Here is a 70,886-nt window from a genome sequence, read left to right on the forward strand (position 1 = left end):
TTATGATAATAACCCAGCAGCCAAGCAAAAAAGGTAATTGTCCAGAAATAGCTGGTTTATAGCTAAATTAAAGGCCACGTGCACATTGGCTGAGGGATCTGAACACCCAGCTTTTTATTTTTGAGGGCAAGAGATTAAAGTTCCCTGTCCTTAACCAGCGTCGCTGCCTTAACAGACAGCAGAGAAATGGAAAAAAAAAGGTAAAAAAAAAAAATATGAAAGAAGAGTCTTAATCTGAGCATTCCAACCTGGCCCATGTGCATTTGCCCTCTACTGCAGAAGCAAACAGCAATACAGGTCTTTAATATTGGCTTTAAAGATGATTCGTCCAGGCTTGAGCACCTCTCCCCTGGCAGTTTTAATTCCACGCTGAGATAGCTGAACTCCAGGCTGTCCCAGGAGGTGGTTGAGCCACCAACCCTGGAGACATCTAAGAAGATAGATGTGGTGCCAGGGGACAGGGCTTAGTGGTAGATGTGGCAGAGTTAGGGGAGGGGTTGGACTTGATGCTCTTGAGGGTCTTTTCCAACCAGAGTGATACCACGATACTATGATGGTTGCATTGGCATCCACAGCCCTTTCCACATATGCAAGGAAGTGGTTGTTTTTTTTTTTTGCCTCAAAGAGCTCCTGATCTGAATTAAAACTCAATATTGGGGGGAAAAAAAGGACAAAAAAGCTACCTGAAAACAACCCTGAAAGCTCCAAAGCTTTCTCCCTTCCCCTTCCCAGTGCTGCCAAGATGTATGAGAAGGCAGGACAGGGAGGGCAGGAGCCAGGCAGACAGAAAGGGGTGAACTTAGAGACAATGAGGTTGTTCAGCACGGCAGCTGTGGAAGGCTATGCTGGAGTCAGAAAACTGATAGAGATATCTTTGCTGGAAAAGCTGGGAAGAGATAACACATGAGGAGCCGTGGATTTGGTAGACAGGGCACGATGGCTGAAGCCTTTGATGAGGAAAAAGGCAAATGAAATATGAGAAATAAGGAGCTAAGATGATCCTTCCTACAGATACACTTTAGGCCAGCGGGGGACACACGTGTCATGTTCCAGGTGAGGCTGGACAGAAGAGGAAGGCAGTTTGAATCATGGAATCATTTTGGTTGGAAAAGACCTTCAGATCTTCAAGTCCACCCATTAAAAGAGCAAGTCCAGCCATTAATGTCATGTCATGCACACTTCTGCAAAGAGGGAGCACGTGCAGGAGCTCGGCTTCGGAATCAGCGCTCTGGCTGAGCCTTGGTGTGTGCACCCCACATTCCTTCTGGGAACAGGGATCTGCGTCTCAGCAGAACCCCCGGGCTCAGCAGGGCTCAGTACCAAACACGAGCTGTCTTCGTACTGCTTCTTTTTTCCTGGGGCATCAGGGACTTGCCCAGAAACACAGCTTGGAGCACCTTCAGCTGCAGACGGTGAGTAAAGCCACGAGCCCTTCTCTTCCCTTTGGAAGAAGTGCGTCTTCATAGGGTTTTGGGTGGGAAGGGACCTCAAAGATGATGCATTCCCAACCCCCCTGCATGGGCAGGGACACCTCCCAGCAGCCCAGGCTGCTCCAAGCCCCATCCAACCTGCCCTTCAACACTGCCAGGGATGGGGCAGCCACAGCTTCCCTGGGCAACCTGGGCCAGGGTCTCACCACCCTCACAGGGAAGGATTCCTTCCTAATATCTCATCTAAACCCACCTTCTGCAGTTAATTAACTTTGTGTAGCAGCAAGAACGGAAACGAACAGGCATGTAAGAGCTCTGCCCACGGAGTCATCTCCACCGAGCTCCTCAGGGAACAGTTTATTTTATAGAAAACTTGGCTTTTTAAGCCAACTCCGGGCGGGAGAACGACCTGGAAAGCAAGGCAGAACAACAGACCGACCCCACGCCTCTGGTCCAGTGCAGAAGGGGTTTATTCTCGCTCTGTGAGGCAGGTTTTGGGGAGACCCGCCGTGACCCCCGCCGGGCCAGCTGCTGCCGCCAGCAGCGCCGGTCCCGCTCCCGGCTCCCAGCCATCCCCAGGCATTCCCGGGGGCCTTCCGACGGGCGGGGCAGCTCCCCTCCATTTTCTCCCACAACGCCAGCCCCTCTTTTTATTTCATTTGCGGCTTCACCGCATCCCCCGCCCGGCAGCCGGCGGGCGGGAAATGACAGCAGCCCGGGTCTGCAGGACGTGACTGACGCCTGGCGCACCCCGCGGGTACTGCGGGGCCGGGGCAGGGGTCCTCCCTGCTGGCTCGGCGGCCCCTCCGAGCCCCCCAGAGCCCCCCCCAATCCCCCCTCTGCCGCGCCGGGCCTCGAACCCGCGGCGCTCCCGCCCGGCCCACAAGAGCCGCCGCCTCACCCCGCCCAGCGGGCCTCAAGCAATCGAGCGCCGAGCGCCTCGAGCCGTCGCTCCCCGGGCCGCTCGGCCCCGCTGGCGGCTCCGGGGGATCGGCTGGCCGGGCCTGGGCGGGCGCGGCGGGCCTGGGCGGGGGGAGCGGGGCCGGCGCCATTTTGCAGGAAGAGGTGAGGGGAGCGGAGCGTTCCCGGGCCGCTCTGCCTCTCCCGGCCCGTCCGGGGGGGCTGCCCGGCCCGAGCGGGGCCGAGCGGCCGGGAGGGGTGCGAGGGGCGGGCGGGAGGCCCGGCCGGACCCGTCCCGGGGGGTGCCTGGCAGACCAGTGCGTTACGCTTCTCTTGCAGGGGCAGCCGGGCCTGTCGGCTGAAGGGAGCCCGCCGCCTGCCATGGCCAGCGTGAGTAACCCCGGGCCCCCCTCATTCCCCCCTCGGGGGTGGCTGGAAAGAGGGCCCTGCCCCTCGCCCCAAGCCAGGGGAGTCCCTGCTAAAACGCCCTGGTGGTGTCAGGGGGCGTTCCTATCCAAAGGCAGCGGTGTTTTTGTGTTGTTTTGTTTTTTTTTTCCGTCCGAGCTTTAGAAGCCAGCTTGGGGTGTATATCCTGGTGGGAATAAGCGAGTTGAGGGTGAAGTAGAATCTGTTTTGTTGGAGTCTTACAGCGTTATGAGTTCAGGTGAAGCCCTCGGTCCACCAGGGTGCCTTCAGACTGAGGACTAAAACAGCCTTTGCTGACCTAGTCTTGCGATGGAGACGTGAATAATTGATTGGTTCGGGGGGAGTATTTTTTCACTTGTGTGCTTCTAAGCCTGTAAATATTTGCTTAGTCAACATATCTTATTAACAGCAACATCTCCGTGTTAAGTGAGCCTGATTATAAGGTAAAATGCTCTCTTCTTGTAGTTACCTGACAGCTGGAATTGTTTACATCTGTTGCATCATCGTTATGCAAAAACTGATTTCAGTGGTGCTTTTACATAACAGAGGGGGGGGTGGAAAACCCCCATTCAGATGGAATTTGCAGACTTCGGTTGCTGTTACAGGAACCTAGTGGTGTTTTAGAAATACACAGCCTTCACCATAAACACTTGATTTAAAAACAAACAAACAAGTATGTCTTTGTGCATTTAAAGCTTCATGTCTTGGTGGTTAAACTTGCTAGACATTGTGCATTTACACAGGTGGTGTGTATGAAACTGATTTTTACTGGCTTAGGGCCTGAAACTTTGAGAGAGATTTTATCTTAAACATACAGATAGTACCATTTTCTCAGCTTTTTTTTTTAGTAATCTCATTGCCTATGTATTTAGTGTACACACACATTAGCTTCTACAGAATCAAGAAGACAGCACTTAAGGAAAATTCCTCTATGTCAGTTTCTCTTGAGTTTCTTTTCCACCTCTGGGAAATAAAAAGTTTGTTATGGAAGCACAGATGTCATGGCAGGTGGGGTTATATTTTCCAGCAGTGCATGCTTCTGTGCAGCTGCAGTTAGTAATTCTGTGCTAGAGTTAATTAGTCTTATATTTATGTTAACATGACACTTCTAACATTGTTTCAAGTGTGGGTTTTTTTTTCTGTTAGGCATGAAAGTTGTTGGTCAATTTTTAAAGGGTAAAAAGCAGATCAGACCCTTCAGTTTCATGAAATGGGTGCATGGAAGTAATCATGGAAACAGTCCTGGGGTTTCAGTGGTGCTGTTGAAAATGTACAGGGTTTGGTTTTTTTTCCTCACATGGAGAGCCTTTCAGTAAGTGTGTTTGAGACTTTTCCTTTACTTTGAGTCCTATTAGTAGTAAAATATAAAATTAATAAGAAAATGCTTTAAGAACTTGAATTTTACAGAAGCACACTTGATCATAATTAAACTTGCAGTTTGGTTACTGACTGAGGATTTCTCTTGTGAGCCACAGAGCTGTACTTAAACTAGTGTTTTTGCTAGCAGTATGTAATGCTTCCTTTGTTTTTGTCTTCTCAGGTGCTCTGTAACAGAGCAAGATTGGTCACCTACCTACCAGGGTTTTATTCCTTAGTCAAGAGAGTTGTGAATCCCAGGGCTTTTTCTACAGCAGGTTCCTCTGGCTCAGATGAGCCTCATGTTGCTGCTGCACCTCCTGATTTATGTAAGAACAAGCAAATTCTTTGTCTTTCAATTCACCTGCAATCAGAACTTTGCACCCCGTATCCATTTGGGAATTGTCAATTCATTTTTATCTCAAGAGCCCTTTTCCTTGTGGTTACTCTGCTTATATATAAACTGTGATCAAATACAGAGATGGGTATGTCTTTCTCCTTTCTTTCTAAATGTGATGACTAAAGCCAGGCCTTGGCTTTTGCAGGTCCAAGAACCGTGTGGCCAGATGAAGTAATGGGCCCATTTGGTCCTCAGGACCAGAGATTCCAGTTGCCTGGTAATATTGGTTTTGACTGTCACCTCAATGGCACTGCTTCTCAGAAGAAAAGCCAGGTTTCAAAAAACCTGCCTGATATATTAGCAGAGCCTTCAGCAAGTGAAAGGCATGAATTTGTGATGGCACAATACATAAATGAATTTCAGGTAAGAACAGGTTTCTGTGTGAAACTGGTATTTCTGGTCTTAAGAGAAACATAACTCATCTCTCTTCCTTCTAAAAATATACCACTGATTTTCTAGATGGTTTTGAAAGATGAACTTCAGCCAAGGTGAGTGAGAGATTACCTAGAATGTAGCTGAAGTTTTGTCATTTAGGGGGAAGAAGTGTTTCAGGGTGTGGGGTTTTTATTCACTAAGCAGTGCTTAGTGAAATAGTGTTTTAATAGTGATTTAATTGTGTGGATATGGGAAAAGAAAACTTCTGTTTCAAAACTTGCTCTCTACCAAGTCTCTCCACCCGTTATCCCATGGAATTGGTAGTTTCTTCAGTATCTCCTTTGTTGGATCTGGGCTTGGATAGTTTGGGCAGTGTTTGGCTCTGGCTGCTTAGATCTGACAGGCACTGAACGCAGAGAGAGGCAGGTGAGAGCACCTCAGCTGTCACAGCCAGGCTGCAGTGTGCAGAGCTTGCAGTGACTCAGATGGGTTATTAACAGCCAGCAGCTCAATAATTGCAACATTTCAACACATGATAGTTGCTACTAGCTGCTGACTCAACTTTCCAGGCTCTCTGAGTTGGTGACATGCACAGACTTTGGAAGTTCAACTGGCAGATCTCTGCTGTGAAAACCTTGTATTGTGTCTTGTGAATGGAGCATTGTATTCCAAAGTCTCCAGGAAGTCTAAGCTTCTGGTGAGCTCCCCAGGTTCTGTTTTCTGCTCGTGTGGATCATACTGTCTGTTAAAAGCCCACCAGAAAATTCTAGCCCATTTAGAGAAGACCAGGGGCACTGAATGCCTGTCTGCTTTCTAGCAAGATTACTTGTATTACAAAACACCTGATGCAGCTGTTGCTCTCCAAAGAGGAAAGGAGAAACTGGAAAGAGCAGAGGCAGGTTTTGCAGCTGGTATTCAGAAAGTCAGTGAGTCAGCTCTGCTTTATACCAGTGGTGGTCAGGAATCCATGAGCAGCATTTAGCTAACAAAAAATGCTAAACTGCTCATCTTAGCAGAGGATCCAGATTGGGATGATGGGATCAGCTGAATAGAGGAACCTCCCCATGGGTTGCTGCAGCAAGCAGGAGATAAGCTCCATGCTGCTGAAACTCAGGCACCAGTCCTGGAATCAGTGAGAAATGGCCAACCTGGGCTTTGGTGTGTTAGTTTCATGTGAGTAAATGGCAGTAGTTGCTTGATGATAGCATGCTTGCTAAGCATAGATGCTGTGTGAGTGGTGTGCAGCTGGCTAGGGTGGGAGCAGTAGACAATGAACTGTATGAACTGGTAAGAGGAGCATCCTATTGTTAGGAAGAAAAAAGTTGACCAACATAACTGTGTGGTTTGTCAGGCTTAAAGTGCCAACTGATCTGTCCCAGTCACTTTGCAGTCATAATTCAGGTGATATGTGGAAAATGCAGATTGAAACTGCAGTTCATGGCTGCTCTTGGCCTGTTGTGTTTGTTTTTCTTTTATTTTCTTCTCACAAAAGTGCCACACTGCTTTCAAGGTAGCAGTTCTCTCTTGGAGCTTCCAGATACAAACAGGTGTTAGGTAGGGCTGAGTGTACTACTCAGCCATATCATTTCAGTCTTGGAGAAACTTACTGAAATTCCTTGTAAATTATGGCATAGTTGAAACTTAAGAAAACTGAATTGAGGCATTCTGTGCCTGTTCCATAGCAGTTGTTATCCCAAAGGAGGCAGCTGTTGTCACTGCCTTCTTGGGTGCATTTTAAGTTTAATACTATACAGCTAATGTTCAGATGTTCCATTTCCAGCATACCCACAATAATCTAAGTCTAGGTTGGTTTGTTTAGAAACTGTACAACTGAAAACTGTAAAGAATAAAATCTGCTTTTCAAGCTACAACAGCTAAATTTAAAGATACTGATGGTTCAGTATCAGAGTATCAGCTCTAGAACTGTTGTTTGACTTTAAAATAGAAGCTTTACTCTGACTCAGGTGATATCTGAAATCTGTCAGTTGCTGCTGTAGTGCATATTTGAGGCCTTTATTTCAGAGGGATATTTTTCAACATTTTCTCTATTGGTTAAGGCTTTGAGGTAATCAGGTTACAATAATACATGAAGCTTGACTTTTCTGGATAGCAATAGACTATATCTGTATCTGTCCCACTTTCAGTATTTGAAAAACCAAGTTTTACATCTCATTGCAAATGGTAATTTGGTGAAGCAGCTGGGATGTGTTAGTGGACACAGAGTCACCAAAACATAGGCTGGTGTACAAAGTTATTCCTGGTGAATATTAATGAATGGGAAAGTGACCATTTTCTTTTTTTCTCAGGGTGCTGATGTTCCACAGAAACAACAAATAAATAATGCTGAAACTTACTTTGAAAATGCAAAGGTAGAATGTGCAGTACAAGCTTGTCCTGAACTGCTACGAAAAGGTAGGTTTCCACTTTGGTTTTTTTACTGTTTAGAAACCACAACTTTTTAAAATGTAAAAATACACAAGTAAAGGCTCTGACCTTAACTGATGCCATAGAATGTGTAATAGAAAAGGGTCACCCAGAGTTAATGTTTTACAAAATTAAAAATACATCCTATAAAATGAAAGCTGAAACTTGGCTGTTTGTGTCTCATAAAATTCAGTCTCATTTAAATACAAGATCAGCTGGAGTGGGAAGTAACCTCCAGCTGCCTCTTTAGTATCAGATAGGTTCTGGAGCTAATTCACTATCCAAAACCCAGTTTGTGACAAAATCAACTCTTTTGGCACTGCTTCTTAATACAACAGCAAATTGAAGTGATGGAACTACTTGAAAGCATAGGGCTTGTGTCTGTCTTTCTTTAATTTGCTGAAGGAGAAGGTGACTGAAATTAAATTGGATTAAAACTTTGTAATTTTAAGTGTCATATATTGAAAGAGAGAAGGGACCGAAGTCTTGGTCTAGATGCTGAAGAGAGCAGACTTTTCAGAGAGTTAAGAATGAACCTCACAACTTTCAATTTTGGGATGTTCTTTTTCCTCCCACGCTCAGAGCTTCATGGAGCCTTTTCATGACATTGGTGCTTCATGTGCCTTCCTGTTTGTAGTCCAGTAGTTGATGGAGAGAGGGAAGCAAGATGGGCTTGGACCTGGGAAGAACTGTCTCAAGTCATGCTAGTAGTACACTCCTGATTACTGAGTCTGCTGTTGTGTCCTAGGAAGTAGATCCAAGGCATTTCAACTGAAAGATTTCATGAAAAAGTGTAAGGAGGCTTAGCCAGAAAATAAGCATCTTGACACTTCATGTGTGTGGAGAACAGTGGTAGTGTCCAATTAAAAATATTAAAACATTACTCTACGTGGTGTTGTATCTTTGCAAAGAAAGGCACTTGTTTGCACATCCTGCAAGGTGCAGAGTACTGGGGCTTTTATAATCCTGCAACTAAACAGGAGGTCCTGGAAAAGCAAATTCCGCTCCCCAAGCTGCTTTTATCAGGACCTCACCCTGGTGCCTTAATTCCCACAAAAACATCACCATTTCAAACCAGCACGCTGGGTGCTGAGAGGAAAAACACATCCATCTCGTATCTAAATGGGAGGGAAGGCTTTAAGGTAGGGTCAGTAACTTAGTCTAAAAGTGAAAAATCAGAAGTAAAATGTAGGAGCAAGCCCTAATGTGCCCATTTCCCTTTTTTTTTGTTTTTAAGACTTTGAGTTGATGTTCCCAGAAGTGAATGCCAACCGACTGACAGTCCTGACTGTCACCCAGAAGACTAAAAATGACATGACAGTGTGGAGTCAGGAGGTGGAGGATGAGAGAGAAATGCTGCTGGAAAATGTAAGTAGCTGACAGTAACATCAGCTTAATTTTGTTTGTGGATAAATCCCCTGTGAGCTGTGTCTGTGTTCTGGTCCATTTCTAGCTCTGGTAGTAATCACAGTAATATACTGTAGTATTTTTTAGAGCATTTTTGAGCTAATCCTATATTCTCTTGCTGATGAAACTGGACTTTTTCCAGCTTTGTAGCTTTTCAATGTCTCATAGAAGGATTAAACTCTTTGTACTGGGGTGAGTCAAAATATGCTAAAATATTGTGAAACGCTACAGTAGATTATTATTAAAGACACTTGATTGTTCTCCTATTAAAGGGCAGCAACTGTTTCCTTACCTTATTTCAGCTTTAGTATAAGGTATTTTGTGAGATTTTTCTGCTCACTTTGTGTTTCTGTGGCATGGCTGATATTCCTGTACAGAGTCTGTCCATAAGTCTCTCCTTACTTGTAAAAACTGGTTGCTGTTGTTTTATTTTCAGTTCTGATAATGGCTATGATTAATGCTTTTAGTCTGAGCATCAGATACTTATATGACATTTTAGCGACCCTCAGGAGCTTTGTCTCCTCGTTCTGTTGCCACTAGAGGGCTCCCTGAAAACCGTTTTATTTCACATTTTCAGGTCTTTGGTGTGTACTCCAGGAGATGTCAGTGTTCACCATTCTTAGCCCCTCAGAATACATCTTCCCCAGCTATTAACGGTTATAATTTTTCTAAAATCTAATAAAAAAAAATCAATCTGTGGCTTCTCATCTGTATAGCAAGGGTCATATTTATGTTTGCAAGCAGTCTGTCTGGTGATGTCCTTTTCTGTCCTGCAAAGTGCAAACGTGACCTGTAGAAAGCAGAGCAAGGGCCACCACAAAACAAGGCAGAAGCAGTCTGAAGGATCGACAGGATGATTACACACAAATTAAAATTCCCTCATTTTAGTGTGTTCTTTGAATTATTTATGGTCTGTTGGTCTTTGGCGTTGTAATCTGGTCTAATTATATGTTAATTGGCATCTTTCTTCCTTGTGCACCTCCCTGTCAAGTCTAATATAGTCACTGTAGGGGTGTTAGGATGTTGGATGTAACCTCCCGGCCTAAAGGTTACTAACAGCAAATTCACAAGAAAATGGTCTGTTTGTTTGCTTCATAGATGGTTAGAAAGAACTTTAAAACTACTAATTTAATGTGAGAGGCTTGTGCTCAAGTAATGAGGGTTATGTACAGCCAGATCTGATGTTTACAGTAGTACATGTCAAGTGTTTATTAACCTTGCTCTGAGTGATGGCTGGATCAAAAGAGGTGCTGTATCTGAAGTGCAGTGTCTTAACATGCTCTCCTCAGATGGCTTTCTTATTTTTGTGACTTAATTTACAGTTGAGGCATAGTTAACCATCAGGGCCATCAAACCTCAAACTAAAGAACAGATCACTGTAAAGGTAAAACTTCCTTATTTTGGACCACAAAGGGTCTGAAGCTGAGTAACTAGTAATATTTCTGTCAGTTTGAAACCTTGAGCTGTTAAGGGCACTAATTATAGAGAACAGTCCAATTTTTATAACTGAATTCTCTTTGTGCTTTACTCTAGCTCAGTGTATTCAGCTTGTTCAAATTTTTGGACATGTTTTCCTCAGAGTACAGGGATGGTTTCAGAACCATCACATGTCTTTATGACCTGCTATTGTGGTGCAAAACTAAAAGGTTCTTGAAAATCATTTGTAGTGCAGGAAGAACTACATAATGCTGTCCTGTTGAGTTAAGACCTTACAGCAAAACCATCTTTTTCTTATATTTATAAAAATATATTTAATGCTACATTTAGTGTCAGATTTTGGGGCGTTTAGGGAGATCTGTCAACTCATGGAAATAACACAGCAGTTCCTGAAGTAATGGTTGACTTCCTAAAGAGGCTAAGAGGTAGGATTGCAATCTTCATGAATAATGAAGGCAATTACATGATTCCTTGGGCAAGCTGTTAATCCATTACTGACTGGCACAAGGAACAGTACTCAATCCCATATGATTGGAGTAGCCTCATGCATGCCATTAATTCTAATCCTCTTAATATTATTAATATTTTTATTGAAAGTATGCTGAACTTCTCCTTTGTTAGTAGAGGCCGAAACAAATCTGTACTAGTTCATTTTTGGAATGTGTTGGACCTGATGTGCATGTAAGAGAAATCTCATGTGATACCCTTCTTTCCCTTTATTTTCTTCAAGTTCATTAATGGTGCCAAGGAAATCTGCTATGCAATTTGCTCTGAAGGCTACTGGGCTGACTTCATTGATCCATCCTCAGGACTGGCAGTAAGTTATGTGCTGTGTGGAACCTGCAATGGATACTGCAATCTCCTAACTACCAGTGGTAGTTGTATTTTTTTATGGCTTAAATCCAACATTTTTTTTTCATATTGCCCAAAAGCTGTTACCATAGGGTAATTCCTTTCATAAATTAGGACAGTAACCCTGAGCCAGTTCCCATACTGTGTGTGCTGCCATTGCAGTTGGCACTTTGGAGAAGATTGTTCAGTAATGAAGTTGAATTTTAAATAACCTCGGAAGTTTGATGTCCAGAAACCACTTGGTCACTGCACAATAGGCTGGTTGTGCCCTCCCAAGGTAACTTGGTAGCCCTGGCACCTATTTGTGTAGATGGAGGGTGTTAAAGAGTCTCTTTGCACTAGCTAATGATATCTTTGTTATGCAGGAAAAATGAATAGCTTGTTCCTATGGAACAGCACTGGCATTCATCATCAGACCCCACCAGTTCTGACAGTTTGTTCCCAAGGCATCTGGGAGACATTGAAGAGTCTTGAAACTCCCACAAGAGAACTGAGAAAGCTTCTGTCAAAGCATGAGTGTTCTGTGGTTTTGCCTGAGAACTAGCTGTTTAAAACCATATCATAGTTGGAAGATAATCAAGGCAAAGCTCAGTTTAGTGGGTTTTTATTTAAAACACTCTGAAAGGCAATGATTTGTTGTCTCAGCAAAGGCAAACAGGTTTAACAGAGGATGTGTATGAGGCATACAGACAGTTGGAGGTGTGTGTAGTGCTTAAAAGCTTCCCAGAAATTCCATGCATTTAAGGAATAGAGACTGATGGAAGTAAGGTTCTGTCTTTGGGCTCCAATTGAGCAGTAACATCCTTACAGATCTCCTGATGAACAGCTTTAGGCTTTTGGTCAGGAGCTGCCTCCTGAGATAAAGCAACTGAAACACCTGCTTCTAGTTCACACCCTCTTTGCTCTTCAGAGCATCTTTCTTGGGGACTCACTGCAAAGGTACATGTAACTTTTGCTGTTTCACAGAAGGGCTCTATGCTTAATGCCTCTAGAAGTAGCAGACTCTCTCCAAGGCACTTGTGGACAATTGATCAGACATTCCAGCACCTTCAGTGCTCTGCCAGTGGCCACAGGGGGTCTGTCAACCTGGGGTGCTTGTGTAACCAGGGCTGCTCTGCCTACTTTCCTGTGTAGGTTTCATTCATTAAACTGGACACATTTCCTCCAGCAGATCCAACTCCTACTTCTGGGCTCAGGTTTTGTTTCACAAAGGTGTAGTTCTGACACGTTGAATGTTCTTGGGAATGCTCACATGAACAGCTCTCTTTTCTCCTTCTGTTTCCACCCAGTTCTTTGGACCCTACACAAACAACACCCTGTTTGAGACAGACGAGCGCTACCGCCACTTGGGCTTCTCGGTTGATGACCTGGGCTGCTGCAAAGTTATTCGGCACAACATCTGGGGTACTCACGTGGTTGTAGGGAGTATTTTCACTAATGCTGAACCTGACAGCCCTATCATGAGAAAACTGAGTGGAAACTAGGAAGCCAGCAGGGCTCCACGAGTTCCTACGACCTTTGTGTTCTGTTACTTGATGATTCTCTCTAAGCCTTGTCAGGAAATGCCACACTGAAGTCTCCTTAAATAATAAAGTAGCTGTTATTTATTTTAGTCTTTGTGGGTGTGTTCACCTCATGTGACTTAGAATATGAACAACCTTCAAACCTTTGTGTGCCACAGGAATGTTAAGCTGTGAGTTTCCTTCATCTTGAATGAGTTTAAACATACACGTACATACCTATCTACATATTCTTTTCTAGTATTAACTTACAAGCCCCACTTTGGTGTCCCTGCTCATGGCAGGGAGGTTGGAAGCTGATGATGCTTTAAGGTCCCTGCCAACCTTAACCAGTTGAGGATTCTATGACTTCTGAACCATTTTGTCTTCCAGTGTCAGACAAATCTGTGCTCTTAGTATTGAAAATTCTGATGCCGCTGAGGTTTTGAGGGATTTTGCCACTTAACGGAGTGGCAAAAGAAGTGGAAGAAGTAATAAAACTGTTTTCCCAGAATAGAAAATTTAATAAAAACTGGAGAAGATAATGCTGGACTAATCACTCATTTGCTGTTCTGAAATGTGAATAATGAGAGAAGCTTCTAGTGGTCTCTAACAGCAAGTAATGCTTCAGTAGTGAAGTGTTCACTTGATTGCTCCATCCAGTCACTCAGTAAAAAGTCCTGAATTACTCTAGAATCAGTCATGTCTTAAGGCTTTTTTTTGTCTTAACGCTGCTTGGGATTTTATTTTCTCAGTGTTAGCAAAATATATTTAATTAGTTTACGTATGTAAATGTAATTTAAAGTTGTTTTTGTAACTTTCTTAGGTCATTAAATTCACTGCGGAAAGGAAAAAAGATAATAGGGCAATGCTTGGATATCATCATTGTTTATCCTGTACTCAGATGCAATTTAGACTTGTCTCTGTGGAGTTTTGAAATGCCTGTGCAAAGAGCAATTATGATCAATTAGAGCAATTATGACCAATTATAAAAATATTTCAACAGGAAGGTTTCAGTAAACTAGTCAGATAGAAAAACAATCAGGTCAATTGAAGTTAGTGGAGGAGGACTAGTGAAGAGGACTCGAGGCACCTGAAGCACCAAAGCTGTTGGGTGTCTCACTGCAGAGACTAATAAACCAGATTGTGATCTCCTGGCAGGCTGTGATGGGGCCATTTGTTAATCACCTCAGTGGAGCCTGTGCCACTTCCTGCAACAATGGGAATCCTTCAGACTGTCAAAATGTAGTGCAGCTTTTGTCTGGATAGGGGCTGCACAAGATGATGATCTGAGAGTTTTCACTTCCTATCAGATAACTTGGGATTTAAATCTATGTCTCTTTCCAATGTTAACTAAAAATGAGAGATTTACGACTTGTTCTAGCTTTGTATACTATTTCTATTCCCTGCTCAGGGTCTAAGTGGGTTATCACCAAAGCCTTTTTTATTGTCTTTAACGGGTTTGGAACCAGCTCCTTTACCAAGTGCCTGTATCTGTCCTTGTGAATGATCGCTGCAAGCCCACAGCTCTGCTGGATCACAGAGGTGGAAGTGAGGAAGACTTTCCCCTGGAGAAGTGAGTGCTGTCTACTCACTAAGCCAGCAATTCAGAGGTTACCTTGCTCACCTCCTGTCACTGTCACGACTCCTGGCTCTAGCCTGCACACAAGTCTATGGCTGCTGAGGCAGGAACTTGAGTATCACTTTGTCATGGAATTTGTGCTGAATTTTTAGAGCCCACGTTCTTGAGCTCTTCTCTGCTGTCCACGAAAGCTGTATTACTTGCAACTCTTATTATTTTTTTTTTCTCATTCTCATCAAGAGGATTAAAACAAAGCTTGGGAAGCTGCACTGTGTCTCGTCTGTTTGCAAAATACAATGCTTTTGCAGAACACAAATGAGTTAAAAGAGGCTTAGTATCAACCTGGGCAGCAGAGTTCACTGTTGTGGAGAGCTTGGTTGGACAAACAGAAAAAAATAATTTATTCAAAATACTTTGCATTAATTTTCAGTATCTTGAAGACTTTTGATGCTCTCTTTTCTTCAGCTGACTTGGCTGTACTTAACTTACTGTGTTTCAGGAAGGGTGGGAGCTATCAGGCAGCTGTTCAGAGTGAGCTTGGGACACTAGTTTTTGAGTTCATGTCCTTTTAAAGTTTCATCCTGGAAAATGCTTTAACAGTGACTTTTCAAAGGGCTTTAACTGTGGCAAAAACCTCCCTGGAGATAGTGGGAGTTTGGCCTTGTCTTCACTAATGTTTCATGCCAGAATTTGTGGGGAGGTCTGGCTTCCTGATACTTGTCTGAGTAAAATTTTCTCACACTGGTTCTGAAAAGAAGCCAGAACTGTTCCAGGTCTGTTTCCCTCACAGCAGAAGAGCTATACCCTTTTTAACTTGCTGCTGTGAAATAAAAGTTGCTGAATACAGTGTCATTAACTGTACTTCTGATAATAAAACCAGAGCAGCTTAAATGCTACAAAATGGGATGCCTTCCTAGGGTAAAGAAGCAAGCAGATGAGAAGAGCTGTTGTATGTAAGGTCACAATTGCCTCCTTAGCAAAGTTACTGTTCTGTGGGTTGTGCTGTTTTTCTTAAGTCAGAGAGGCTATGATTTTTTTTAAGCTCTACTAATTAATTATCAAGCACACCGGCATTTAATTTTTTGCACTAAGTTGCACAAGAGCCTGTTTCAAGTGGTGATGGTGAGCATCACAGGGGCAGTGCTGCTCCTCTCTGCAGTTGCATTTGCAAGCACCTTGGTGTAGGTGGAAGATACGCTTAGAACGGTGAACATCTAGAGGTTATTTGTAGTAGTCGAATGGCTAAAGAAATGTTAGAGGTGAAATATCTGTCATTTAGGTGTGCCAAGACATGAGGAACTGTTCTGAATGCCTTCCCACGGAATTCCTAGGAAAGGTGGGGAGAAAAACTAGAGGTTTCTCTTTTTGTCTCCTCAAAGTGGAATGTTTCCGTGGTGTTCGGTGCCATGATGGTTCCCATTTCAGCTGTTCCACAGGAAGAGCCAGTTCTAAGGGCTGTGGTGTTGATTTTGTGGTGGGTAGGACTGAAGTGCAGTCTTGTTTCAGAAGGAGGGTTGTGTATGGAGCAGCCTATCACTAAAATAGCTAAAAGTTAAACATTAGCACCATGCAGTCTTGTCATCTGGGGGGAGTAAAAACCCAGTTGGTGATGTCGAGCTGAAAGGTAATAGCAAAATAATTGTGTGATGTGCCTTGTGTGCCCAGTCCTTTTAAAGCCTCCTTTTATTTTGGTTGGTTCTTTTTTTACTCGGCAACCTCAAAATTGTCATTCTGACCAGTGTTCACTGGGCACATGTTTACAGAGAACAGGCAGAAGAAGGCAGGTGGTCAGAGCTTCATTTATCAGAGCAAAAGCTGAATACAGAGCTTGGTCTGCCAGCTTGGTGTCCTCTCAAAGCTTCTGCTTGGGAACCTGGGTGTATTTTATAGTGGAAAAACACACAACTTTGGAAGAACTCAGATGAAGGAGCCTATGTTGATGCTGTTGCTGGAAGAATTTGAGAGAAGGATGGAGTCCCAGGCATCAGAGGCACTGGCTGTGCTCCCTTCCCTCGGCTGCCCCCTCAGGCAGCAACCGCAGCGCGGCTGTCCCTGCTGGGCTGAGAGAAACGGGAAAGCTGCTGCCCCAACACACCTCTGGAGCTGCTTTTTGTGACCTGTGGAGCTGCTCTTTGTGGTGCACGGCCTGAAATGCTGGATCCATGCAGGTAAGGAGGTGGTTGTTACTGTGTTCTGAAGTACACCGTGTATATATTTCTGAAATCATGTCCTTCAGAACTTCCCAAACCCCTGTGAAGCTGCTGCTGTGACCAGGTGTATGAAATTCATTCCTTCCCTTGCTCTAGATCTAGCACTTGCTGGACACTGATCACAGCCCCAGCCTTTGATAGCAAGAGGAATGGCAGAGATGCCCTGTTGGTGAAGAATTAATCACATCTGTGTCAATTAACTGCTCAAATACTTCACTGGATCCCAAATTAAACATCCTGGGTATGGATATTTTTGCATATTCATGCTTCTAGCAACATAGGACCGTTTCACACAAAACTTTGAGCATTTCTGGTTTGTTTTTCCTCTTCCATGCAGGGTTACTGATGTTCTCTTTGAGCAGCTGCTCTTCCCACCCTAGCATCGATATTTACTTTTTCACTTGAGCTGTCCCTGTGCATATCAAAGTCATGGTCAGGAAAATGCTTTGGTTTAAGCTTCTCTTTTAAAGAGCAGAGTTTTACTCTGGTTTGTTAAGACCCACTAGAAAATCCCCAGGCTAACCCAAAGCTTGAATAGTTGAATTTTCACAGCTTGTATCTCCATGTCTTTCATGGCTCCTGACAAAGTCTTGCTGAGTAGACCCAGGGTGCAAATGCTACCAGGATTCTTGAGCTCCCCAGCTCCTGCTGAAACCAAGATACCCTCCTGTTATCCCAGAGCTTTGATTAATTATGAACTCAGGCTAACACTGGGACTGTAATTGATCAAAATAATGTAGCAGTGAATTATTTCCTAAGGAGGACAAGGCAGAATACTTCAGTGCAGCTGCTCTGAGACTGGCTTGTGGGTCTATCAGGGGGAAAAAAGCCCTCCTGAGCATAAACTTAGGTTCTGGTTATGTTGATCTGCATTTAGTATCAATACTTTTTTTTGTGTATGTTCTAATTGGGTGCAATTTTAACTTGTTTGGGGTTTTTTTAGCTTGAGAACTCACTGGTTGGGAAGGTGCTGCTTACAGTTAGGGGTGCTATGAAAGGGAACAGGATGTTTGGACTGAAGAATTCTCTGCAATGTCAGGAACCAGCACTAAGGTTAGTCAGAGTTTCCAGCAGAGGGAACTAACTCCAGTTAAAGACATTGATATAGAGTAAAATCCCTGCAGTTTATTTTAAGTGATTATGTTCCTGCTTCAAGCATAACTTCAGCAGACTAGCTCATTTAATAGCAATTAAAATGTGGAAATGCTGAAGTTTTGACCCTGCTGTTACAACACTTGCCCCAAGAACTTCCAGCAGCCCTCAAGACCTCAGCTACACCTGAGCTGCCACTGATATGACCTGGGCTTTTAAAAAAACCCACAAAACCACAACACTTTTGGGGGTATTTGGCCAACTGCTTTAGATTACTTCACTGCAGCCAGCAGACCTGCTCTCATTTCCACCAAGTAAATGTACAGCTTGTTGTCCTTTCGTGCAGCAGGGAAGGTTAAGCATGGCTGAGGGTGTTTTCTGCTTGCTGCTCCAGGGCAGGCAGAGCCTTTTGTCCCTGGAAGTTTTCGTGCAGGCTGGCACTTCCATCAGGGAGCTTTTCCCCTAGCTGTGGAAGTTGTCCAGGGGCTACATGCCCATATGCACACGCACACCCCAGGCTCACAGCAGCTGCTTGGTGACAACAATAACAGCTTGTGTCAGCTGCAAGAATAAGTGACGTGTTGGCTTTTTCATAGGGTCCTGTTCTGTGATAATTCCCTTTGTTTCCAGGGGGATAATGGCAGCTGAGAGCTTCCTTTGTCAGGAGCAGAGCTTGGCCAGGGGATGCATGCAAGGATACACTCCACCCAGGCCTGCTTTAGAGATGCCAAGCTTATCTTTTGAGGTGTGAGGGTTTGCTGTGCCCTGCCCAGATGCAGGGTTTGACCTCGGGCTGTGTATCCCAACGTATCAGACTGAGTCGTTTGTTCACGAGGGCAGAAGTTGTGTCTGTGAGATGCTCTTGATTGATTTGGCTCTGGATGCTGTGGAAGTAGTTTTAAGTTGCTGCATGAGTATCTGGTCTTGTGGCTGTGAAGACCCTGTAAATCTCCTGCAGGTCTTGGAGGAGCTTTGTGTGGGCTCGTGCTGGGGTGGAGGAGGCTGGGGCCTCTGCAAACCTCTTGCTCTCCCTCTGAGCAGCAGGTTGAGGAAGGAGACCTGAGAGTGGCATGTGGTGTGGTCTTAGCTGAGAAGTTGATGTGATGACAGGAGAAAAAAGCCTCGGGACACTCAGTGTAACTCAAGTGCTGCTAAAACACTTGGGTGGTTTTGTACCAGCAGGGCTTTCCCAAGGGCTGGTTTTGCTGCAGAGACCACACGGCTGCTGCTCAGCTCAGGAAAACCTGAAAAACCTTGAACCAAGCAATTTACTGGGCAGAACTTAAATGCTGGAGTGGAGCTGACGAGCTCAAGATAAACAAGATGGTTATTTAGTTATTTTCCTGCACTGCTTTGTTTACTTGCAGGAGTTGGATATTTTTTTTCTTGTGTTTTCTCCAGTCCTCTTTGCTCCCTCGGAGAGGAGTGTTGGGTGGCGTGTGTTTTAAACCCAGAAGTACAAGAAATTTCAAGAATATTGCAAAATAGAGGTTGGTGAATGAATAGTAAGATGAGAAGCCCCAGAGCAAAGTATATTTTGTGCAAAGGCATGGAAAAGGAAATGAGAGTGTGAGAGGAGAATGCAGGGTTGTTGCTGACTTGACACTTTGGAGTTTGGGAGAGAGGAGGCAGATGAGAAAATGTTGGGATTTAGAGACAAAGCATAGCAAATAGCAATAATCACTACCTATGTATGGAAAACCATTTATGAGGTATGACAGTGAGGACTGTAACCTTTCCCTACAGACTGTGCATGTTCAGGAATGGGTCCATGACCAGCTCTTCCTGCTCTGTACTTGTCCTGTCCTCATGGTTCTGAAGAGACATAAATATGTGCAGATGGATGGAGGGATGGATGGATGGATGGATGGCAGGCACATGCTGTGTATGAAGATGCAGGGTGCAGACAGATGGATAGTCCTGTGCCTGCCTGGCTCTTACACAAGGTGAGGTTTTAGGTGCATGCACAGACCCTGGAAATCTGGTTCTGAAGGTAGGAATCCTTTATAAAGGAGGATTTTGACAAATTAACACAATAGATCAAGTTCACTGGTATGGGCAATTGTAGGATATTTCCTCTCTCTGCCAGCCTTCTGTTATCATTTGGGTTTTCTGCTGGGTCTGATGCTGGAAAATCACTGCAGACTTGCTGGTGGTGGAAGAGGCTCAGGAGGCCATCAGGTCCAAGCCCTGCTAGTAAATCTGGGAGTCTGAAAAAACACTCAAATGTCTATAGATAAAATGTCAGTAAAATGAACCCCTTCCATCCCTGCTCCTGCCTACCCACTGAAAAAAAATGGTTCTGAAAACCTGTTGAAAATATCCCAATGAAAATGAAACTGAAAATGCATTGACCAGCTCTGGTAACTCTGAATTTCTAGTGCAATGAATGAGCTTTTTCTGCTACACACCAACACCCACAGGGAGGACAAGAAATAGCTGGGTTTGTTGGGTTTTTTTCCCTCTGGACAAGTCTCCTGCCATCATCCACTAAGGAAAGAAACCATGGTCTTGCCTGGAGTAAAGCCAGAGGCTGATGGTGGAGCTTTAAGCCCAGCTCCCAAACCTGAAATCTACGTTAAAAAAACCTGACAAAAAATAATAGTTGCCAACTGAGTGTGGCTTTTATCTCCCACAGGCTGCAATGCCTTTAGCATTGAAGCCCTTCACCTTGGCAATGGCAATTCTTGCTTTATTTCTTATTTCTCCCCAGTGAGTCTCAGGCTGCTCTTTCAGGAGCTGCACAAACACAAAGGTCTTGTCGGCGCAGAGTCTGACAGGGGAAACCTAACAGGATTATGAGACTGAAATTTCATGCAGCTGGATGTTATGCTTCACCGAGAAAGTAATCTCTGCTGCTAAACACACAGCCTCTGGCAGGTTGGAAAAGCTTGAGGAAAAGCAAATGTAGCCCGAGGGCTGGACTTTGGGAAGGGGTTAGGGTCCAAAAGAGACACAGTGATATCCCACAGAGACTACGTGTCGGGAAACGAAGTCGTTGGAATCTATTTGCCCTGGAGAAAGCTCCAAGTGTTGGTCTGGGGGTTGTTTTCAGGTGGCAACCCAGCATTTGGGTTGTGGAAAAGCCATGTATGGGGGCACATGTTGCACCTTATCTTGTGCTTAGGTGGGTGAGATGTGAACTGAGTGTGAACAGTAAGAAATACCTGTCCCAGGAAGTCAGCTACAGGGGGAGGAAAATCACCCCTGATCTTTCTGTTCCCCAGGACACCTGTCATGGGCTGGTTTTTTTCAGCTATAGCCCTGCATGGCACACAGCCTCACAGCAGGATTAGTTCCATTTTTTACAAGAAAACCTGAGCAAGTTACCCCTTTAAATTAGTTACCTACTTCAAATATTCTCCTTCCAGCACCTGGCAGCAGAGAGGACTTGGCTGGCAGCCCCTTGTCACTGTCCCAAGTCAACATGGTTTTTTTTGTCTTAGTCATTTCTAACAGATGTGGAGTGAGAGTCTGAGGTTTAGCTGGTCTTCAGTAGGGCTTAATAGAAACAGCTGTTGCACATATAAAGCTATTTAAATTTTACATTGGAGAGTAGTGAAGCATTTATAAACACCAGTAAAGCTGGCTTTTCTCATCCTGAAATACTCTGGCAGGTTTTCTTTGACAGCTTCCTAGCACTAGCTTCATTTTTCCAGCACCTTCAGCCCCATGTTGGGTTGGTTTGCCTGTATTATGGATAGGCTCCATCACACTGAAGATACCCTGCTGTGGTTTTTAGTGTGAGACTTGTTGAGCTCCATGGGATGAACTGTGCAAATGTTACATCTGAAACCTGATGAAATTCTAAAAAAGAGGATAGGAAACCTCTAAACTCCATAAATACAGGTAAGTTGAAATAGATATATTTAAAATGCTTTCAAATATATCATGTCAATGCTAGAGGAACGAAGTTATTAGGTCAGCCTGAGCTGATGATTGGCTAAGGAGGAATCTAGGTGGCCTTTGGGATTAATGTCTAGGAGAGGAGCAAAGAGACATTGGTACAAGAACCAATCAATGGTTTAATGAGGTTGGCATGTACTGGTAAGATGCAACAAAATTTGGAAGCCCATTTTGACATGCACTGGGAATTGTGCTGCTGCAGGATGTAGAAGGACTTTGATTCAGGGGGTTTGGTCCCATCTTGATCTGTCTTTAATGCTAGACTGATGCCCCTTCAGGCATTTCCAGCTCTAAGGTTTACACCTTCAGGTCGTGAGCACTGACTGCTGTTTGCCATCGATTCCATCACACACATATTTTTAAGTCCCTTTTCCATTTCCTTTCCCACTAGCTCCACAGAGGTTCCGTGACACCATTTCCCAGATTCTGACTTGAACTTGTTGGCTGTTCCTCGGTGAAAGAAGCAAGCTGTGGTGCAGCCTTGACTGGGAATATCTGGGCATTAGTGAGACACTTATTTTAGGACTAAGAGGCAGTTCAGGAGCTGCCAGTGACTGTGCTGCAGGCTGCTGTGCTCCTGTTCCTTGCATTTATTCCATGCAAGGATGTGGGGATCTGGGGCTGTGCAGAGCCCAAGGCAGCAGTGTCCCAGTGCAAAGGGGCTGGTGATGACACTGGGACATTGTTCTCAGACACCTCACACATCATCTGAAGATTTAAAACATTTATTTATACAAATGTACAGCATTTACAAGAGTTAACAAAATTAGACCTTTCAAAGGAATGTTACATACATAGAGCCCAGACATAAATAGGGTGCAGCTCAGCGTTCAGGGGCTTTAAAAAACAAACCCCAAGAGCTCGGTGGGCAGAGGGGGCACAGTGACCTGCTGGCACAGGGCAGGGTCCTGTGCTGGTTCCCTCCTTCCTACCACTCACCTTCATTTGCTCATTTAAGCTCCATGTCCATGATGCCACTTTCTCCTCCACCAACTACAAAAGAAGTGTGAGTATCTGGGCTTAAAGCGACATCGATAAACCACCTTTGATCAGCAGCAAAGCAAAAAGCAGGTCTTTGTGGGTAGAGGGCACTACCAGGTACCCAGGAAGGTCTCTGGCCTGCCTGAGGTCCACCTGAACACAGAGTGACTGGCCCATCTGTTGGTGCACACCACAAGCCAGCTGGCACTGGAGCCCATGTCATCTCAGTGCAGGTACCTCACCTTTCACATGGTGGAAGTGGTCCTAAAAGTCCAACACCTCCTGATGAAGAAACCCAGCCGTTCCTGCAGCCCAGCCCAGATGGTTATACATGTCTAGCTCAGAGTTAGCTTGTGTTAGGCTGGGTGAGTTTGGTTAGATAACACTGAAGCTGCCAATTGTCTGGAAAACAAGAGGGAGATGACATCTGGAGATGCCAGAAGACACCGGCGGAAGCTTGACTGTAAGGCCAAGGCAGCCAGGAGGTAACAGATGCTTCTTACTGCTGGGGAGGTATCATCTCACTGCCTGATTCCTAAATGCATGTGCTTAGCAAGGCCCAAAATAAAAGCAGAAAGCCTTAAACCATCCAGCTGAGCTGCCACCACCAGCGTGTGAGCCCTGAGATGGTGGGGAGCTCCCCAGGAGGTGCTGCTGCTGGCCGTGGGCAAGATGGCCTGAGCTTTGAGCCCACCTTGGTTGGACAGACAAGCAAGGGTTCATCAATAATGCCAGGTTTCCCAGGTGTCCTCGTGGCACTGGCTTTCCAACATATCCTCCTCAAAGAGCAGGTTCTGGAGCTGGCCCTGCTCCCACACACAGCCAGTATTTAACCCCTGCCTCAGAAGAGCAGCTGAGCCCCTGCCTGAGGACCTGCCAGGCTTAAACTCCTCTGTTCTGCAGGATCATCATAATAATAAATACTTCAATTGCAGTTGGAGAAGTTATAACCCCCTCCACATCATTCTCCCCCAACCCTAAGTACCCCTGCTTCAGAAAGACTGCAGGGTTGATCTTTTTGTTAGGGTGTACCAGGGATAGGTCTAACTTGCATAAGATAACAGATTGCAACTAACCTCTTAACACTGGTGACCTGGGAGCAAGTTACAGGAGAGCTGAAAGGATTTCCAAAGGCAAGGGTTGCCTGGGAGCAAGGTCACTTAGCTTTTCCTCAGATGTCAGTGCTGCCCCTAGTTGTCCTTCTCCTTTGCCTCCAGTAAAACTCCCTGGAGTGCAAGCAGAGCTCACCCCAGAGGCCACAAAACTCCAGGCATCCCCTTGCGTGCTCAGATCTGCAGGCTTCCAGCTGCTAATGGTATCCACCACAGATGCTGTGGGATGGGGGCTTGCTGCTCCTCTCCAGGAGCCCTCTCAAAGCACCCAAGGTGTTTATCAAGCCTTTGGGTTGCAGCATTGGCTTCCTGCATCTGCCTTTCTCTCTGTAACTCACCAAAAAAAGCACCTCAGGACACGAGCAGAATGTAACTTGATAAAGCACAGGTTACCTTGGAGCATCAGGAGCCAAAAATTAGCTCAGAAAACAACAGTTTATGACTGTAACATTTTTGGTTGTTTGGTCTTTGCTGGTTTGTTGGCTTTTTCTTTTTAAGTTTGGTTTAACAGGAAAGCAAGTCCATGGACACCCTGCCATTAATACTGACCTTGCAAAACAGGGCTGATTCTTTTTCGATAGTGATGCAAAACATTATATATATATAGTTATATATTTATGATAATTTATATATTACAGGATTAACCAACTGCAAAACAACCATTTTGCCTGGCGATATCAGAGTTAAGAATCTTTAAACCCCTTTAGCTCCAACTCAACATACAAAAATAAATATTGCATACGTGGTTTCTGAGCAAAACCAGCAGCACAGGTCACCAGAACAAAGCTGCAGCCCCTGGCAGTCCAGGCTTCACACATGAAATAAAAGAACAGAAGCTATTCAGGATCAGTGTGCTCTCCTCACGTGCCAAAATGGGACCAGGTGTAAAGTCCCAAAACAGCAGGAACCTGTCGGCTCAGCAGGAACCAGCATCTCAACCTGGACACTCAGCTTCTCCCTGCACACCTTCTTCCTCCTCCTCCTCGGAGCTGGGGGTCCAGGACTGCAAACCTACCTCCCTGTGCCTCAGGAATGGAACCTGTTGAGGATCTCTGGTTTGGTTTATCAAGCAAAGCCACGTGGGGGTTGGCACGGGGGGGGGGGTTGGCTCTTCGGGCTGCAGGTGGACAACCTTGGAGGAAGCTTCTTGTGTGCAAGGCCAGCCTGACCCAAGCTGCTGCTGCTGCTCCTTCGGCCTCATCCAGCTCCTGCTGCCTTGCTGCCTCTCCCAGAGGGGCAGGGGATGTGGGGAGACTGCAAAGACTGTATTATTGATGGTGTGTTCTCGGGGGGGCAGGTTAAGGAGACACCAGGGTTAGTGCTGTGACAGCATCACAGGGGAGTTTGGGCTGCGTGAGCGACGGGCAGAGCAGCTGGCAGGGATTCTTCCCCAGCACGGTTCTCCGCAGAGCAAAGGCAGGAGTCAAGAAGAGTGTCTGTACCAGCCTCAGCCGTGAGACCCTGGGGTGACCCAGGGCTGTGACATCAAGCCCAGGCAGAAGAGACAGGCCGTGGTCAGCAGGAGGGGCCGGGAGAGCTGCTGGGCTTTGCTGGGGGGGGAGAGGGTTGTGAAGACGGCGTCGCTGGTGTTCCTGGGCAGGGGCAGGTTGCAGATGCTGCCCTCGCAGCAGGAGGTGCAGACCTGAAAGGAGCCAGGTTAGAACTTCCTCATCTGAAAGGTGCCAGTGGCACCCAGTGAACAGGGAGGGGAAATAATATGACACTTGCAAAGGAGCACAAGGGCCAGCCTGGTTTTCCTCTCCCCTCCTTTCCCCCCCCCCCTCCACTTTCCCTCCCCCCACTTCCCCCGACTCCCACCCTTTATTTTTTTAAACCCATCTACTTAGGTACAATTTCACCTCTGCAGGAACAGGTTGGTGGCTGGTGCCAGGTGGACACAGCCATTTTCAAAAGGTTGTTTTCTTTTCCTAGAATCATAGCATGGTTTGGGTTGGAAGGGACCTTAAAGAGCATCTCTTTTCAGCGCCCCCTCCCGCCATTGGCAAGGAGACATTCCACAAGACCAACTTGCTCAAAGCAACTGTTTGAAACTAAATTTTCCATCCCAAATAAGTAAACTGATGAGAACCAGCATTGTTTGGTGGAAGTACAGCTCAGAGATGGGGCTGCAGTGACCCTGGCAGCTCCAAAAGTTACCTTAACGTGTTATTTTAATTATTTTAAGCTGGTGGGGAAGTTCAAACAGGTCAACTATTGACCTTCAGAAAAATCTGTAATAAAGAACTGTTCAATTCAAATATAAAGCATCTCCTCTGAAGGCTTTTGGAGCTTTTCCCCATTGGAATGGGGCAATTCTCCATGGTCAGTTTCAATAAGAAAACCCCAAGACGGTTGGTGAGCAGAGAGCACCAAACGTGGTCCTGTTCTGCAGGCCAAGCTCTCACTCCTCAGGCAGAAGGGAGTGGTTTGTTCCCCTGAGGTACTCAAAGAGTTATTTGAAGAGATGATTCTATTGTTCTGGGAGAATTATTCCTTTGTTTCTGTAACAAATGGAAACGAGCTGGAGCTGGTTAAAAAGAGAAACTACATTCCTGACAATGCTGATTTACCCACTGAACCAGTCAGACTCCAGGCAGAGGCCAGAAGGATTCTGCCCAGTTTTCATAAGAGAAAAAGGCAATTTTTTTTCTCCTGTACCTTGTACTCTTCATGCTTCACATAAGTGCAACCAGTGGCCAGACAGTCCTCCAGTGGCACACAGCGTTTGGTGACAGACACACTCTCTCCAGTAACTTTCATCATGTGCTGGCTGAAGCAGTATCTTGTACCTAGAGAGACAGAAGAATGTGTTTATCTGTCAAATTTGAGTTTTGTGATAGCCTATAAAGAGGAACTAATAGGAAAAAGATCTTTTTTAAAAAACAAACCTTGAGATAAACAAAAAATAAATGATAATTCTGATGTATTGATTGCAATATATAAATGTCACTAAATATACACCCACAGCCCGAGCTCTGGTGCAAAACTGGGGTTTCAAAGCACTCTGGAACATGGAGATTTGTTCCCAATACTAATGTGGGTCAAAAGAAACACAGATTGGATAATCAAGTTACAGAAGGAGGTTCAGATGAACACCCCAGATCTTGTGTACTCTAAGTTCTCCAGGAATTGTCTTTAAAAAAAAGACAACATTCACAATATTTATTTATCTCTGAAGCAAAATATACTACAAATACCAGCAGAGCAGCGAGAGGATTTGTGTACTTCTCAGCTTCCCAGTCTTTGGAAAAAAACACCATGAAATGGACTGTCCCCCTGCTATTCCCATCACATCTCCTGCACGCTTCTCCTGTGGGCTTCCTCATCCCCAAGGGACACTGTCCTCCCGTTTTTAAGCTGCTCCTCTAGGGACACTTGCAAAACACAGGGGAAATTCCAAGCTGGGTGACTGACAAGTGCTGTGGTTATCCTCAGGAATCTGGGTTCATTTCATGCTTTAGTCATCAGAGGGAAGCTGGAGGTGCTGTTCCCCTTCCCTGCACTCCAACGTGAAAACCCTGGGGTTTCCACCCAGGAAACGTGTCATTACAGATTTCAGCTCTAAGTGATGCCTTGCTTCTTAGTAAGCAACTGTATTATTAATAAAATTGTTGCTTTCATAGGGGCTTGGGGGGGAAAAGAGTGTGATGAACTGGAAGTGACCATTCCTGTCCAGCCCTGGTCTCTGGTGGGCAAATCCCCCCACATTTCTCATGGTTTAGGCCCTGGGCAGCAGCTGAGTGAGCTTGCTGACTGACCACGTTATTCCTGAAGCAATAAAACCCCTCTGACATCTGTCCTGGCTTTGACCTGCTCCTAACTCAGGTGTGATATCCACAGCAAACAGACTTGACTTGTCATCACCAGAGCTGGAGCTGCTCCATGTCCTGACTTCCCTCAAACTGGCCAGGGCTACAACACCCAGATTTTAACCCATTTTCCAGGTTCTCCTGCCCAAAGGGGTGAAGCTCATGCTTTTTAGGCCCAGAGGAGCTTTGAGCTTCTCCCAGCACCTTGCCTGGAAGCCCATTCCCCAGCAAACCCAGGCCTGCATCCCTGGACCTTTACTTCTCTGCTTTCAGCTGAGCAGGGGAACACAGAACCTGGTCTTTCAAAGGGCTCAGAGTCACACGTTGACTTTTGAGAGCCCATTTCCCAGACCACTGCCTCTAAGGGTGCTTTTGGGTTCACCCCCAGTGGCTGGAACCTCACACCAAGGGTTGTCAGCCCTCCCACAGGCCATCCAAAACCAGAGCACTGGGGGGATTTTGAGTGCAGCATTTCCATACAAATTAGATCACTGACAGTTTCTGCTTGAGCTGAAGCTAAGAAATACCAGAACACAAGGTTAATGCACAGCAGGAGGCCCTCCTTCTAGGAAATGCTTTTTCTAATCTCTGCCCAATGCAGGGATTCATGATTTCACTCTCCGTTATCATGAACTTTGTTCCCTTTCAGTCCTACATTGTAGTGAATGAAAATATTTTTGTTTTCCTTGGTTTTTATAGCATTCTGTCTTACAGAAAACCATGACAGGAGCAAAGAGCAGGACGGAGTTTGCCTGTTTGCTCCCACCACTTAAACCAAGACAAATAATGAAGTTCCAGATCCCTGGAGTGAGGGATAAGGTATTAATTACCTAAGCAGGCAACCCCAGCCCCAAGCACTCCTGCAGTCACCCCTCAAAGCCCAGCTGGCATTTCCATGGCTTCCTTAGGTGAACTCAAAAATCACATTGGAGAACTAAAGCAACAAAGAAAAAAGCTGCCATAACATAACAGCGTGGTTTTTTCCTCCCCTAAACAGTCATTAAGTCCTGATTTTGCTTTCCAGATTAGAATTCTTTTTGGTCAAGTCAGCATTCTCCTATGGAGCCAGGCTGGGAGAGCTGGGGTGTTCAGCCTGGAGAAGAGAAGGCTCCAGGGAGACCTTAGAGCACCTTCCAGTGCCTGAAGGGGCTGCAGGAAAGCTGGGGAGGTTTACAAGGACAGGAAGAGATAGGATGAGGGATGGTGGTTTCAAACTGAAAGAGGGGACATTTAGATGAGATCTGAGGAAGAAATTTTTCCCTGTGAGGGTGGTGAGACCCTGGCCCAGGTATCCTCAGGGAAGCTGTGGCTGCCTCATCCCTGGCAGTGTTGAAGGGCAGGTTGGATGGGGCTTGGAGCAACCTGGTCTGGTGGGAGGTGTGCCTGCCATGGTAGGGGTTGGAACTAGATGATTTTTTAGGTTCCTTCACACCCGAACCATTCCATGAATCCATGACTTCTGCAGGTTGTTACTAAAGGCAGAGCCTGGAGTCATGCCTCTCTCCTTGCACAGTGATCTACAGGTGACACTGCCCTTTGCCATTTAGGCACCACCTTTTCCCGTCAAAACAGGGAGTGTCCACAAACATTGGTCTCCTCTGATGCCAGCCAGCCTTGTCTCTTTTATCGTTGTTGATGTTGTGCTGATTTCAGCCCAAACAAAATGTGTTCAGACAGATAAGGGCTCTGACCCAGGCTGCAAACACAGCTGGTTTGTCCCCGCACTGCAGGTCACTGTCTTTCTCCTTCCAAAAGAAATATTTCCTAAGGGGACTTGTCATGTCCCACAACAGACCACGGACATCCTGGATAGACACTGAACAGGGCTGCTGAGCCCAGAGGAAGCAGGAAGGGAGCAGAGAGCCCTGGCAGCACCCTCCCCTCTGCCCACGCTGGTGAGGACACAGCCCACGTCCAGCCTGTGTTCAGACCTTCCCCTGGGGCTGTGGGCAATCTTAATGCCTTGGCAGCATCTCAAAAAGAGAAGTGGTGAGGAAGGGGGAGATCTGGGGACTTCACGGCTACCTGGATCTGATATTTGGGTGCTGTTCCCAGCTTCAGACTCCAATGGGAGTTATGAGCCCAAAATACTGACAATATCTTGATGCCAGCCAAAAAGAGGTCCTGGCAGCCTTGAAGTGTGGGCTTCTGCCACAGGGGAGGGACGTGGACAAAGCAAGGACCAGTCCTGTACTCACCAGCAGGAGAAATACAACCCTTCAATAAACATCAGCCCGATTTAATTTCCACCTGAGCCGGAGGAGTAAGGGGAGTAGAGGAAAGCCCTAAACTTCCTCCGCCACAGAGAGACAGAAAAGCTTAAAGGATTACTCGTATCGCTTACACGCCCCTCAGCATCTGAGTGTGGTCTGGGAAGAAGAGGGGCTCAGGTGGGTTGAAATGACAGGCGAGGGTGTGGCTGGTTACCTCTTGGACAATAGACATCGGGAGCCCAGCGGTTGCATTCGTAATTATCTGCTGCCCTTTCGCAGGTGAAGCACTTAAATCCGTGAGGATACGGGGTGGCTGGAAGGAACAGACAAGGTGCAGTTAGAATGAGACAGTTCATCCAGGTCTGCTGTGCTGCTCAGAGGCACCCAGCTGCACTTGTGCTCTTTGGCTCTGTCTTCCTACAGGAACACCTGTCCACTTCATCAAGGGGGCCCTGTTTTATCAAAATCCTACTGCCAGCAGGATTTTGGTTGGATGGGGCTTGGAGCAACCTGGTCTAGTGGGAGGTGTCTCTGCCAATGGCAAGGGGCTGGGAGTGGGTGATTTTTAAAGTCCCTTCCCACCCAAACCAGTCTGGAATTCTAACAGCACTGCAGGAAAGGCAGATACAGACACACCACGGACTCAGTTCAGACGTGGGGTTTTCTGCCCATTGCTGACTTCAAAGGCAGTTAATGAGAGCAAGGAGCACTAATTCTCTTGCTATCAGAGCTCACATCCAATACTGCAACTTTATCAGTGCTGATAACAGAATATCAGAGGGATTTAAATACTTCTGAAACCCCAAGTCACCCCTTTTGAAGGCAGGTTGATGTCCCCAAAGAAAAGAAAAACCAATTTGCTGAACCTCCTGTTTTTATCAGCAGACCCTGTCCTAGTTTATCTCACCAAACAAAGAGCATAATTTCTTAAGTGGTCTCCTGGCAGGGCTTCTGTAGCACATTCAGTAATCTTCAAGATGCTGCCACCTTCTCAGAAGCCAAATGGTGAATTTATCTCCATGGGGCAAAGTAAGCTGAACCTACATAGGTCTCACTTCTCCCTCCTCTTCACCCCTTGCCCACCAGCTCCAGGCCAGACCCTGTTTGGGTAGGAGAGGTGACACAGGAGACACTGGTGACACAGTTTCCCCGGGGTCCTCAAGGGAAGGGCCAGCAAATCACCTGGGAACACTGCTGGTGGGGCTAGTACTGCCCTCAAGGAACAGCTTGTGGTGGAACACCACAACAGCACTGATTAAATTCACCCCTCTCCACCCAGACCTCCAGCAGGTCATGGTTATGGCATCAAACAGGGATTTAACCTTGCACAGAATATACATTTTTCAGCCAAGTTTGTAAAGGTGGTGAGTCTCCTCTGGGAAGAGAGGGCAGGTCCAGCTCCTCAAACGCCCCCTCCTTGTAGAATTAAGTAAGTTGATGTCTGATAACGTGAACAGACTAGTGACAGGAGAGCCCATGGAAGATCTCAAGATGCATAACTTTGCTGTAGCATTGCTTCAGGACACGACTGGAATAAGGTCAGGAGTGGCTGGTGCCACAGCTCTTTGGTTCTGTTAGCCCTTGCTCACAGCTACCAATGTGCTTGAGCAAAGGGGCTTGGTCTCACGGCCAGAGAGATTATGAAGAAGCAGAAGATGGTGAACAAAAAGTTATTCTCAGCAGTTCTTAGAATCTCAGACTAGTTTGGGTTGGAAAGGAGCTTAAAGATCATCTTGCTGAACCCCCCTGCATGGGCAGGGACACCTCCCACCAGCCCAGGCTGCTCCAAGCCCCATCCAACCTGCCCTTCAACACTGCCAGGGATGGGGCAGCCACAGCTTCCCTGGGCAACCTGGGCCAGGCTCTCACCACCCTCACACCCAAGAATTTCTTCCTAATATCATATGCAAATTTCCCCCCTTTCAGCTTTGAAACTGTTCCCCTCATCATATCACTCCCTGTCCTTCTAAAAAGTCCCTCCCCAGCTTTCCTGGAGCCCCTTCAGGTACTGTAGACTCCTGCTGACCACCATCATTTTCCTTGCAGCATCATTTTAGGAAAAGATCATAGAATCACAGAACTATTCAGGCTGGAAAAGGCCCTTGGGATCTTAACCTTCTCCAAGCAACCGCTCAGGCCACCCCCCTCTCCTGATGCACCACCACCCTCTCCTACATTCCACCTCTCCAAAGCAGACCACAGTTCCCTCTACCCCTTTGAGAAGCAACGTTCTGCTGTCACCTCAGCTTGGTTTTATCAGCACTGGGGACCTTGTTTTCACCTTTGCTGGGCTCCCAGCTGGACCCCCACACTCCTGCTGCCCCGAGCCCCCGCCTCACCCTTCTCCTTACCACCACCCGTGGCTTGGCACCCCGCGTGAAGGTGGCTTACTGGAAGGGTGGAGGTAGACGATGTCCTTGATGGTGAAGTCCCTGGGCCACCCACCTGGCAGGCAGCTGGCCAGCAGGGCCAGCAGCAGCACCCAGGCCGGCGTGGGCTGCGGGGCCATCGCCGGGCGAGGACGTACTCATGCGGCGGCCGAAACAAACCCCACCTGGGGGACAGCAGAGATGAAAAGTCAGCAGAGCAAACCCACCAGGAGCCCGGCCACCACCCCAGCAACCCAAACCCACCGTGCAAACCCTGTGGACCTTGGGGCTCGGCTGGACTTTCAGTGACATCCCTGGAAAAAGGACTAGGGGAAGCCCTCACCCAGAGAGGGAGGGTGAGGGGAGAAGGGTGGTCGGGTTTGTGGTGGGTTACTACTGAACTGGTTTCAAAAACCTCAGTAGGATGTTGGTGAAGTCGTCAGAGTCTGCACTGTGTTGGGGTTTAACTGCTGCTTGTAGAGAATAGTGGTAAATCATCACAGTTAGACCAGGAAGAAAGGAGAGGGGGTAGCTGGAATCCCACTGGGATGCCCGCAGGAGCAGCGGTGGGTCTTCCACACTCCACCACAGGATCACATCCTTCAGAAATGCACCTTTTTGGCAAAGCCAAAGCCCCATGTTACTGTCCCCACATCTCAGGAAGGGCGAGGAGCTGCAGGTTGTCTCTGCCTCCAGCCAGCTGCTCTTAATAACATCAAGCAGTGATTCCATTTTCTTCACTCCTGCTCCAAAGGGTTTTATCCCCCCTGTGACAAACAATGCAGGGTATTTTTCCCAAGTCCCTGCATGAAGGGCACTAATTTAAGCAGAAACAAACACCCACGGGGGTACCTCTCATGAAGGCATCCCAAAAGCCAGCAGCTTTCAGGAGCATCTCAATCCCCTGCGCCCAGGCTGTGGAGAGCCCTCCAGGAGCAGACAATGCTAAGGCATCACTAAATACACAGCTTATATTAACACAATTGCCTAAAAATTATGAAAACATGCCTCAGAAACCAAGCAGGGCAGGAAAGGGCTGAGAGGACGTGGCAGCTGAGCAGGCAGGAGCCATCAGTTTCCCTTGGCTGCTGGCATCCATCCAGCACACACAGGGTTGGGGCTAGTTGTTTTTTTTTTTCCACCCAGGCTGACCAAGAGATCTGTGACACCCAGATATTTCCTCAGCAGCTTTGAAAATGTGGCAGCTATTATTTAATACATCAAATTTTCTTTGTTTTCTTGTTTGTTTCTTTTTTCTTTTTTTTTTCAGGAAAGATGTTTCAGGGGTGGATCTTCACCTTCCACCTCTGCATCCAAATGTTTGCCTGGCAGTAGAGGCCCATGTAGGAATAGGAGCACGTTGGCTGCCATTGTCCTTGGCTCTTCTCTGAAAACAGCCCTGTTATTAAAACACTGTGAATTCCATAAAAATAGTGAGGGGAACAGATAACACGTCGTGTGGTTCGTTCAGCTTTGTTGTTTTAACCTTATGAAGGGGGAGATGCCAGTTTCCACTGGGTTTGCTCCACAGACGTGTATCACCCAGGGGAAAGTGAAATCCTGATCAGAAGCAGAAAGGAAACAAACCTCTCCTAGCCACGTGAAAGACAAAAGGGGTGGGAGCAGCAGCTCTCTGTGGGGTCTGGAGGACAAGCCCCCCGTGATGCCACCTGGAGCGAGGCACCTGCGCCAGGTCGGGACTGTTCCCATCTTGGAGTTCCTCATGGCTAGATACACATGGAGCTGGAGCTGAGCTGGCCAGATGCCAACACTCTCCTGATGGTCCTGAGCTGAGGACAACAGGAGCTACCAGCTGCACAAGCCCCAGCACCACATCGACACACTCCAGTCAGGGAGCATGTTGGGACACGTGTCTATCTGTGCCTGATGAGAGCCACCCAACAGCAACTGGATTTTCATAGATGATTCCCAACTAATTAGAATCATAGAATCATTAAGGTTGGAAGGGACCTTAAAGATGATCAAGTTCCAGCCCCCCTGCCATGAGCAGGGAACCACCAGACCAGGCTGCACAAAACCTCATCCAACCTGGCCTTAAAAACCTCCAGGGATGGGACATCAACAGCCTCCCTGGGCAACCCATTCCAGTTCCTCACCACCCTTAGAGTGAAGAATTTCTTCCTTATATCTAACCTAAATCTCCCCTCAGTTTAAAACCATTACCCTTTGTCCTATCACTGTCTTCTCTGATGAAAAGCCCCTCCCCAGCTTTCCTGGAGCCCCTTCAGGCACTGGAAGGTGCTCTAAGGTCTCCCTGGAGCCTTCTCTTCTCCAGGCTGAACACCCCAACTCTCCCAGCCTGTCTCCAGAGCAGAGCTGCTCCAGCCCTTGCATCATCTTTGTGGCCCTTCTCTGGACCCTTTCCAACAGGTCTTTATCTTTCTTGTGATAAATAATATTCATATTGTCAAGATAATGGAGGAGAGAGGGACTTTTGCTTTTATTTCTTGGTGTTTGTTTTGTTGTTTTGGTTTTTTTTAAATCTCAAATAAAACAAGGCAGAATTTACAAGCCCTGTTGTTAATTTCAAGAAATCAGCAGTTTGTAGTCAAACTCTGTGTTGGTTCGTGCGGGCTCAGCAGCACAAATTAATTAGAACCCCCCTCCCAGAGAGAGAAGCTCTGCATAACCCCAGGCAAACTCTCAGCAACAACCTAGCATTGACATATGTTACCAACTGAAAGGACAAACAGCAATATTTGACATTCAAACACAGCAAGATTAAAAGAATGGCAAGAACCACAGAATCATTTAGTTTGGGAAAGACCCCTAAGATCAGCAAGTCCACCAGTAAAACTACCATGGCCAAGTCCACCACTGAACCATGTCCCTGAGCACCCTAAGAATTCCTAACAAGTGTAATAAGAAAATATTTTTGTGGGTTTTCTCAGCATAATCACAAAAATCACTTATATTTGCAACACTCATCAAAGCCCTCCAGCTGAGGACACCAGTTCTCTCCCTGTCATACACGCTCCCTTTTACAGGAGCAATGGCTTACTCAGCCCATCTCCAAGTGTGAAAGGATGGCAGAAACTTTCCAGCTGCACCCCAAAAATGCTCACCTGGTGCCTCTTGCAATTCCAAGCAGCTGAATTGCCAATACCACTCCTAAGGAGCTGCAAGAACTGCAAATGAACGTATAGAATTCATGTCCCTGCCTCGGTTTTCTATGGCTGAAACAGATTAAATCAGAGGTAAGGAATTAAAAGAACCTTCTGTGTCATGACACAGTCCTGGGCAGAGCAAGGCCAGCCTGGTCACTGCTGTGAACCATGGCAGCTACTGAAGCTGAAGGTACCCCTTGACCAAAACACTTGCCACTGTCACAGTCACTGCTATTCACAGCAAGCACGTCCTACCTGGGCATTTCCCGCACACAGGGAGCAGAAAAATAGATACTACTGTGCACACAGAGGTACCCACAGTCAGAAACCTGAATATTCAATATTTCACAAATATTGGGGGTATGTACACATGGCTACACATAGTTCTGTCCTTCACAGGGGAGCACAACACACAACAGCCAACTGAGGAGATACTCGTTGATGTTTAAGCTAATGCTGAGAGTGAAAAAAACAAACCTGTTTTGAATAAAATCAAACATACTCTATAATTACTGTTCAGCACATTCATTCTCTCCAATTTTACAGCTACACATTGAAAAAAAAAACAAAACACCAAAGTAATTGCTCTTCTGTTTTTAAAGGAAGGAGACCTACATACATATGGATGCACTATCTTAAAACCTGTAGGTGTTTGACCTAAAGTGGTTTTCAGGTCACTGTTTCCCCAAAATCATCCCAAATGGTATTTTTCTACCAGGACGGCTTCTCTTCACGCAGCCTATAAGCCTTAAGAAGCTTCATAGAGGGCATGAAGGCTTTTTCTTTTGCTCACAAGCCCCTTTGAAGCTCACAGCTTTCAGCCAAACCCCCCAGGCATTGTACCAAAATGTTTTTCAAGGGGTGTTTGCGGACATATCAGCCCCTGGGGTGCTAAACCTCTCCAACAGAGTATGGGCAAGATTTTTTTCCTTCTGGATTAACTCAGCTCCTTTCCAGAGGTATCAGCCTCCCGTGTATCCACCAGCCTAATAGAGCTGGGCACTGGGCTGCAGCTGGGGGAAATAGTCCTGTGGGATTTAGATCATCCTGGCTGTTTAGGAAAGGGCTGGAGCGGTGACACAGAAATCCCAGTTAACTCAGTCTTTCCAGCTTCACCAGCACCTTTCAGCTGGAAAGGAATCCTCGTTCCCCAGGATTACTTCTTCTTGCCCTTTGCCCTGACACAGCACTATGGACATTAACCATTCAGTGCCCAAAGCAGCAGCCCAACTGCCCATTTGTCAGCTCGCATTAGGGTGGTGGCATCTCGTCCTCGTTGACACCAGCACTAGGGACAATGGGAGGTCCCTGTCCTCCAAGGAAAGGCTGGGAAGCCTTCGAGCAGAGGAGCTTCCAAATGCCAGACTTCTGGTTCTGCAGGAGACATGTTGCCAGAGATGACACTTATTTGGGAGGATGTATTTGTCCCTCCTGTCCCTCTGGGAAGCTCAGTAGATATCTATTAGCTGCCCTTGACTGCCACAAGCTGGGCTGCTGCCAGGTCACAGCAAATGTTGCAGCATTTCAGGTGGAAATAATAAGACGGGCACCAGATCTTCCCATATAAACACTCAGACAGAGCCAGGCAGGCAGGAACTCCCAGTTTGGGGTTGTTTCTCTGGTCCTCCTCCTTGTGTGAATATGGCACAAGCTGTGGTGTTCAGTGCCCCTCCACCTCCCTCCCACGGGAGATGAAGCATTGCCCTTCTCTCCTGGGGCATCTGATACAGAGAGGTGGTAGATGCCCCATCCCTGGAAGTGTTCAAGGCCAGGTTGGACAGAGCAACCTGGTCAAGTGGGACGTGTCCCTGTCCACGGTAGGGGGGTTGAACTAGATGATTTTTAAGGTCCCTTCTAACCTGAACCAATCCATGATTCCATAATTCTATGCAAGTGGAGGCTGCCCAGTCTCACAGGAGGCTGATGCTTCTGCTGACATCTCAGCTCCACCTTGCTACTCCATCTCCTCCTTGCTGTCTGTGCCCCATCTCCTTGTTCTCTAGCTTACTACCCGACTTTGTCTTAAAGACATGTTCTCTGTTCTCTTCACTTGGAAGACCCTCCATCTGAGAGTGCCCTGACGCAAGCCTTCCTGCGGAGAAATAAAATAGCAAAAGCAAACAGAAGCTCCCTCTCAGCAGGCAGGAGACACACCAGCCCTAAAGCATCAAGCACAGCGTGCCAGAGGAGCAACCCCTGTGAGAAACTCCAGAAAGAGCAGCACACAACTTGGTCTAGCAAATTCCACCAGAGAAGCTTAGCTGGACCATCCTGCTACTGTGCTGTGGTGATTATTCACCAGGGGTAAATCAAGTCAAAGGAGCTACAGCCAGTGTGGTGATGCTGAAAGACCTTTCCCTGCATGCAAAGCCTGCCCAACACTAGTTCCTCCTGATGCTCATCCCCCACGTGACGTCCCCAAGAACTGCAAGAGTTAACTCACTGTTCTTCACCTTTCCTCCTGCCTTGCTTCCACTCCACGTAAAGCTGCTGCAGAAATGATAACACAGGTTTTCCTTTGCATCTCTCTACAGCTGCAAAAACGAAACCCCACCTTCTCACCTGTGTCATGTCACCACTGTCAGGCAAATCCAAACTGCAGGGGAAGTCTTCCCACCCACCCCCTGTGCAGGATCCCAGACAGCAACCCCAGAGACTGTTTGCAGCCTGGCCAGCTCTAGCTGCAATTTCTCCACCTCCATCCTTATCCTACTGAGTCTTTAAGCTCTTCTTCTTTTGGTCTGTTCTGCTTATTCCCTGCCTTTCGGTTCCTACCGAAGCCATCAGAAAAGCTTCCAACAAAAACTGGAATTCATTTGAATCATCTCCAATTCCAGCTTCTTTCCACCTGCCACTGAGAGAATTTTCTGTGCAGTCTGGCCCTGGGGATGGCTAAAGGCATGTAACCCTCCTGATATTATGGGATGTAGCAAAGGAACCTGTAGGACCTCTTGAGAAGGGGTTCTCTACCTCTCCTCATTTACATTAAACAAGAGTAATTAAAGAATCAAACACAATTAGTCCACAAATTACTTCCAGAAACGCGGACGATCTAATCGCCTTGTTGCTAATTACAAAGCCTGCACTTCATCCAGCTAAAAGCCCATGTCCTGGGGAAGTGAAGGGGGGTACAATATGTTTCCTCTCAGGCCACCTTCCCTCGGATGCCATTTTAATCTTCGACAAGATGCGATTTTAAGATTATTTTAGAAGTTCCACATTGTGTCTCTTTTCAGGGTGTATGATTTATGTTTTCAGTTCAACCAGGGAAAGCTTCACTTTTCTCAGGACCTGTGCAAATCCCTCACCTTTGAATGAGTTGCAGTAAAATGTTGCTTCTATTCATGCATCCCCAGAGGGTAGTTCAGCTTCAGATAAACACAGTAGAGAGATGAGACAGAAAGATTTCACTTGAGTGTTCCAGATACTTGGTACGTGGTATAAATGACAGAAAAAAAAGGTTGGGTAAAAATCAGGCAGGCCATGACGTTCACATGAGAAGATACAATTTATGCAAATTATTTGTCAAATGGAGAATATTTGAATTCAGACATAATTAATTCCCATTTCAGTCTGGCATCTATAACACAACATGGTGCAGGGACACCACGAGTTCTTTTTTAAACTCCACCTAATATTCAAGATTGTGACTATGAACACTCTGAATTAGCAGAAAGATGGACACAGATGATCTAATAAAGAGCATCCAGTCCTACCCCCCAGGCGTTTGCATGGTGTGCAAAGGAGGCAGCAGGGGCAGCAAGCCCCAAGCTCAGCAGGATGCATAAGATCAGGAGCTGGCTCAGTTTGGAAGCCAGTGCTCACCCCTCTGGTGTCCCACAGCCCAGGGACTGGTCTCAATGCACAGGGACCCCTCCAGACAGCCCAGGCAGCAGACAGAGGATAAGGAAACCAGGTGTGAGCACAGAAATCCTGGGATTTTCCTGTTAATAAGGAGCAAAAAAAACAGCTGTTGAGCTCCAGCAGCCGAGTCCCTCTGCAGAGGGGAAGAGGAGGGGCAAATATTTTCTGAATAAACACTTGTAGAGGTGGTGCTGAGGGACAAGGTTTAGTGGTGGGCTTGATGGGTTAATGGTTGGACTTGGTGATCTTAAAAGTCTTTGCCAACCAAAACAAATCTATTATTTGAGTTCTGTGGGGCAACTGAAAAGGCTCCTCTCTCTCCCTTTGTGTGGGCCTCATGTTGCAGACAGATCCTTCATACTCCCTATGAAAATCCCATAGAAAACAAACAAACAACAAAACAAAAAATCAGGAACAAAATGGCAGAGGGTGGTGGTGGTCCTCTCCAAGGGAAAAGTCAAACCAAGTCCTGAGCCTATGCAGTATGTTAAAATTGGGTGAGGCTCAGTATCACAACATCAACTGGGATCATCCTGGACCATCTTTCCTATTTACATTTAACCTGGTAAGTGAGAACATTCCAGTTAAAGCCCAGGGAGGCACCAGCAATACAACCGTGCAATGCATCTGCTAGGGAAAAGGGAAACAACTGCATCACACTGCCAGCTAAAACTGTAGCCAAGAGACACCAGAGAGAGAAGTGGAATAAAATAAAACAGGAGAATGTGTCTCCCATGCTTACAAAGAGATGGCTGGGAAATTATTTCACCTGCAACCAAGGCATGAAAGTCTTCAAGAAAATAGTTTTCTGGTCTATGTACCAGGCTGGCATTCATATGCACAGTGGTCTTAAAAAATTGAGATGACCCCACTGTGCTTTTAAGGTTACATTTTTATTACATCTAGAAAACGGGGACAATCCAGAGGGCAGGAGGCTCATTAGTGCAAAGCCAGTATTTTTCAAGGATCCAAGGAAGGGCTGCTGAGCCTGGGGGGAACTCACAGGATGGTTTATTTGTGCTACAGCAACAAACATTTCGAGTTGCAAAAAAAATCACAAGAGACGGTTGGTGGAAAACAGGTCTCCAAAGAAACCCGCCGTTTTTGAAGGAGCAGGATTACAGCTGTGTCTGGGAAAGGAGACTGTTTCACAGAATAATTGGGGAGAGACCAAAGCCAAAGCATCAAACCCTTCTGATTACAGAAATGAGTTTTACCCAATTAACCAGGCATGCCAGGGCCAAATTTAAAAAAAAAACCAAACCAACAACAAAACCAACAAAAAAAACCACAACACCAAAAAAACCAAACCAACTCGGTGTCATCTTAAAATCTAATTGATGAAAAGGGCACCTTCAAAGGAAAATGCTTATTTTTTTTTCCCCCACTTCCCTGCAAGGTCAGTTTTGTACCCAAAGTACTGACAACAAGAAATTCCTTGTATTAAACACCGAGCGAGCCGGAGCGCTCGTCCCTCCTGCAGCAAACTGTGCTTTAATAAAGCCATACATCAATCTGCACCATTGTGTCCCTGCTTGGCTGCTGCCTTCCCCCTCGGCTCTCCAGTGGGATTTGTGACAGTTCCTCTTGGACATCACCCCACACGTTTGACATGCTAGATTAGGCACCGAGTCACCGCCTGCTCGGCATCGACCCAAAGCCGGCCTTGGGCAAGTTCAGAGATCAGCCCCCAACACACGATTTTGTGGAAATGAGGTTTCATGAGGATGGACTAATGCAAAACTTGAACTTTTTCCTCCCCCCCCCCCCTCTGCAGAAGGGAGCTCTGTCACCAAAATCAGTGTAAACAGGCTCGGGCCACCACGCAACAGGCGAGATGCTAATGAACTCCCTCGCTTTGCCCGTTCCTGCCGAAGTGCCGTGGCTTTGCCCCAGACAATCTAACATATTTATGTAGTAGTTAATGAACACCAGCTATTGTTCCAGCCCCACGTAGATGAAGCTGCAGAAGGGCTCTGTTCCCCTGGCAGTTCACCCAGAGTTCATGCCAGTTTTTCTTTCCCAACCCACACATGAATTCCCCTTGGCCCCAAAAATAACCAGCAAGCCACAGAGGGAGGGACACGTGTGAGGGACAGGGCTGCTTCTGCTACCAGCTGCACAGAGAACATCTCCAAGTGGGCTGATGAAGACACCACACTGATGTCGGCTCAGGGAAATCATCAGGAATGGGCTGACTATTCCCAGCTATATGCATTCAGCACCTACAGAGAGTTTAATGAACACCAGTCCTTCAGATAAGTAACTCATTGTTTTTCTCTTGATAGAAAAAAGTAGCTGGTGTCTGTGTCTGTGTGTGTCTGCATCTAGACAAGTTGGAGATGGCCTCCAAAACCTGGCTTGTGCATCAAAATAAATGAGACCTTTCTCTTGCACTATTTGTTTTGCCATCTTTTGCTCCCCAAGGACTATAACAGGCTTGGCAGAAAATCTCCCTTTGCAGAAATGTCCATAATTAGTTAGACTAAACCAGCAAATTTAACCTCATTTCATATTTCATATCATGAGATGCTGAAGTTCAAATATTTTTCTCATGAGGCTTTCCTCAAAATTATCCTACTGCCACCTCTCTGGTTTTAAGGTGCATTTTATTTGGTGTAAACTTTAGAAAGGCTGCATATCATTGAAATCATTTAAAAGAAACCAAATTAGAACTGACCAATTAGTGTTCTTTCAGCTGTCTAGTTAATCCACGGAGTAAACAAACACTACCATCATTAATTCATTCAGATTTGTAATCACTTTTCTAGCAAAACAAAACCCAGCACAACCCAAAACAAACAACCCCCTCCTCTGCTTTACAAGATTTTCAAGCGTTATTTGAATTCAAGAGCCAATTAATGATTTGGCACTGGTCCTCTCAGAAAGAGCCCTTCCATTTCTTTATTTTTCTAACTTCTTGGTGGAAAAAAAACCCAAACCAAAACAAGCCAATAACAAGAACACTATCATCTCCACTGAGATGGGAGGCTATAAAACACCACCCTCATTGCAGCCACAGTTCCTGTGACCATTTCCAACCTCACACAGATGGGTGTTTTGGAGATGGACCCTCAGTGTGAGCAGCAGGATGTCCTTGCCTTCCTAGAGAAGGTCCTTTACCCTTTTCTTCCACCTAAAAGCTCCCCTGCAATCATCACCCACCCTGTTACTGCCATCACCATTCACAGATTAACTTCCCCTGCAACGTGAATCATGTGCAGGCAGAAAACTCGAAGGCTAAAGCCAAGACAGATTCATGCCTTCTTGTACCACTTCCCTTGTGCATTTAACTTTTCACTTGGTGTCCAGAAAAGTTCACTCCCCCCCACCCTGTGTTTCACTTGCAGCAAATCACTGTCAATCATTCCTCCATCTTACTGCCTACCGATCGCATGAGGAAGGATAGATAACACAACTTTCTCATCAAAAAATACTGCTGCTGTGTGACGCTGTTAAGCAGGAAAGCATCCCCATGATCACTAACTATCTGCTAACACGTCCTAAAGCTAATGCATATATTTATATTTCCTCTTTTTTGATGACAGTTAAGCCAAGACACTGCACGGAGGCAAACCCTGCTGCACCCAGATCACTGCCAGCACAGAACCTGACTCTCACCCTCCTGGATTTCTCACAGAAACAGAGCTATTTGTTTGTGAAAGAAGGATGGGGCTTTGTTGGTTTTGCTGTTGTTTGGGGGGGGGGTTGTTTGTTTTGTTGCTGTTTGTTGTGTTTATTTTTTTCCTTCCCAAATTGTTACTTTAACCTGCCAGACATGATGACCTGGAGCTTGTGGTTTATTTACAGTTTCGATTCATGGTGAGCTTCCAAGAACAGCAGTGCCCAAGGACAGAAGAAGTGAATCTCCCTGAAACTGTGAGGTCTGGCTGGCTGGTATTTGCTGAAAATAACACAATTATATTCATAGGTTCCTTTTGACTCATGGCAGAAAAAAAGATAATGCATGAATAAAGCTACCTAAAGAAGGGCCAAGAGGAAGAGGGGGCAGAAAGAGCACTGGGGACCTTAGGTGAAGACTCTGCTAGATCCTGAGAGTCATAGGACCACCACCTATGGGAACAGGTAAAACCTGGTTCTGGCAATAAAACCAGAACAACAACAAAAAAATACTCGGGAGAGTGAAGCACATTAAATCAGGAGCCTGGGAGCCAGGGGAGGAAAGGAGCAGGAGCTGGGGTGTGAAGGGATCAGGCTGTCCAGGATGGAGAGAAAAACATCATGAACAATTTTACCACAGCCCTTTACATGTCACCCTGTAAGAAAATGAGGAAGAGGCAGAAGCTGATGGCTCTGCCCTCCTGCCAGGGAGCTGCCCTGGGTCACTCTGAAGCAGGCACCACCACAGATGGTCCTGCAGCTGGTCACACTGGGTCAGGGTGTGTTGCCTGGCAATTTTACCAATCTCTGGTACACACATTTAGACATCTTGGGTTTTAATTGTGAGGAAGTGTTCAAGGGCAGGTTGGATGGGGCTTGGAGCAACCTGGTCTGGTGGAAGATGCCTCTGCCCAAGGTAGGGTGTTTGGGAATAGATGACCTTTAAGGTCCCTCCCATTTGGTGATTATATGATTAATTATCTACTTGGGGTAGGGAGGTAGAGCTTTAAATTACCCCTTCTTAGAATCATAGAATTATAGGTTCTTTAAACTTAAAAAAAGGACTTTCTCCTTCCATCCTGGGACATCTCTGCAATGTAGGAGCTGTCAACCCTTCAGTCTTGTGCCTGTGACAAGCTGAACTGAGACAGGATTCCATGCAGAGTGGTCAGGCTGCTCCTGTGGGATTCTGACATCCACATCTTCCTCTTGTCTTCAGCCCTAACCAGCCCCATACCCTGACATCTCATGGGTTTGCCCCAACAGCTCTGTTAACACCTTCCACCTGCCACCTGAAGCACTGTCATTTCTGCCAGTGGCCACTTCATTGAGGTGCTTTAATATCATCAGGTCACTGGATGGCAAGTGTTACACGTGACATTGAATAACATATTGATCTTAACTGGGAGCTGAAGCAGACCTCCTCCTGCTCCCTCAAACATCTCACCTCCTGGAGATCCAGCTCCTCTGCAGACTCCTCTGCTCCTTTGTTTATCTCTTCATCTGCTCTGCCTTTCACTAGCTCCAACTGCCTCATCATCCTGGCATTAGAAAGTCCACTTTCCCAAGTACAGAGTGTTTATGGAGTATCATCAGCAATCCAAGTGTCTGCCAGCTCAGAGATGTTATCTTCACCATAGCTGAAGAATACCTCAAAATCATGCTCCAACTCATCTGCCTTAGACACTCACCTACAGAAATGCTAAAAGCAGACCTAGTTTTCAAAATGTGCCCCCCTGAGTAAACCAGCTGCTTAATTTTCACACATGAATCATCTGGTATCCCACAGGCCACAATATATAACTTTCATTATGTCACCACTGACATTTTCACTGCTGGCAGACCATGATTTACTGGTTTTCATCAGCCCCCCAACTTGTTGAGTTGGACAAGTTGGACAGAGACTCCCACCAGACCAGGTTGCTCCAAGCCCCATCCAACCTGCCCTTGAACACTTCCATGTTTCTGTTTCCTTCCTTTTGGGATTGGAACTAGATGGCCTTTAAAGTTCCTTCCCACCCAAACCAGTCTGGGATTACCTCCTCAAAACTCCTCTCCATGGAAGCCAGGAGGGTTTGTTTCTATATTTAAGTGTAAAGCTTTGCAAACTCCAACAACATGCAGAAACCAGACATTCCCAGGAGAAGACACTTCACCTGCTCTGTTCTCCTCTGCCATTCTGGACCTTGGTGCAACGGCATTTGGGTCAGCAGCAAACCTTCTGTTGACCTCACCTGCTAGCTCCACAGGGCTGTTGGTGGCCCTGCATGGTGAGAGGGGCATCCTGCAGCAATGCCTGAGCAAAGACAGGTTCCAGGGTGGCCGTGCCCCCACCCAGACCCGGCACCTTCACCCCTGGACACCCCAGCTCCTCATTGCAGCTCCAAGCACCACGATTAGAACACAAAATCAGTTTGCTCACAGACCACCCACCCCAGACCAAACACAATGCTCATGAGTCTGGCACCAAGAAACCGTCCCACCCTCACCCATCATCACCCAGGTCCCTTGTCCCCAGGACACAAAACCCCCTCACAATACAACAAGAGCTTTTAAAAATGTACCTTTCTGCAGAGAAGGGGCAGGTAACCGAAGAAACCAAGGCCTGGTGAGATAAGGTGTGCAGTAACCAGGGAAACAGTATCTTTCTGGGCTCCTTATAAAGTTATACAGCAGTTTGAGCAGCCTCAGGAATTAATTACAAAACAGGTTTCCATGTCTACTCAGGTGTCTGCTCATTCTGCTACAGCTTTGTTTACAAGGACAACAGGCACCAGGGCTGACACCTATTGCTCTGTGTAACACTCCTGTGGGGGTGGAGGGGGGGGGGGAAGCATTGCTCCAGATAAAAATGTTAGAGAAATAAAATTTAAAAATACTAGATAATGGTTTGCAGAGTCTGCTCTGCTCTTTACCCTCTGCACATGTCCCTGTCTTCTTCCCTGTGCAATAGAACTAACAGAAACACAACCCCCCCCCATCTCAGCCCTCCACAAGGGATTTGTTTCCTCCAGACTCACCCACTGTAAAACCCTAAAGCTTCACACACCACAGCCATGAGAATGATTCACCTGAGAAAACAAAGCACTCCCTGATTTCAGTCGCTGCTTTTTATTCTTTCAGCTAAAAAAAAAAAAAAATCTTAAAAAAAATAATAAATCAATTTTACACCAGGAACACAGTGGCCACAGCTCCTGCAAACCAAACCCCTACGCGTTCTTATCTGCCAGAGTAGATTTATGGTTTGGTTTTTTTAGTGCAATCTTCACCACCCCAGTCCTGCAGCAACTCGGTGGCAGCCGAGCCGGTGAATGCTCAGCCCCACCAGCTGCAGGGGGGACGGGGACATCCCCATCCCTGGTCCACGAGTCCCCACCTTCACCCCCTGTGCTGCCCCGTGCTCTGGCGTCCAGTTCATTGCAACACTTCAGAACACTTTGTCTTCTCCTCCAAGCAGGAGAAGAAACAAAGAAAAGTGCCACACAAGCCCTCCCTTGCTGGGACCGACCAGCGCAGCTATTCCAGCTTGGGATTTAGCTGGGGGGGTTGGTTTCTGTGAAGCTCCAGGCCATGCTGCTGTGCCAGAGATGTGATGTCATGGAACTGCATTTCTGATTCCCCGCCAGTTCGAGCATTTATATTAAATGGAGCCAAAAGGAGCTTCCTGTGCTAAACTGGAAACAAAAGAGCTTTTACAGCGCTGCCCTCGGGGGGGACAGAAATATATCTGTGTGTCCAACTGGAGGCACAGTTACCATCTTATCATCCCATCAGCTCCTACATGCATGGAACAAACCCCACTGTGGGCTCCTACCTGATGGGACTTCAGTGAAGTCAGGGCAGAGCAACACAGAGGGACCTCAAAAGAGTGGCAGGCAGCAAAGCACCAGCTCAAATCTGCCCACCACGGGACGTTCCTGCCCAGCTGCTCCTTCCCCAGACCTGTGCATGGGGGACGAGACATAACCTGAAATCCCAACTGGAGGTAGAAGAGAAATCATTTGGGTCGTAATTTAACACCCCTGCCAACCAGTCCTGATAGCTGCAGGGACCTGGGAGTTTTAACTGTGTTAAAGTCAAGAGTATGAGTACGGGTCAGACTTGGACAGAATCGGCAAAGTAGGTGTTACAACTCAGGGCACGGCCAATGGCTGAGCAAGAAATGAAAAACTGTGCATTTTTACCTGCACAAATGCACTCTGTTATCACCCAGCTGCCCCAAAGCATCAGCTGTGGAGGATGTCACCCCTGAAGGACCAGGCTTGGTAGGTTCATCTCACACAGCCTGAGCTGGACTCACCAAGGGCAGTGGAAGATGGTCAAAGAGCTGGTGATGCTGACGTTTTCTTTAAACAAACAATTTTGTGTGTCAGAGGACCAAAAAAATTCAGATGACACAGAAAGTGCTGCATGACACAGTCAGGTCTCATGTCTTGCAAGATTTGTCCCCATGGGACCTGGCTTTTCTAGCACTTCAGCAGCACCTGGCTGCTCTTCCAGCCACCCAGCAGCTCAGCCACGCATGGACCCCAAATATGTCCTGTGTTCAGTGACTCCAACAAGATGGACTAGAACCCCAGGAGATGAGGCAACCAAGGACTGATAAAATAAATCTACTTATTCCTCCTGGAGGTACAAGGAGAGTCAGTGCCCCACTGGAGACCACAGTTCCAGCTTCATTCCTGAATAATGAACCAACTTTAATGGAACTGCTGTGAGACAGAGTCCCTGAGAAACACCAGGTTAACCAACACAAATCTGCAGGTATTTTGGATTTGCAAAGAACAAGCAGATACTAAAGCCTTACTTGAAAAGCCTGAGAATAATGCGAAAATCCAGCAACCCAATGGTGCCCAGACAGATGGAGCTCAGACTCCTAACTGGTGGTCCAGCCCTGCCAGATGCTGTTGACAGCTGCAGAAGGCACGTGCCATCACTTCAAGACAAATCACCTTGATAATAATCCTCCCTCAAGAAAGCTTAGGAGAGCCAACGAATGTAAACCATTGTCAGACATCCCTGGAAAGAAGAGGATTGTAAAGATCCCGGAAAAGCAATTATATAGTATGGACACTGATCAGGGAGAAGAACAGAGTGGAGACAAGGCTGGCATGGATGAACACTGCTATCAAGTATTCTAGACCAAAAGGGACAAAATTCAAATAGCTTTCAGTGTGAAAGTGCTCTCTGCTCCCAAAGATACTGAATGCAAGGTAGGGAGCAGGTATGGGACGAGCCTCAGGAGGCCTCCACTGCCAAATCCATCAAAATGTCATTGGGCCACAAATGCCAAAGTGAATTTGGATATTCAGCACATTTTTTCCATCATCTGAAGCTGCCTGAGAGCTTATGAAATGCAAGAGTCTTCCCTGCCTACAAAAGCAAAGCCACATTTTACTGCAAGTTACTGTGTTTTTTAAAGAAATTTGCAGCTAATGAGCGTGCCCAAGACATTGCCAGAAAGTGCCCTGCTGGGTAACAGCAGCACTTGGTTCCTCTCCTGGACTCTGTAACCACCAACAGTTATCAGCAAGAAGCTCTGGTGTCCACAGCAGCCCCCACAGCTCCATCTGATGGATGTACCAACACTTTTGTACAAAGACAATTTTCCATCCACAACAGCAACCCAGGAGTGTCTCTGTGAGACTTGAAAACCTCTTCCCACAACCCATCCTGCAAGCAGATACCAGAGACAAGCCTGCTCAGCAGCCTTGACTAGGAATTATCCCAGCTCTAAGTGTCCCTACAACAAATCAATGGTTATAATGTTGATCCCACATTTTGCAACCCCAAGATCATTTCCAATCACTGACATCAGAGTCCTTCACATTTATTTTGACTGCCATGCCAGGCAAACACCCTCACAGCAAAAAGGGGGGGAAAAAGGTGACAGACCTAGAGTGCCACACACCTTGCATGGCAGCAAATTGGTCCAAAGCACCAAAACCTGGACTAATCACCTTGAGCTCATTAATTTACAAAGCTTTGGCCCAACTTCAGCGGCTGGCAGATGATCAAGCTCTTAGTTGATGTGATTCAAACTAATCCACTAGAAGGCATTTAAGAGCCCGCTAGGAAATAGGTATTTTTGTATTATTAGAAGTGCTAAAAAGTTTTAATGACACCAAACTTTCCAGGTGAAGGAACCAACACCCAGCTCCATATGTGAGGACTTCTCAGTTCACATCCCACCACCAGTCAATGCACAGGGTCACCCAGTGGGTACCCCGTTGTTTCTGAACCTTTTCACTGGCAAATAAAAGCACAATGAGATCCCTGTTACTCCACCTCTCCTTTGCTCATCCCTCTCCTTTTGACCCCATCTTCAGAATTACTTCCTAGGGAAAGGAGGCTTTTGCCATTGCAGCAGAGTGTGTGTCACTATGTGCCTTTCTGCTCCCTTCTCCGCCCAGAGCAACGCTCAGAGCCATTCGTGGCATTTGGCCAGGCTGGACATAGAGGCAGAGGCCAGAAAATGAGTGAAGACACACTGCAAACATCCTCCAGGTGCCTCAATTAAGGAAACTCTGCAGCTCACATGAGCACCTTGTTAGACACCAAAAAAATCCCCAACCCAATAAACCATCAAAAACCAAAACCAAACCAAACAAACAAAAAAAAAACCACCAAAAACCAAGCCCTCAACCCCTCAAAAACCCCTCCAAATCCAACAGAGAAAGAAAGCTAGAAAACTTTTAGGTGCTCCAGTCATGGAAAGAATTAAATTACAAACCACCATGAGCCACAAAGCCATAAGAAGTGAGGCTGCAGCAGACATGGGGCTCATGGGCTACTTGGGGTAGGGCGTGTTGCTGCCTAGTTTGCTGTCAAACTGGGTCAGGCTCAGAGTTTTTATTTTCTCAGTTCCAGAACACCAAACTAAAGAACACTAAATGTTATTCACAGCTAAAATATTACAGCGCCTAGAAAATTCTGCCTCTGACACACTGATAGACATTCACTGGTTCAGCAATGCTCTTGGCTGCCTCAGAAGAAATTTGCTCCATAAAGCAGCACCACAGAAAAATGCTCTGGAGAAAGAAAACCAAACGAGAAGGTCTTTTTCCTTTTTGCCACTCAAATATCAGATCTAGAACCCAGGGACACACAGGTAGGAGCTGTTTAAAACCACTTTTATCCAGAAAAAATGTAAGAAAATTACAATAAGAATTAAAAAAAAAAACATTTCAAACCCACAAAAGTCCTCACTCTCTTATACGTTCAAGTACTGTTCAGTTTGGAAATGCAAGCTCAGCTCTTGCTGAAAACAACTTCATAGCAATGAAACTTTCAGGCGTATGTTGCAGTTTGTCTAATTATGATAAAACAACTTTTAAATCATTTCAATCCATGAAGGCCAGCTAGCAAATCAATAAATACACATACATCTGTGTGTATTATGTACATAGATGCACAGACACTCATGGTTCAGCAGACATGGGAGGCAAAGAGAGCAGGACAAGGACACTTAGTCTTTCCTTAGCCTTGGAGGAATCAATGAAGCTCTTTCACTCCTCAAACCTCCTTCTTGCCATTGACTCCCTTGGCTGCTCTGAACCACCACGACCACCATCCAGCAAATGAACTGGTTCAGAAGCCACGTAAACCTACCTGAAATCCCAGCTCTTATCCCAACAGCCCTGGGTCCAAGTTCAACATCTACAGGCAGCTCCTCACAGGACAGACGTGTCCCTACCCTGTGTTCCTCCAGAGTCACTCCACCCTGACCAAAGCCACTGGCCACCACCCTCTCCAGCCCCTCTTACGGCCTCGCTGGGGGCTGGGAGCTCCTTAAGAGCATGAGGACATCTCAAGAGATATTAACTCACTACCTGCAGACTGGCATCTGCTTCCTCGGCAGTTTAGCCTCAAATGTTTGTCTGGAAGGAGAGCTCTAAAACCAGTAGGGATTTCTACGGAATCCAGCCCTGTGCTGGTTTAGCTTTAGAATCTTGTTAACACAAGAATCACCGGAAAACAAACTCCCTTGGCTAAATATTTAAGGCCAGAAAAGTCTGAGAATGCTTTTGATCATTAGTACCCACAAAACCAAAAAGCTCAATAGATGAGCTACGAACAAAATACGTAAAAAGAACTTAAACTCCATTAAACATTTAAACTTACACAATACCACAAAAACAGTACTAGCCAAATTTGTCAGGAAAACCCATTACAGTAATTTGAGAGATATCTCTATCTGAAGATTTGCCTGGGTTGGGAAAATTCAAATGGTCTATTTCACTTCATGCCTTTAGACCTCCAGAAGTGCCATAAATCTGATGTGGTGACACTCAAGCAAGTATCATGAGATGGGTATTTATGCCACATGTACAAATCAAGTCTAAGCCAACTGCACATGCACATCAGAACTGTCAAAACCATTTTCCTGCCTAAACACCCTTTTCCAGTAGTGAGCACCACTATAATTTAGGGAAGCCTTTCCAACACGAAAACGAGCACCACACGAGGAACAGAGTTAAACATCTCGTAACCCATCATCACCCACAATCAGGTGCCATTTCACATTACTTTGGTCAAACAAAGTGCAAAGGCACTCAGAGGAAAGCAGAGTGACAGGTCAAAAGGTTCAGGTTTACTTGGGATGTCAAAATTCAGCTGCTGCTCCTTGGGGTTTGTGGTGGCGGAAGGTGGGACCGTAGCAGCAGAAGCACAGAGGTGACATCTTAAGATGCTAAAATTTTATCCAGGGCTCCCATTATTCTTGAGACAAGAGCTATTGTTTCCACACACATCAGTGCTGTTTTGGGAAAACTGGTTATACACACAATTGCCTGAAATAGCTTTTATCCAATGATTCAAAACTAATATTAAAAGTTACCTAACTGAATTGAATTTATTTACATCAAAATGCACACACGCCTGTAGGAAACAACAAACAAACAGATTAAAATCTGCACAAGAAAGCTTGGAGCTGGCAAACAAAAATACAGTGGTTTAAGGGAAATATATTGTGGATTGATTTTTCTTCTTCCTACCAACCTTATTTTCAGGTGACTGAAATTGTTACAGCCTTACACCTTTACACAGCTGAAGACACACACTCTTTACTTAAAAACATACATCCTACAACAGATTAAACGCCTGAATTGAGCTTGTCAGCCCCCTCCCTCCACCACCCAGCCAGAAAAATATTGATTTCCTGAGCAGAAATGTGAATATTGTGGCATAAAAGGACACCAAGCTGCCAGCACCCTGACTGTGCTTCAGGACGAGTGCTGGAAAACAGTCTGGGCTCGTGTCACAGAGCAACTGGATCTGGGAATCTCTGTACGAGGGGAGGAATGACAACAGTGAAAGAGAACAGGGACTGGAGGGAGCCATTCCCAGCTAGTTAGGAGGGGAAAATTAAAAACAAGACAAAACAAAACAAAAAACCAACCCAAAACCAAAAAAACCCAAACCAAAAAACCCACTAACACAGCAGCAGGCCATATAAATTCCTGTGAACAGCAATTTGGGGGGGGAATTTTTTTAATTGCCCGTGGGCACTTAAGAGCCATATCTAATAAGCTGAAAATGAGGCAAGGTCATGAGTCTGCAGCCCGCAGCATTTCTGAACACAAAACACCAGGAAAATTGCCTGTTTTCTTGACTTCCAGTTTTCCAGAATAATGTTGTTCTCCACGCTCTGCACCGATTTCTGAATCACAATAATTTGGTTTGTTCTCCTGTTTACGTCCTTCTCTGCTTTTTCACAGCGTATCCCTCAGCACGGAAACACCCTTGGCAACACAAACCCCAGTAATTTAGGAACCTGCCTAATGCTGAAACATTTCCATGAAGGTTTTCCCAGCCAAACATCTCCAGTATTCAAAGGAATCACCCAGCAGCTACTCAGTCAACTGCCTATGGGTTGTAACACGGCTGCACCCCTGCTAATGAGATGGAAGCAGATACAGACACAGGCAGTAGGTTGATACAAAGTAATTGCAGGCAGAAGTCGATGACAGTAATTTATGTAATTCTGTTCAAGGCAAGGCAGTCGTGTAGGGAGAGAGTGAGAGGTCAGAGAAAACCCATGGGGTTTAAATTGGATGCACAAGGAATTTTATCTCCCGCAGGAACGTACCGAAGGAAAAACAGACACGGTAAAAAAATTAGTTCTGTTTTACTCTGTTCCTCCCACCCCTTCCTATCTTACTCAGCAGTTTATACTGCATATTTAGCTGGTCACAGAAAGCCAGGCAAGGCAGCAAGGCGAGCCCCCCAGCAGCTTACTCCGAAACACGGGCCGACGGAGGAGCACGCAGGATACTTCACGTCCTCATCCCGAGTACATCCCAACATTTCACTTCAAGGTCTCCATGAAGCATTTTCTGAGTGTGGCAGCAAAGTCCTGGCACGAGGGGCAGCTCCTGCTGCCTGCATCTGCAGCTTCCCTTGTGAGAGAGAGCCAGTCTCCAGTGCCCGGCCTTGGCACTGCCACGAGCCCAATAAATAGGAATATTGTGGATTCAGAGCGAATCCCGCCCCGCAGCAGGGGCTGAGCTGGGGGTCACGTAGGCTCAAAGCTGTGCAACGTACCAAAGGCAGCTCCATTCATGGAGGACTTGGCTCTTCTTCAACACGTGCCAAGCAACAAGCCGTGATTTAATTCGGTATAAAAAACATCAACAAAAAAAAAAGTGGAGAAGTTAACAATGAGACACAGGCCGGGATGAAGCTGTCCCGCTGCTGCACACACACCTCCACTGGGAAACAGCAGCTTCATAAAAAAGGACATCAGAGGCAATCAAGCACAACGTGTGCACCGCAGAGCAGAGAGTCCCAGAATGAGACCTCCAAGATCATCCCGCCCAGCCCTAGAGCAAACACTGGTGCTTGCAGGAAACCACGATTATTGCCGAGAACATATGGCGACATATGGGGCAGGAAGGATGCTCCTCTCTGAGTAGGTCACACCACGCCACAAAGAACACAGTGAACTCACTGGGGGGAAACGGGCACCTTGAGTCTACCGTGGCTACCGCAATGCTTGGTGACAAGGCAAAGTCTGGAGGATGAGTCCCTTTGTAACAGTTTTCCCAGGCATTTTTGTTGTTCAAACCAACCCGTCCTCCCCCCCAGAAAAAATCGTGCAACCCAATTTTAAAAAGATGAAATAAACATGGAGTATTTAGTCATGTCCTTCCTCACCAATTATGTTACGAGAAGGTATTGTCCAATGTAAAAACCTCTTCAGAGGCACCAGGAGTTCTCCCTCCCTGCCTGCTTAGTGCTATTGGCACTCAGTAAATACCTCCTCACAAAAGGCAGGTTCCTAACAGCAACTGAGATATGCCATGGTGCACCCAGGGGCCATGTCAGCCACCCTAGGATTAAAATAAGAGTTTGTTTTCAAGACAAATGAGTTCATTTTATCTAAATATGTCTTGCTGGGCTTTGTTGAACCAGATTGTCAGCAGCATCAGTAGATGCTTCAATCCCTTCTGCAGAGTTCACCATCGCCCAAGCTCTGCTCTTGGATCACTTGACCCCTGCAAGTTGCTCACATCACATCAATGTGACAGACCCTACGTGCAATGTGGGGGCCAGGAAGAGGGGGCTGGGGGGTTACAACTTACTGCAGTCAGGTTCCCTCATGGCTAAACAACACCTTGAAAGACCCACAGCAAATATTTTAGCACCCCTTAAACCGCTGTACTATCCAGTTTCTAACGGTGGTGGGAAACCTGGACAAATCAAGGGAGTCAGGCTTAGGTTTCCATTGGAAAACCCCAATCCTACTCATGAGCAAAACCTGAAAAAACAATGTATTCTGTTTCCAAATGACATTGTAACTTACACTTTACCTTTTACACCCCAGAGCCGGAGGAAATCAGACTCACCATCAACACCAGATAATTAAACAAGAGGATCACTGGCGCATAAATCAAGTTTTGGATTCACAGCGAACAAGTCTCCTACTGTAATACAACCAGGATGACTTTTCAAATGTTTTTTTTTATGTCAGCACTGACCTAAAAAAAAAAAAATCCAGTGGCAACTGGACGGGTCAGGTTCCCTCCCCGCCGGCACCTCCCGGAGCCCTACGGGAGGCAGCAGGGTGAGCCCCGAGGACCGGCCTGATTAAAAGCTTGTCCCCAGTGTTTGCATAGCTAATCAGCTGAGTGGGGAATCGTGTTATCTGAGCAGCACTAATGAGCTAAATCACTATTATTATTGCAGTGATCACCCACCCGTAAGCACCTCACCGAGGCTTTATTTTCACCTTGGTCCACAGCACAGCAAACGTCGAGAAACCTCATCCTGACTTCTCTCCGGCAGCCCACGGAGCCTGCAAGCTCCCCACTTGCTAGAGCAGAAATATCAATGTTTCCACTCCAGCTCTCCTTCCTCCCGAAGCCCTGGTGTTGCATCTCCAAGCCAGAAAGGCAAACGAGGAGGTCTGGAATCCTGGGGGCTCTGCAGCTGGGAAGCTGGAGCCGGGCTGAGCTCCCGCCGCTCTGATCCAGCCAGATAACCCTGCCCCGGGGCCAAGCGGGGCTTCCACAGCAAGAAAACAACAGAAAATAATCATCCACCGTGGTTCTAAAGGTATGTTAACAGCCACGCTGGGTATCTCCACCCAGATCACACCGAGATCTTCGTTATTTACCATTCACTTCCACGGAACAAGCTCTCCGAGGCAACATAATGCATTTCGTTTTTATGATAGAATCCATAGATTGTGTTATTTCTGCCCATCGGGAGTTCAGTCCGTGATGACCATCAGCCCCATGCTCTGCTGGGGCCTCACAATGGATCTCACACACCAAAAAAAAAACACAAAAAAAGAAAAGCCAAACCACAGCCCCTCTGCACAGCCCGGGCTTCGGAGGATGGGAAAACCCACGAACCTGAAAGCAGACTGTATCAAACCGAACGGATAACCCTGCAGTTAGCCCCACCATTTGGGCAGGTTTTCTTCATCCCAGCCAATATCCACCAGCAGGAAGAAGTTCGCAAGACACAGAAGGAATCCCGTGGATGCAGGGAAGAATCACACAGCCTGCCTGTTGTTTTGGCCAGAGACCTAACGTACTGCTTTCCATCACAACAGCCATAGAATGTAATTGTCATTAAGAAATTGCTATTATGATATCATAACAACAAACTGTGAATATTAAATAATAACAATAACAACAACAACCACCACCTGTTAATAATACCTCCAAAGTAAGTGTATTTTAGCAGAACAGGGAGCACGCACTGGCCCAAATTGGAAACACATCTAAGAAATTAATTTCGATTTTTACATAGCGATTTGTTTGTTTGTTTGTTTGTTTGAAATAACAAGGAAGAGCAGGCAGCTCTTCTGCCCCAGCCATGAGGGGAGGGGGCGGTTCGGTTGGTTTTCTTGCAGGCTCCCAACATCTGCAACGATTTCGTTCGCTTTGACTCGGAAAACAGTTTGTCAAGGAGGACGTTTTCATAACCAGGCTCTCAAAAAAACCTAAATTCAAGCCCACACCAGCCTCCTGCCGACCCCCGGGCACCCCACCGGGGAGCGGGGCAGGACCAGCCGCAGCCAGAACCGCATTTCCCCGCTCACCTCAACCCCACCCCCCTTGCAAAAACCACCCGGACAAGCCGCTCCTGCCGCTGGATAGGACTTTTTTAAAAAAATTCTTGTTCCCTGGAAGTGCTGCCTTAGGGTCCCAGCAGCGAGGAGCTGAACCCCCCACACACACACCCCGCAACCACCCTCCCCCGGCCCGCTCTCTCCATCCGCGCCGCCCAGAGACCCCCCGGAGCGGTGCCAGCTCCCACAAACCAAAGGAAACCCCCCCTAAAGCCAAGGGAGACCCCCATCCCTCCCCCAAGACGAGGACCACCCCCTAAAATAAATGAGCCGGCGGCAAGGGGGGTGTTTTGCAAGGATTTGGGGTCCCAGCCCCCGCAGCCCTTCGGGGCGGGGGTCACCCCGGCTGTCACCCCAAACCGGGTGGGCAGGAGGGGATTCGCCGGGAAACCCACCCCGCTTTTCCCCCCCAATTCCGGTCGTCTCGCAAATCCCATTTTGCTCCCTGAAAGGAGCGACGGGCACCCCGCTTTTGTTTTAAACCCCCTCCTGACTTCCCGACGCAGGCGGCCGCCTTTTCCTTGGCTGGAAAAAAAGACAAAACGGGGGGGGGGGGAGGGTGGTGCGGGGCAAGAAAAAGGTGGGGAAGGAGAGATTTTAGGCAGTATGGATAGAGCTGTACCTTTCGGGGGTGCTTCCCGGTGGCTCGGGAGGGGTTTCCATCGCGGCTGCTGAGGGTCCCCGCGGCCGCCGCCCCAAAACCCCCCTGGCCGGTCGCTGCCCCCGGTCCCGACCCCCGGTTGTTGGGGGGTCCCGACCCCCGGTTGTTGGGGGGGAGGGGGGGGTCTAGGGGCTCCTCCCACCCATGGCCCGACCCGGCTCCGCTCCTCTTGAAGAGGGGGGGATCGGGATTTGCGCCGGGTTTTATCTTGGGTAAAAAAAAATCAGCTGCTGGATGACTTCAAAACATTCCTACCCAGGCATCTAACAACCCTGTCGTTATTCTGCTCCTTTGCAGGGTGGTGGGGGGGGGAAATATTTAAAAATACTAAAAAAATCCGTGCTCAATCGTAAGACGCTTTTAAAAATAAGGCGCAAATGCCGAGGCGTGGGGGAAGGAGCTCTGGGGGAGAGGAGGCAAAGAGGGAGCAGGGTTGCAGCCTGCCTTCCGAGAGCTCTCACCGCTCCTGCCCGCCGGGTTACCTTATTCCCAGCAGTTTTCCCGCTCCGAGGGGCTAGTGCTGCTCTTCGCAGGGGTCAATCGTGAGCAGCTTCTGCCTGCTCCAGCTGGGAGTGTCTTCCCGAGGGCTGAATCACGCCCGTTCATCCCGGCGTCATGGGACAGAAACGCTGCGCTCCAGCAAAACTCCCCACAGGAGGCTGCGGGTTTTCATCTCCTGCCAACTGCAAGTGGGTTTCGTTATCATTAAAAGAGGGTAATTACGTCTATCTCGCCTGCATTCGAGGCTGTTTCTCAACAGACTGCACCAAAATACCTACACGTACTTAGAGAAGCATGACATCACATTTTAGCTCAGTTAAGTGGGGTTTAGATAGCAAGCAATGCCCCGACCTTGAGAACGCAAAGATTAGATAAAATATTGAAGAAGAGCCCTGCCTGCCAGCCTTCTGTTTGTACATACCAGCCTCGAGTTTAACAACACCACTTAATTCATTTCGGTAGGTTAATTAAGCATGCAGAAAGTATTCAAAACAGACTAAGCAACAGTTCATTAAAAAAGAAAAAAAAAAAAGCATTAGTATGAAATGAAATCAGCATTGGCTGCCAGCTGAAAGCTGCTCATTAAAGCTGGGAATGCTCTTCCCAATGGGAGAAGCCACACAACCTGTCCCCTTCTTTCCCATCCCAAGACAAATCAGGGGCTCCACCGGTCTTTCCTGCTCCGAGCAGCTCCTGCTTCCTCCTGCCACCTGTATGGGAATATCAGCTGCAAAACTTGAGCTCACTCCAAGAGTCCTCCAACGTGGTTTCTGAGGACTGCCACGTGTGTCTGCCTGTGTGTGTAATTCCCTTTTTTAAGAGTTGCTCTGTTGATAGAACCCTTGCTCACTCGCTGGAAAAGTCAGAGCCAGGTCTTGAATTAATTGGTTATTATTTACCTACGTGGCACCTTGGAGAGATCTGTGCTTTCCTCGTAGGGTTGATATTGTAAAAATCTTCATTGCAAATGTTTCTTAGAGTTTTGCTGGGAAAATAGTCCATGATGGAGCAGGGATTTGGTGAAAAAAAATTACAGTCGAGGGCTGACTTCCTTAGATTGCTCTATCCCACAAACCAGATAAGGGCTGAAGAACTTCTAGAAGTGACTGGGAAAGGGAGAAATGGTTTAGCAGGCCAAGTAATAACTACAGAGCTCCAGGAATGCGAGGACCAAACCCTGCACGGGCAGGACAAAGTCCTCACCCTCACCCTGCTGTGGGACCAGAGCTGCTGAGTGTTTCTGGACCATGAGCTGCTCTTGGGCAGGTGATTTGAAAGGCAGATGCCAGCTCTGGGCGTAAAACCTTAGTCAGGCTTGGGTGTGGAAGAATCTTGGTGCTGAGCAGGCAGTGCTGGGATGGAGAGGACAGGAGCCAGGCAGCCCAGGGGAGGAGGGAGCAAGGGGATATGGGGCATTGTCCCCAGGGAGGGCATCCAACAGGGTTTGCTCTCTGGGGTCAGAGATGGCATTGGGTGGTGGCTGTAAAACTAGCTGTGCACTGAAAGTCCTCTGTGGACTGAGGAGGCAGCCAGCCTCACCCCACAAACAAATGGGCAGAGAAGGATTTAGATGAGATCTCAGGAAGATATTCTTGGCTGTGAGGGTGGTGAGGTTCCAGGTTGCCCAGGGAAGCTGTGGCTGCCCCATCCCTGGCAGTGTTGAAGGGCAGGTTGGATGGGGCTTGGAGCAGCCTGGGCTGGTGGGAGGTGTCCCTGCCCATGCAGGGGGGTTGGAATGAGATGATCTTTAAAGCCCCTTCCAACCCAAACCATTCTGTGATTCCACGACTGTATGATTCCTTTTCAGGGAGCTACCGAGAAAACAAGGTTGAGAGAGTGGAACAGACACTGAGCATGGCTACCTGAGGGTGGCCACCCTGGGACACAGCTCCTGGCTCAGCTCAGAGACCACCCTTCAGACTGAGAAACCCCAGCCTGATGCACAGGATTTAATACCACATAAGTAATTATTTTCATAATTACTCCCACAAATGCCATTAATAGGAACAGATTCCTTGGGCTGGAGCTGTCAGTGCTTGTGAATCATCCCAAGGAATCAACCCAAACAATGCAGGCAAGGAGTGCTCTGAAGGGAAGACAAAAGGAGCAGCAAAGCATCAGGAAGATGAGAAGTTTAAAAAAGGACTGGCAAGAAATGCCACAAGAGTATCAGGATTAGAAGGGCTGTAAGTCTCCTGAAGGTTACAAAGGCCTTGCAGGGAGATGACGAGGTCAAAACGTCTCATGGCAAAAGGGTTATAATGAACTCATGGCAGGGGGGTTGGAACCTGGTGATCTTTAAGGTCCCTTTCAACCTTCACCATTCTCTGATTCTATGAATCAGTTTATTCCAACTCACCCCACCAGTACTCATGGAAGGTGCACCTACGTTGACTTGGCATTCATGTATAAAATAATTTCAAACAGCCTGGAAACTTTGGGTGTAAAAGCATCGTTAAAATAACTCGTAAAATTACGTCAGTTATGAAACAAATTGTAAAGCCTTTCCAGAGTCCCACACAGACTTGAGGATTACAGAAATAATTGCTGTTAACCATACAAAAGCTAGGTAATTTATTGTGAGAGAGATTTGTTTCTCCTAAGGAGGGTTGCTCACCACAACCAGGCATCATGTGCATCCCTTGGTGAATGCTGAGCACTGATGTGATGGTTAAGGTGGGCTCAGGAGCAGGAAATAACCCCAATGGTCCAAGGGACCACTCTGGTGCCTCCCACCAAGTTAAATCCTGGGGCATTAAAGGCCAGCTATTAATAGCTGTTATTAATTTAGAAGATCACATGAAAGAACTAACAATCATAGACAAAACCAGCCGGCAACATTGGTTCTCTTGGCAGCAACTCCTGGTTTGGCTTTAGAGTGGACAAACGAATCAATGACATCTGTTCTTCCAGCAAGGCTTGGGGGGATTTCTGGGGGCCTGGCTGCTGTGACCCTGCCTTTGTGCAGTGTGTAAAAATAGATTGGCATTTTCACATCTCTCCAGACACTTCCTAACAGGCCAGGCATGAAAACCCACCACTACTTCACAGGATCTTCAGCACAGCCCTTGGCTTCTGTGCCCACTTTCAATGCGTTTGGTTCACCCCCTGCTCGTGGTGGGGGATGAATGCTCACTTCAGAGCTGGGGAACATGAAAGCTGTTTCCTCAGCTGCACACAGCTCATGCACACAGCAGTGTGCATCTGTGGCTCTTAGCACTGCTAAATCAGATTCGTCCAATTCCCTGTGGACACTGGGAAAACAGCTACACCAGGACTATTATCATTTCATTCTCTGTGTCCATCATGACCTACCCTAGCTGAGGCACCAGGCTGAACTTTACATCTGTGTCTCAGAGCAGTAACTCCCCTACAAAGTGTACCTTATGACTTCTACTTATGGTGCTCCTCCACCAGCAACAGATACAACACCTCTGTCTACAATAAATTTTGCTATATCCTTTTTCAAAAACCTTCTGCAACTTCCAGTCACCCTTATGTGCTGATCCAGACATCTGGGGGTTTCTGAAAGAACGTGGCAGTTGTTGCAGAAGCAGGCAGCCCCCAGAAGGCACAGTTGCCCATTTTCTATAACCTGCTTCATTTAGCCAATTTTGGAAGACAAAGTATGAGGAAACTGTTAACCCTTGGCTTTGGTGGAATTAGAGCTGGAGTTTTTCAGTCTCAGCGAGAAAAAAACCAAAATCAATGACAAGGTTATTAAACTTCCCACCAAAGGAACACTACTGAAAGCATTGAGTTCTGAAACTTCCAAGTTCAGTTGCCTCCAAAATTCTACCCAACTGTCCTATTTGATAGAAGATTCAAGGCCAATAGCTTGGAGACATATGCCAGGCTCTCAGAGCTTTTATATTACAAATACTCCTGCATGCCCAAACACTCCTTGGTTTCATACAGAATCAGTGACATAATTAACAACACTTAATAATGTACAACAGATACCCAGAGCCAGAAGAGTGAACGAGTGGTCTACATGGGTGTCCTTTCTTTATCAGCATGACTGAATTTTCCAGTCCTACAAAGGAAATTAAGGTAAATATCTACAGGTTTACTGTGGCATTTGGAAATTACTTTCCCAGTAGTGAAACTAGGAACCCACTATTAAATCACAACATTTTATGAAGAACAGGTACTTAGAAGCTGTGTAGATGAGGTGCTGAGGGACATGGTTTAGTGCTGGACTTGGCAGTGCTGGGGTAATGGTTGGACTTAGTGATCTTAAAGGTTTTTTTCCAACCAAAATGATTCCATGATTCTGTGAAACTGGGCATTCCTGTATCCTTCATTTCACTTCAGACTTTCCTGGTTCAAACATTACTAAAAGAAAGAGAAAAATCCTATCAAATATTTGTTCTACCTGCAGCCACCCCAACACCCCAACCACCAGAGCAGCATCAAAAAGAGAATTATTTCATTTTCAGTGATAACTTGCAAATACAATTCCTTTTGGATGTCCCTTTGAGAGAGTGTGGCTTAACAGAACAACACACTACACTTAAAAACCCCTCAGTATTTCATACAAACAAGAAAATACTACAGGCAAGAAAGAGAAAAGGCCTGCAGAGGGATGGGCAGGTAAAGAAAAGTTGGGGAGCAAAAGCAGAAGTGTTTCAAGGGCAAGGGGGTAACACCACATGGAGAAACAAGAGGAGGGGGAAGAGATTTAAGACAAACCATCGTTGGGTGACATATCCTTGAGGACCTGCCATCCTCTGCCTGACAAGACAGTAGATAAATTAGCCAGAGCAGGGTTCTGTGCCACAGCAGAAGCATGGACATGCCCAAAATCTTCGTGTATAAGATTTTATCCCACAGACAGAAGGTTGAGTTTAAAATAATAATTTAAAAAAAAAACAGATCAAAGGTGGCCAGGTCCCTAAGGAGCACAGGGCAGAAGCTCCAGCCAAGGAGCAGCCACCAGAACACTCAGGAGCAGCTCCACAATGTTCCATTTCCCAAGCAAAGGTTGAAGGTGTGTGGCATGTTTTACCAACATGCTAATTTATCAGCCACGGTTTCAGCGTGCCCGTGGTACCCACCAAGAACAACCCTTCAGCAAACAACTTGGGGTGGTTTTCCTTTGCTGCCTTTGTCTCTGGCAGGAGACACCTCTGCACCACGAAGGGAATCCCAGAGCTGGGTATCAACTGGAGAGGCTACCCTCAGGAGCCTTTCTGCCCGAGGAAGGGTGCTGCCCAGATAGTGCACTTCTGGGTCAGCAGCAGCCAGAAAAAACACAGAAGCATGAAAAGACAAGGATTAAAAAAAAGACAAAAAGGACATTTAGTCAAATAAAATGGGGGTTCAATTGTCTTTTTTGCAAAGAGCAGGGAAAAATGTGTGACAGGCATGCAAGAGACCCTGCTGGCCTATTCCTAGCTACTAGTAGCACCATTAATTTATTTGCTAGAGTGAAAACTAATAAGGAGACTAATGAGAGGGTTTGGTTTGAGGCACTGTGGCAGTTCCTTATGGGCTGGTGGAAAAATGGAAATAAACCTGATTGCTCTGTAGCCCATTAAGTCTCTCTGGGATCTGTGTGAAAATGCAGACACACAGAGACACACACACACACAAACACACTTGCCAGGAGAGCTCTGAAGGATTTGTTGACAGCTTTAATTCCCCCAGGAGAAGATTTCTGGCTATTTTTCCTCTTTCTGCCCTGCGTTGCAGTATTGCAACATTAACATTGATTTACCATCAGCATGATAATAGTTCATATGCCTGTTGTGCCTTTGATCAGGGTCTGTCAAAGCATGGCACAAAATGTGACTAATTAAGCCTCCCAACACTCCTGGGGTCAGCAGTGGGTTGTGGCAGCATCACTTCACCTCCCCAGCATGGTGAGAAGAAACATTAGCTCCTTCAGTTACCTGCTCAGTAAAAAGAAACATTATCTCCAACTGGAGAGACAGGGAGAGGATGGAAAGCAAAACACAGTAATGGGTAAGAAAATTAGACATTAGGAAAGAATTCTTCACTATGAAGGTGGTGAGACCCTGGCCCAGGTTGCCCAGAGAAGCTGTGGCTGCCCCATCCCTGGCAGTGTTGAAGGGCAGGTTGGATGGGGCTTGGAGCAACCTGGGCTGGTGGGAGGTGTCCCTGCCCATGGCAGGGGGTTGGGACTGGATGAGCTTTAAGGTCCCTTCCAACCCAAATAATTTCATGATTCTATGAAATCAAATCCATCTCCTTTGCTTGACAAATCTCTCAGACCAGCAACCCACAAAGAAATGAAGAGATGTTTGGAAACTCTTGATCGGCACTTCAGAGAAACAGGCAGAAAACAGGTAGGATGTCCTACAGTTTAGGGTGATGGAAACAATAAAACTGTTTAACCACGTGGACGATGATAAGGCCATTTCTTTTGCAAGGAGCAGCACATTTACCCAAGACCGACACATCACCCACCTCTCTCCCCACACGCAGTGTCCCTGTGCATGTGTCACCTCCAACAGCCCTACCACACCTTTTGTCTGCCTGGTGGTTTCATTTCTGGTGGGGTTTGGTACATAACAAGGTGGGGTTTGGTAAATAACAAACCCACAGCTCTGTTTTGTAACTTAAACCACTGTGAAACCCAACCCAGGCATTCCTGCTTCTTCCCTGAATTTAAAAAAGAGTGGATTGGTGAGATCATTGCAGATTTACACGAGTGTGTGCATGCACACCACACAGGAAGGAGCATGTAGGTTCTGTGATAAATAACCTCACCTTTCCATAAAATAACCATATTCTATCTCTGTGTAGCACTGGGTTTTCACCTTCCCTTCTAGAGGAGCAAGAAAAACCACTGCTGTCAAGTACAATCCCTCTGGGCAAGGTACCCAGAGCGTGTCTCCATTTGCAAATGCACCAAAACATTCAGATGCAAAACCACCTGAGTTTTCTGGAGATGATCCATCTGGTTTCTTAAGAGGAAAAAAGATCACCTGAAGAAAATTGTGAATCGTTTCTGATATTCATGGCTGGCTATTGACAACATTTATTTATTTGTACTTGATGAAGCACAAGGGTTGTGGGAGGTGTCCCTGCCCATGCAGGAGGGTTGGAACTCAATGATCTTTAAGGTCCCTTCCAACTCAAACCAGTCTGTGATGATTCACTAAACTAAAAAAAAAAAAAAAAAGGGGGGGGGGGAAAGATGGATTAAAGAAAATACCAAAGGTGGTTAAACTGACAAGTTTTATATTCTTCCCTCAGGGAAAAAGTCTTTAAAGCAGGTGCAGAGATAAGCAGCAGAAGACACAACAAAGTGGAGCAAAGATGGAAGAAACAGTAAAAATACAGGGACATGCAACTAGATCTCCTGCCTGTGGAAACGGTGCCAGCCTGGAAATCCTGAAGGATTTAGCAAGATTCTAGGAGTGAGAGAAATGTGACCTTTTCATTTGCAGCCAGTCCCAGCCTTCGTTAGGACCAGCTGATCCACAGGGTGCCCCAAAGCAAGGAGCCCTCCTTCGGTTTGACACTCAACACCCAACTTCATGAAGCACCTGATCCAATGTCCACTGAGGCTGAACTCTCTTTTTCCCCAGCTAAATTCCACCAGTGGATTCACATTTTCTAATCCCCTTGGGCTTTGCCACTTGCTTTTAGGTCGAACTTTCTGGATATCCAATGTCAGCAACCTAACCACGTCGTGGGCTGCCCTTGTTTTGCAGACAGAGTTGCTCTTCAGCTACGTGTCTCCTTTGGGCTCAGACATGAAAGAGATAAAATACTAAATGGTGGAAGGACAAGCAGATTTTTAAAAAATATATATATATGTATATTCAGCAGTAGTTGTTCAGACAACCATACAAGCAATTTAACTGCAACATGATGTTGCCACAACCCCCTGCAGTGCTACAGGCTGGGGAAGAGTGGCTGGAGAGCAGCCCAGCAGAGAGAGGGACCTGAAAGCACTGGTTGACAACTGGTTGAACAGGAGCCAGCAGTGTTCCCAGGTGGCCCAGAAGGTATCCTGGCTTGTATCAGGAATAGTGTGGCCAGCAGGAGTAGGGATGGGATTCTCCCCCTGTGCTCAGCACTGGTGAGACCTCACCTCGAGTCCTGTGTCCAGTTCTGGGCCCCTCACTGCGAGAAAGATCTTGAGATGCTGGTGATGCTGGAAAGATCAATGAGGCTGGTGAAGGGACTGGAGGGAAAGTCTTAGGAGGAGAGGCTGAAGGAGCTGGGGTTGTTTAGCCTGGAGAAGAGGAGACTCAGGGAAGACCTGATCACTCTCTACAACTACCTGAAGGTGTAGTCAGCTGGGGTTGGACTCTTCACCTAGGAACTGGTGACAAGATGAGAAGGCCTGGCCTGAAGCTGCTCCAGGGGAGGTTTAGGTTGGATATCAGGAAGCACTTCCTCATGGAAAGGGTGATCAGACACTGGAATGGACTTCCCAGAGAAGTGGTGGAGGCACCATCCCTGGAGGTGCTCAAGGAAAAGCTGGAGGTGGCACTTGGTGCCATGGTCTGGCTGATGTGGTGGTGTTGGTCATAGGCTGGGCTTGGTGGTCTTAAAGGTCTTTTCCAGCCTCAACAACTCTGTGATTCTGTGATGCACAGGATGAAAAACACACAAACCTTTGAGTGTAATAAAATAAGAAAATAAACAAAAGGGGGGAAAAGCCACTGGGAAATGCTTCGCATGACTTTATAGTTAAGATGTTAATGATCCCAAATAACATCTGTGTTCTTCCTACATTCTTAAAAAAAAAAAAAAAAAAAAGGAAAAAAAATGACTTGCTGATTGTGTCAGCTTGCTTTGAAAGCCCACAGCAGATTTATTATTTCCTTCAGAAAAACTGCACTTTGTTCTTCCTGCAATATCATTCCCATCAACTGTAGCATGCCAAAAGAAGCTGCTTTGGGAAGAAGCCAAGAAGATGGAGACAATGTGATGTACTCTAAGCACAGACCACTTATGGGCTATGAGAGAAAATCCTTTTGTGATTTTTGAAGTCTGCATTTGGTGCAAGTTAATGAGAAAGTTTGAGAGACTGAAAGGTCTCATTATGATATGTCACTCCCAGATTGCATCTTTGTTTTCTTAATTTTCTTTTAAGCTGCTCCCAAGCTGGCTAAAAAGAGTCTTTATGAGAGAGGATGAGATAAGCTTGGAGAGTTTCAATGCAAAGATGGCCAGTCCAGCTCTGATCTGGTTATGTTGCTCTTGTGGTGAGCTGGAGTGAATGAGTCTACGAGTCACCAAGGACAGAGACTGCAGCAGAGCTACAAAACCCCAGCTGTGTTTTTCTTCCACTTTGCTGACACAGTTTTGGGCTGAGAGTTTCTGGTAGAATCACAGAATTGATTTGGTTGGGAAAGATCTTCAAGATCACTGAGTCCAACCATTAACCCAACTCTGCCAAGCCCAGAGCTAAACCAGGGGGGGAGCTGGTAAAAGTGCTCCCCAAAAAACTTGTAATTATTGTTCTTGACAGTTCTGTGCACACTGATACAAACAGACTTCTCCTCTGTTTGGGAAGCTCTCCTTTTTTTTCCCAGGATCCTGATCATTTTTCCAAAGGGTTGTTCAATCTGGAGAAGAGAAGGCATCAGGGAGACCTGAGAGCACATTCCAATACCTGAAAGGACTCCAGGAAAGCTGGGGAGGGATTTTTTGAGTGGTAGGATGAAGGGAACAGCTTCAAGCTGAAAGAGGGGAGACTGAGATGAGATCTTAGGAAGAAATTCTTAACTATGAAGGTGGTGAGACCCTGGCCCAGGTTGCCCAGGGAAGCTGTGGCTGCCCCATCCCTGGATGTGTTGAAGGGCAGGTTGGTTGGGGCTTGGAGCAGCCTGGGCTGGTGGGAGGTGTCCCTGCCCATGCAGGGGGGGACTGGATGAGCTTTCAGGTCCCTTCCCACCCCAAGCAGTCTATGATTCTATGAGTTCCCAATCAAGCACTTGGATTTAGTGACTGTCACACAGAATGAAGGACCAAGTGTCAGCTGCTTTAATGCTCTGACCCACTCTGGCTTTGGGCACACACACAAGCCCACGAAGGAGGGCTGCAAGAGGTCCAGAGTGGTTTAAAAGGAGGAAAAAAATACATAGATGGTCAACATATTAACTTCTAAATAGAAGGACAAGGCGTGTAAAACCGTAAACAAAACACTCCCAGATGTCACCCGTCAGTTGTTCAATAACTCTGTTCATACTAGTAAGAGGAATTTCTAGGAAACATTTATATGGCACTGTGGGATTAGAACATTACCTAGGAATCTTCTTATCTAATGGGTGGGCAGGCAGTATTTTGAGGGACTTATAATGAACCTGGAAAATAAACACAGCCTCTGCTATCTGTTGAGTCCTCAGCATCCAGCTGATGCTAACAGCCAGGGAGCCCAGCAGGCTGCTCTGCTGCAGGAACCAGAGGAGCTGCAAAACTGCATCAGGGCCAAGACAAAAGCTCCCACCTGGGAGAGACAGGGATCCACAGCCAGGGGGGAGGAACGTGAGATGAGATCTACCACAAACACCAGCACAATAGTAGCTGAGCAACACAGATGCTCCCCAGACTGCAAAACTCAGGAAACCCCACTGCAATCCAGCTTTTTTCCCTCCCCTCCAAAAAAAAATTGTACTAACTTTTGCAATCAGGCTGCCAGGTGCTGCTTTCCAACTACTTTTGATTGACTGGCATTCTTAAAAAATACTCAATGTGTTTCTACCTGGAGCATTGGAAATACAGATGCATTTTTTTTTCCTTCACATCTTGGTGATGAATATCAAATATTGAATCTGAGACATTGCTCCAGTGGAAGGGACACCAGGTTGTGGGGGTTTTTTTTTGCATGTTCTTCAAGCTCATTTGCTGCTACTTGAATCACTCTGTTCCTAAAATAGCATCATGACAACCAATCATCTCCAGCCTATTTCCATCCCAGAGATTTTCATCACTGAGATCACATAGTTTCACACCAAAAGGAACTGCCACAAACCCCCCCCCTGTTCAGGAATAATTAATGCTCTGAGTGCTCAGCATCAGGACAGCCAAGCACATTAATCAAGCACGTATCTGAACGAGGACAGGAATGCCTCATTCACAGCCACAAAGCTCTTCTACCATGGCCCAGCTCCAAAATATGAGTTTAATTCAGTTGGGTTACTCACATGCTCAAATTTACAAGTATGCTTAAAATAGTTTTAGCCTGGGATCCAGGCCAGCTGGCAGCTGGAAGAGACTCATTAGAGGGTTATCTAGACCCGTAGCTAGGGGGGAGAATGGCTCTCATTGAGGTCTTGAAGCTCATACAAGAAATGGAGGGTTTAGTTGTTCACCCTGGAAGATCAGAAGGTGCTGAGGATCTACAGCTACAACACATGGAGCTGGTGAGCACCCCCACCCCAGGCAGCAACACTCCTAGGTAGCACTTCCCCATCAGGAGGTCAGCTCCAAATAAAGCCCATCATTACTAACAGAAGATAGGTAAGAAGTGAGCTGAAGACCACAGAATCATTCTGTTTGGAAAAGACCTTTAAGAACATTGACTCCAACCATTAGCCAACTCTACCAACCATTAACCCAACTCTGTCAAGTCCAGCGCTTAAACCATGTCCCTCAGCACCACATCTACACAGCTTTTAAAACACCTCCAGGGATGGGGATTCAACCACCTCCCTGGGCAGCCTTTGTCAGTGTTTAATTACTCCTGCAGTGAAGAAGTTTCTAGATCAAACACTAGAAATGCTGCAAAGTTGTATAAAGGTAAAGAACCAAGTCAGAATGGTGGAAGCAGCAGACAGACGAGGTGGCTGGGCAGGACAGTGGAACCAGAGTCTGCAAGAACCACCACAGCTCCACTTCTGGCAAAAGCAGAGGTAGGGAGGTACAAAAGCTTACACTGGCTTTTTGAAAGGTTAGAGGGTTAACTCTCCTGGTTCTCCCAAACCTGAGAAGCCACCATGCTCTGAGGGTGGCCCCACTGCCCTTCCCACAGCACAGGTAGGTCCCTCCAGGAGATGCCCTCATCTCTCCCCAGACAATCCAGACCACCTTGCTAACCTAACCATTCTGCTTTCTTGAAGCAAACCTGCTGAAGTGGGGCTGTCCTCCAGAAGTGCACACATTGCTGCAGATCATGGCCTGCACCGGGCTCTTTGGTTCTTTCCCCATTGCCTTCAGCCTCACACACACACTCTTCTGCCACCATCTCTGGCTGCTTTCACCTCTGGCCACCCCCATTCTGCTCCCCAGAGCCTCTTGCCCTGAAGGCACCCACATCCTCCCACGACATCACTTTAGGAGTGGGCAGGAACAGGAGAGTAAGAGAGAGGCTTAACCAGCAGAGGATGAAAAGTGTCACAGAAGAACAAGAAAGGTTGCAGCTCTGAAACCCACGACCTCCAGAGGAAGGTCTAACGTGTGGGAGCTGCTCAACCTAGGGACCTTTTCAGACAGAATGAAAGAGCAAGTTCACTACTGACAGCCAAGGGACAACCCATTCAGCCTGGTGACAAACGATGTGAACACTTCCAATGCAGCAAAAACTGCTCAGGCTGGACAGGGGAGAGAACCTCAGCAGAGGTCTTCCAGTCCAGGTGAGACAAGGACTCCTGAGGAGCGTGGGGAGCAGAGATCCCTCTGTACCTACCTGAGACTTCTTGAGGTCCCTAATACCATTGGCACCTATTAGCAAGCTGGCTGCAGATGATCCCTACCATGAGGACACCAGAACACCACTGGAACAACCTCTGCAGTCAGCACATCTCTGTGGAACATCTGCTCCACCTCTCGCTGCTTGGACAGTGCTGAACTTCACAATGCTCAGCTGTCCCAGCCCCTTCCCTGAGGGTTTCCAAACAGTGTCTGAAAGCTCTGACTTGTTTTTCCAATTAGTTAATGAATGTTTTATCTTGTTCATCTGGAAGGGGTAACTGTCCTTCAGATTAATAACAGAAGCTGGGGGGGAGGGGAATGGGAAACCAGCTTCCTTCAAGCCAAGAGCATCTTGTGCTAAAGCAACGTGATTAATGACAAAGATGATATTGTACTAATGGAGACATTTATTCAGGCACACTTGGGGTTTCACAATTAACCCCATTCTCCTGGACGACAAATGAAAGGGCATTTTCCCATTGAATAGTCTCCTGAAAACCCAAATCTATATTTCTCCTGCTCTTACCTTTTCTGCAGTGCTTCATTTACCCCTGGTGAGGTTTAACTCACCCTGTGCCATACAGACCCACAGCAGCTCAGTGCCTTTGCTCTCCTGCACCACTGGCATGAGGTATTTTCTGACATTTTAGAGTGCCCCTGCACCCTGCTTTGGCTTTTCCAAGTCAGCAAACTTCTCTCAGGCAGGCTGTGTTGTCAGGTCTACCTGGGCTGAGGCCCCAGATCCTTCTTCAGATTTTCAGTGGTGATGAATAATACAGGAATCCACAACAGTTTCCTTAAAAAAAAACAAAAAAGAAAGAAAAAAGCCTGTTTTCAATTAGGGGGGGGGGGAAAGGCACAGCTGGTCTAATGGAAGGTGTCCCTGCCCACGGCAGGGGTTGGAACTAGATCATTTCCAACCCAAACTGTTCCATGATTCTATGACTAGAGACAAACACCTGCTTTTCATCCCAGACTTCACACAGCCCCTCAAAACCAGGTCCTTCATTACCTTGTCTGTAAAACAGGCACCCGTAGGTGTTCTGAAGGGCAGTGAAGAAGAAGAAAAAAAAGAAAACCAAAAACCAAGACTATAAAGATTATAAAACCCAGATTCTCAGTACA

General features: G+C 46.6%; 2 protein-coding genes across 4 annotated transcripts; one reads left to right on the forward strand and one right to left on the reverse strand.

The window, feature by feature from the left end:
* Positions 1-2,491: 2,491 nt before the first annotated feature.
* Positions 2,492-12,619, forward strand: MMADHC (metabolism of cobalamin associated D). Its single transcript, XM_051623550.1, has 7 exons — positions 2,492-2,720; positions 4,297-4,441; positions 4,658-4,875; positions 7,194-7,299; positions 8,549-8,679; positions 10,886-10,972; positions 12,297-12,619. Exons 1-7 carry the CDS (start codon positions 2,712-2,714, stop codon positions 12,489-12,491), a joined length of 891 nt encoding a protein of 296 aa, XP_051479510.1. The 5' UTR covers positions 2,492-2,711; the 3' UTR covers positions 12,492-12,619.
* Positions 12,620-24,491: 11,872 nt separating this feature from the next.
* On the reverse strand, positions 24,492-57,174 carry LYPD6 (LY6/PLAUR domain containing 6). Of its 3 annotated transcripts, none has more exons than XM_051623555.1 (5): positions 57,122-57,174; positions 31,803-31,965; positions 29,626-29,724; positions 26,048-26,178; positions 24,492-25,031 (listed from the first exon to the last, which is right to left on the reverse strand). In XM_051623555.1, the coding sequence occupies exons 2-5, from the start codon at positions 31,918-31,920 to the stop codon at positions 24,837-24,839; spliced, it is 543 nt and encodes a 180-aa protein (XP_051479515.1). In that variant the 5' UTR covers positions 31,921-31,965; positions 57,122-57,174; the 3' UTR covers positions 24,492-24,836. The 3 variants fall into 3 exon arrangements, with proteins under 3 accessions (XP_051479515.1, XP_051479516.1, XP_051479513.1); XM_051623556.1 differs by lacking the exon at positions 57,122-57,174 and adding an exon at positions 52,633-52,654 and having other exon boundaries at positions 31,857-31,965; XM_051623553.1 differs by lacking the exon at positions 57,122-57,174 and adding an exon at positions 52,633-52,654.
* Positions 57,175-70,886: the final 13,712 nt, after the last annotated feature.

The sequence above is a fragment of the Apus apus genome, chromosome 6 (genome assembly GCF_020740795.1).
Source record: "Apus apus isolate bApuApu2 chromosome 6, bApuApu2.pri.cur, whole genome shotgun sequence".
Taxonomy (NCBI): Eukaryota; Metazoa; Chordata; class Aves; order Apodiformes; family Apodidae; genus Apus; species Apus apus.

Bases quoted from the DNA above. Each gene is read 5' to 3' on its own strand.
- LYPD6 (XM_051623555.1), bottom strand. From the start codon at position 31,920: ATGGCCCCGCAGCCCACGCCGGCCTGGGTGCTGCTGCTGGCCCTGCTG. The intron at 26,179-29,625 runs GTAACCAGCCAC...CTGTCTCTCTAG, and splicing joins CGATGTCTATTGTCCAAGAG to GTACAAGATACTGCTTCAGC. The intron at 25,032-26,047 runs GTACAGGAGAAA...GGCTCCTTTCAG, and splicing joins TGAAGCATGAAGAGTACAAG to GTCTGCACCTCCTGCTGCGA.
- MMADHC (XM_051623550.1), top strand. The intron at 4,876-7,193 runs GTAAGAACAGGT...TTTTTTTCTCAG, and splicing joins AATACATAAATGAATTTCAG to GGTGCTGATGTTCCACAGAA. The intron at 10,973-12,296 runs GTAAGTTATGTG...GTTTCCACCCAG, and splicing joins ATCCATCCTCAGGACTGGCA to TTCTTTGGACCCTACACAAA.